The 55,000-nt window shown below is 50.5% G+C and overlaps 1 protein-coding gene across 2 annotated transcripts; it reads left to right on the forward strand.

The window, feature by feature from the left end:
* The first annotated feature begins 2,960 nt into the window (after positions 1 to 2,960).
* On the forward strand, positions 2,961 to 35,958 carry LOC144487578 (junctional adhesion molecule A-like). Of its 2 annotated transcripts, XR_013496431.1 has the most exons (10): positions 2,961 to 3,066; positions 18,736 to 18,801; positions 19,808 to 19,921; positions 20,066 to 20,212; positions 22,361 to 22,563; positions 22,967 to 23,072; positions 23,207 to 23,318; positions 34,193 to 34,244; positions 34,590 to 35,098; positions 35,650 to 35,958. XR_013496431.1 is itself a non-coding variant. In XM_078205662.1 (9 exons), the coding sequence occupies exons 1-9, from the start codon at positions 2,982 to 2,984 to the stop codon at positions 34,623 to 34,625; spliced, it is 921 nt and encodes a 306-aa protein (XP_078061788.1). In that variant the 5' UTR covers positions 2,961 to 2,981; the 3' UTR covers positions 34,626 to 35,958. The 2 variants fall into 2 exon arrangements, 1 of the variants encoding a protein (XP_078061788.1); XM_078205662.1 differs by having other exon boundaries at positions 34,590 to 35,958.
* The last annotated feature ends 19,042 nt before the right edge of the window (positions 35,959 to 55,000 follow it).

Here is a 55,000-nt window from a genome sequence, read left to right on the forward strand (position 1 = left end):
CTGTGTGCTCTTAAAAGAAGAACCATGTATCTGAACAGCGATACCATAATGATGGGGCAACCTGCTTCCATATCACACAATGTTTGATAGTTTCTGTTTAAACCCTGCTTACAGGAAGTTGCTCTGGTGTTTGTGAGGGAGGGTGTGAGACAGAGACTGTGAGATAGAGAGAGCGTGAGACAGAGAGAGAGTGTGAGACAGAGAGTGTGAGACAGAGAGTGTGAGACAGAGAGAGAGTGTGAGACAGAGAGAGAGTGTGAGACAGAGAGAGAAAGTGTGAGACAGAGAGAGAGTGAGACAGAGAGAGTGTGAGACAGAGAGTGTGAGACAGAGAGAGAGTGTGAGACAGAGAGAGAGTGTGAGACAGAGAGAGAAAGTGTGAGACAGAGAGAGAGTGAGACAGAGAGAGTGTGAGACAGAGAGTGTGAGACAGAGAGAGAGTGTGAGACAGAGAGAGAGAGTGTGAGACAGAGGGTGTGAGACAGAGAGAGAGTGTGAGACAGAGAGTGTGAAACAGAGAGAGTGAGAGACAGAGAGAGAGCGTGAGACAGAGAGAGAGTGTGAGGTTGAGAGAGTGTGTGTGTGTGTGAGAGAGTGTGTGTGTGAGAGAGAGAGTGTGTGTGTGTGAGAGAGTGTGTGTGTGAGAGAGAGGGTGTGTGTGTGAGAGAGTGTGTGTGTGTGTGTGAGAGAGAGAGTGTGTGTGTGTGAGAGAGTGTGTGTGTGAGAGAGGGTGTGTGTGTGTGAGAGGATGTGTGTGAGAGAGTGTGTGTGTGAGAGTGTGTGTGTGTGAGAGTATGTATGTGTGTGAGAGTGTGTGTGTGAGAGTGTGTGTGTGTGAGAGTGTGTGAGAGAGTGTGTGTGTGTGAGAGAGTGTGTGTGTGAGAGAGTGTGTGAGAGTGGGTGTGTGTGTGAGAGTGGGTGTGTGTGTGAGAGAGGGTGTGTGTGAGAGAGCGTGTGTGTGAGAGGATGTGTGTGTGAGAGTATGTATATGTGTGAGAGAGTGTGTGTGAGAGAGTGTGTGTGTGTGAGAGAGTGTGTGTGTGTGAGAGAGGGTGTGTGTGTGAGAGAGGGTGTGTGTGTGAGTGTGTGTGTGAGAGGATGTGTGTGTGAGAGAGTGTGTGTGTGAGAGTGTGTGTGTGAGAGTATGTATGTGTGTGAGAGAGTGTGTGTGAGAGTATGTATGTGTGTGAGAGCGTGTGTGTGTGAGAGTATGCGTGTGTGAGAGTATGTATATGTGTGAGAGAGTGTGTGTGAGAGAGTGTGTGTGTGTGAGAGAGTGTGTGTGTGTGAGAGAGGGTGTGTGTGTGTGTGAGAGGATGTGTGTGTGAGAGGATGTGTGTGTGAGAGAGTGTGTGTATGAGAGTGTGTGTGTGTGAGAGTATGTATGTGTGTGAGAGTGTGTGTGTGTGAGAGTGTGTGAGAGAGTGTGTGTGTGTGAGAGAGTGTGTGAGAGTGGGTGTATGTGTGAGAGAGGGTGTGTGTGAGAGAGTGTGTATGTGCGTGAGTGTGTGTGTGTGAGAGAGGATGTGTGTGTGTGAGAGAGGATGTGTGTGTGTGAGAGGATGTGTGTGTGTGAGAGAGTGTGTGTGTGAGAGTATGTATGTGTGTGAGAGTATGTATGTGTGTGAGAGAGTGTGTGTGTGTGAGAGAGTGTGTGTGTGTGAGAGAGGGTGTGTGTCTGTGTGAGAGAGAGTGTGAGTGTGTATGATTGTGTGTGTGGGAGAATGTGTGTCTGTGTGCGTGAGGGAGTGTGAGTGTGTGTGAAAGAGAGAGTGTGTGGGTGTGTGAGAGAGAAAGAGTGTGTGAGAGAGTATGAGTGCATGTGAGTATGTGCGTGTGAGAGTGAATGTGTGAGAGAATGTGTGTCTGTGTTGAGTGTGTGTGTGTGAGAGAGAGTGTGAGTTTGTGAGAGAATGTGTGCATGATTGTGTGTGAGTGGGTGTGTGATTGTGAGTGTGTGAGTGAGCGAGCATCATGTGTATCTGAGAGTTTGGGTGAGACTGTGTGTGTGAGAGCATGTGTGTGTGTGAGAGTGTTTGTGAATTTGTGTGTATGATTGTGTGGATGTGAGTGTGTCTATACGAGTGAGTTTGTGTGTGTGTGTATACCTGTGTGAGAGTGTGAATGTGAGACTGTGTGTGTGAGACTGTGTGTGTGTGTGAGTGAGAGAGTTTGGGTATTTAGAGTAATTATTATCTTTCCTTATTTAACACTGCGTGTTAATAATCTTTGCCTCTCTAATTGACCAGTCTAGTTTTATAAGAAACAAATAATTGTGTTGTTTATTGAAGAAAGCTGGTTATTGAGCGCTCACTCTGAGATTTATAGATAAAGCCCAGATTTGGTCGTATCACCAGCTGGAGAATTAGTGAAGTATATGTAGTAACCCGGGAGTATTGGAATTAGAAACAGGCACTCCTCCCATCTCAGTCAGAACAACAGCTATTTTTGTCCCTTTGTGGGGTTGCAGTTTACAGGAGGTTAGAGAGGTGGTTGGGATGGAACTTGCCACAAATTGAAGATGGAGTGTTAGAGATGGAGATGAAGAGAGTTAGAAGCTGGAAGATTTTGGATGGAAATGATCAAACACTTGTAGGCAGGAAGCCATCCTGAACTCCGACCTTCAGGCTGGTGTCCATTCACAGAGTGATAGATCAGCAGCCATTCAGCTCTGGCATCCCCTGTTCACCAAAGTTCTGAACCAATCACCACAAACTATCCAGGGAGCTTGAGGCAGCATCAGCCAATCGTAAGGGAAGCCACCCAGGCATGCCAGCCAATCACCTTGCTGGCTGCCCATTGATGGACAGGTGCAGAGGTGTCAATCACAGCAGGGCTGGCCAGGTTAGGAGGCTGGCCAATGGCAGGCAGGCAGGAAGTGGGCACAGTCAATGGCAGGAGGTTACCTGGGCAGCTGGGGGCGGAGCCTAGCCAGGTGTGGTGGAGCCCAGGGGCTGAGGTGGGTCAGAGCAGGGAGAGCAATGGCTGTGAACAGAGGCTGGCAGATTTACTGCAGGCAACAGGCTTCCAAATGGGCCTTGGTACTGGCCTTACTGGCAAAGCACGGTGAGTAACTGCTGGATCAGAGTTAGACTGCAACAGGAGCAGCCTGGAGAATGGAAGGAGGGGAGCCCAGACAAGAGCGGAAAGAGAAAGAAATAAAAGGGGAGGGGGGGGGGGAGGATAGAGAGAGAGAGAGAAAGAGGTGGGGGGGGAGGAAGAGTCAGAAAGAAAGAGGTGGTGGGGGGAAGAGAGAGAGAAAGAAAGGTGAGGGGGGAGAGAGAGAAAGAAAGAAAGAGTTGAGGGGGAGAGAGAGAGAGAGAAAGAGTTGAGGGGGGGAGAGAGAGAGAGAAAGAGTTGAGGGGGGGAGAGAGAGAGAGAAAGAGTTGAGGGGGGGAGAGAGAGAGAGAAAGAGGTGAGGGGGGGAGAGAGAGAAAGAAAGAAAGAGTTGAGGGGGGAGAGAGAGAAAGAAAGAAAGAGTTGAGGGGGGAGAGAGAGAGAAAGAAAGAGGTGAGGGGGAGAGAGAGAGAAAGAAAGAGGTGAGGGGGAGAGAGAGAGAGAGAAAGAGGTGAGGGGGAGAGAGAGAAGAAAGAGTTGAGGGGGGAGAGAGAGAGAGAGAAAGAGGTGAGGGAGAGAGAGAAAGAAAGGTGAGGGGGGAGAGAGAGAAAGAAAGAAAGAGTTGAGGGGGAGAGAGAGAGAGAGAGAAAGAGTTGAGGGGGAGAAGAGAGAGAGAAAGAGGTGAGGGGGAGAGAGAGAGAGAGAAAGAGGTGAGGGGGGGAGAGAAAGAAAGAAAGAGTTGAGGGGGGAGAGAGAGAAAGAAAGAAAGAGTTGAGGGGGGAGAGAGAGAGAGAGAGAAAGAGTTGAGGGGAGAGAGAGAGAGAGAAAGAGTTGAGGGGGAGAGAGAGAGAGAGAAAGAGGTGAGGGGGAGAGAGAGAGAGAGAGAGAAAGAGGTGAGGGGGAGAGAGAGAGGAAAGAGGTGAGGGGGAGAGAGAGAGAGAAAGAGGTGAGGGGGGTGAGAAAGAAAGAGGTGTGAGGGGGAGAGAGAGAGAAAGAGGTGTGGGGGGGAGAGAGAGAAAGAAAAAGAGTTGAGGGGGGAGAGAGAGAGAGAAAGAAAAAGAGTTGAGGGGGGAGAGAGAGAAAGAAAGAAAGAGGTGGGGGGGAGAGAGAGAAAGAAAGAAAGAGTTGAGGGGGGAGAGAGAGAGAGAAAGAAAGAGGTGAGGGAGAGAGAGAGAGAGAAAGAAAGAGGTGAGGGGAGAGAGAGAGAGAGAGAGAAAGAAAGAGGTGAGGGGAGAGAGAGAGAGAGAGAGAAAGAAAGAGGTGAGGGGAGAGAGAGAGAGAGAAAGAAAGAGGTGAGGGGAGAGAGAGAGAGAGAGGTGAGGGGGAGAAAGAGAGAGAAAGAAAGGTGAGGGAGAGTGAGAGAAAGAGGTGAGGGGGAAGAGAGAGAGAGGTGAGGGGGAAGAGAGAGAGAGGTGAGGGGGAGAAAGAGAGAGAGAGAGAGAAAAAGAGGTGAGGGAGAAGAGAGAGAGAGGTGAGGGGAGAAAGAGAGAGAAAGAAAGGTGAGGGGGGAGAGAGAGAGAGAAAGAGGTGAGGGGGAAGAGAGAGAAAGAGGTGAGGGGGAAGAGAGAGAAAGAGGTGAGGGGGAAGAGAGAGAAAGAGGTGAGGGGGAAGAGAGAGAGAGAAAGAGAGAAAGAGGTGAGGGGGAAGAGAGAGAGAGGTGAGGGGAGAAGAGAGAGAGAGAGAGAGAAAGAGGTGAGGGAGAAGAGAGAGAGGAGGTGAGGGGGAGAAAGAGAGAGAAATAAAGGTGAGGGGGAAGAGAGAGAGAAGAGAGAGAGAAAGAGGTGGGGGGAAGAGAGAGAAAGAGGTGAGGGGGAAGAGAGAGAGAGAGAAAGAGGTGAGGGGGAAGAGAGCGTGGGGGGAGAGAGGGGGATAGAGAGAAAGAGGGCAAGGTGAGGGGTAGAAGTGGTGTTGGGAGCAGGAAGATGCTGGGAGAGTGTTTGGATTTGACGATGAGCTGAGAGAGCTGTGTAATTGATGTAACATGGAGATTGTGACAGAGGGAGTGGCTCCCTGTGACTGCACTGACAGGGGAGCAGGTTCAGGGAGTCTCTGTGACGGGAACTGCATCGAGAATTAGCCAGGAAGTGTGGCCTGACTCTACTGAGAATGATAGGAAGTGAGAGGTGGATCGAAAGCGACAGGGTAGTTTCGGTGAAACTGTGTGAGTCTGTGGTGAAATCCAGTTCCTGACTCGGAGAGAGGGAAATGAGGGAAAGGTGTGACACAAAGAGAGAAACCAATGCCAGTTTCACTAAAACTCTCTCTCTCTCTCTGGCTGAGCCAAGCTTCCAACCCGGGGAGGGTTAGGTTTCAGAGAGGGAGGGAATGTAGGAGAGAGGTACAGGAGGGGGATGGGAGAGGGGGCCTGGAGCAAGGGAGAGGCAGGAAGGGGGAAGAGAGACAGATGGGTTTTGAAGGCACTGTCAGACAGAGACTCAGCAGGTTGAGGAAGTTGCCAGAATAAAAGAAAATCTGTGTGCATCTCCCTGTCTCTCTCTCACTCTGTCCCCGCTGTCCCACTCCTCCCCTCTGCCCTCACATCTCCCACTGTGCTGACATAGTTTATGTTCCACTATCGGAGTCTGTTTACCAAAGGTCATGTTCAATTGTGTGACACAATTCAGCTTATCAATGTTCAACAAATACAGATTAAAAACAGCAAGTAAATATTAACAGATTCATTCCTCATCTCCATGTATTGCAGCAACCGACACAGAGTCCCACAATGCGACATATTTACTACATAGGGTCAGTGTAGAGGGAGCTTTACTCTGTATCTAACCCCGTGCTGTATCTGTCCTGGGAGTGTTTGATGGGGTCAGTGTAGAGGGAGCTTTACTCTGTATCTAACCCCGTGCTGTACCTGTCCTGGGAGTGTTTGATGGGGTCAGTGTAGAGGGAGCTTTACTCTGTATCTAACCCCGTGCTGTACCTGTCCTGGGAGTGTTTGATGGGGTCAGTGTAGAGGGAGCTTTACTCTGTATCTAACCCCGTGCTGTACCTGTCCTGGGAGTGTTTGATGGGGTCAGTGTAGAGGGAGCTTTACTCTGTATCTAACCCCGTGCTGTACCTGTCCTGGGGGTGTTTGATGGGGACAGTGTAGAGGGAGCTTTACTCTGTATCTAACCCCGTGCTGTACCTGTCCTGGGAGTGTTTGATGGGGACAGTGTAGAGGGAGCTTTACTCCATATTAACCCCGTGCTGTACCTGTCCTGGGAGTGTTTGATGGGGACAGTGTAGAGGGAGCTTTACTCTGTATCTAACCCCGTGCTGTACCTGTCCTGGGAGTGTTTGATGGGGACAGTGTAGAGGGAGCTTTACTCTGTATCTAACCCCGTGCTGTACCTGTCCTGGGAGTGTTTGATGGGGACAGTGTAGAGGGAGCTTTACTCTGTATCTAACCCTGTGCTGTACCTGTCCTGGGAGTGTTTGATGGGGTCAGTGTAGAGGGAGCTTTACTCTGTATCTAACCCCGTGCTGTACCTGTCCTGGGAGTGTTTGATGGGGACAGTGTAGAGGGAGCTTTACTCTGTATCTAACCCCGTGCTGTACCTGTCCTGGGAGTGTTTGATGGGGACAGTGTAGAGGGAGATTTACTCTGTATCTAACCCCGTGCTGTACCTGTCCTGGGAGTGTTTGATGGGGACAGTGTAGAGGGAGATTTACTCTGTATCTAACCCCGTGCTGTACCTGTCCTGGGAGTGTTTGATGGGGACAGTGCAGAGGGAGATTTACTCTGTATCTAACCCCGTGCTGTACCTGTCCTGGGAGTGTTTGATGGGGACAGTGCAGAGGGAGATTTACTCTGTATCTAACCCCGTGCTGTACCTGTCCTGGGAGTGTTTGATGGGGACAGTGTAGAGGGAGATTTACTCTGTATCTAACCCCGTGCTGTACCTGTCCTGGGAGTGTTTGATGGGGACAGTGCAGAGGGAGATTTACTCTGTATCTAACCCCGTGCTGTACCTGTCCTGGGAGTGTTTGATGGGGATAGTGTAGAGGGAGATTTACTCTGTATCTAAATCCCGTGCTGTACCTGTCCTGGGAGTGTTTGATGGGGACAGTGTAGAGGGACCTTTACTCTGTATCTAACCCCGTGCTGTACCTGTCCTGGCAGTGTTTGATGGGGACAATGTAGAGGGAGCTTTACTCTATATCAAACCCCGTGCTGTACCTCTCCTTGGAGTGTTTGATGGGGACAGTGTAGAGGGACCTTTACTCTGTATCTAACCCCGTGCTGTACCTGTCCTGGGAGTGTTTGATGGGGACAGGGTAGAGGGAGATTTACTCTGTATCTAACCCCGTGCTGTACCAGTCCTGGGAGTGTTTGATGGGGTCAGTGTAGAGGGAGATTTACTCTGTATCTAACCCCGTGCTGTACCTCTCCTGGGAGTGTTTGATGGGGACAGTGTAGAGGGAGATTTACTCTGTATCTAACCCCGTGCTGTACCTGTCCTGGGAGTGTTTGATGGGGACAGTGTAGAGGGAGCTTTACTCGATATCAAACCCCGTGCTGTACCTCTCCTGGGAGTGTTTGATGGGGACAGTGTAGAGGGAGCTTTACTCTGTATCTAACCCTGTGCTGTACCTGTCCTGGGAGTGTTTGATGGGGACAGTGTAGAGGGACCTTTACTCTGTAACTAACCCCGTGCTGTACCTGTCCTGGGAGTGTTTGATGGGGACAGTGTTGAGGGAGCTTTACTCTATATCAAACCCCGTGCTGTACCTCTCCTGGGAGTGTTTGATGGGGACAGTGTCGAGGGACCTTTACTCTGTATCTAACCCCGTGCTGTACCTGTCCTGGGAGTGTTTGATGGGGACAGTGCAGAGGGAGATTTACTCTGTATCTAACCCCGTGCTGTACCTGTCCTGGGAGTGTTTGATGGGGACAGTGTAGAGGGAGCTTTACTCTGTATCAAACCCCGTGCTGTACCTGTCCTGGGAGTGTTTGATGGGGACAGTGTAGAGGGACCTTTACTCTGTATCTAACCCCGTGCTGTACCTGTCCTGGGCGTGTTTGATGGGGACAGTGTAGAGGGAGCTTTACTCTATATCAAACCCCGTGCTGTACCTGTCCTGGGAGTGTTTGATGGGGACAGTGTAGAGGGAGCTTTACTCTGTATCTAACCCCGTGCTGTCCCTGTCCTGGGAGTGTTTGATGGGGACAGTGTAGAGGGAGCTTTACACTGTATCTAACCCCATACTGTACCTGTCCTGGGAGTGTTTGATGGGGACAGTGTAGAGGGAGCTTTACTCTGTATCTAACCCCGTGCTGTACCTGTCCTGGGAGTGTTTGATGGGGACAGTGTAGAGGGAGATTTACTCTGTATCTAACCCCGTGCTGTACCTGTCCTGGGAGTGTTTGATGGGGACAGTGTAGAGGGAGATTTACTCTGTATCTAACCCCGTGCTGTACCTGTCCTGGGAGTGTTTGATGGGGTCAGTGTAGCGGGAGCTTTACTCTGTATCTAACCCCGTGCTGTACCTGTCCTGGGAGTGTTTGATGGGGACAGTGTAGAGGGAGATTTACTCTGTATCTAACCCCGTGCTGTACCTGTCCTGGGAGTGTTTGATGGGGACAGTGTAGAGGGAGATTTACTCTGTATCTAACCCCGTGCTGTATCTGTCCTGGGAGTGTTTGATGGGACAGTGTAGAGGGAGCTTTACTCTGTATCTAACCCCGTGCTGTACCTGTCCTGGGAGTGTTTGATGGGGACAGTGTAGAGGGAGATTTACTCTGTATCTAACCCCGTGCTGTACCTGTCCTGGGAGTGTTTGATGGGGACAGTGTAGAGGGAGCTTTACTCTGTATCTAACCCGGTGCTGTACCTGTCCTGGGAGTGTGTGATGAGGCAGCGTGGAGGGAGCTTTACTCTTATTGTCTTTAATTTTGTTTACGTCTGTGGTTTATATTCACCAAGAGCTGAGTCATTACATCATCAGAAGTTGAGCAACAAGTTAGGACAGATTGTCATCGAGCTTGATTCTGTCTCATCTCCCATACTCTGCCGGTGTACAGGTATCTCCCTGAGAGAGAGAGGGACTGAGAGACACCAGTCAGTGTACAGATATCTCCCTGAGAGAGAGAGGGACTGAGAGACACCAGTCAGTGTACAGATATCTCCCTGAGAGAGAGAGGGACTGAGAGACACCAGTCAGTGTACAGATATCTCCCTGAGAGAGAGGGACTGAGAGACACCAGTCAGTGTACAGATATCGCCCTGAGAGAGAGGGACTGAGAGACACCAGTCAGTGTACAGATATCTCCCTGAGAGAGAGGGACAGAGAGACACCAGTCAGTGTACAGACTCCTCCCTGAGAGAGAGGGACTGTGAGACACCAGTCAGTGTACAGATATCTCCCTGAGAGACACCAGTCAGTGTACAGATATCTCCCTGAGAGAGAAAGGGACTGAGAGACACCAGTCAGTGTACAGATATCTCCCTGGGAGAGAGGGACTGAGAGACACCAGTCAGTGTACAGACACCTCCCTGAGAGACATCAGTCGGTGTACAGGGGGACTCCAGTCGGTATACAGATATCTCCCTGAGAGAGAGGGACTGAGAGACATCAGTCAGTGTACAGGGGGACTCCAGTCAGTGTACGGATATCTCCCTGAGAGAGTGTCATAGTCATACAATGCAGAAAAGTCCCTTTGGCCCATTGTGTCTGCACTGACAGTAACTGTTACTCAAGGGGCACTTCTCCCATGTCCTTGAATGTTACGATATTTCACGTGCTCATCCAAATATTTGTTTATGTTTTAAGTTCATTGTTAATGTCACAAGTAGGCTTATATTAACGTTGCAATGAAGTTTCTATGAAAATCCCCTCGTCACCACACTCTGGTGCCTGTTTGGGTACACAGAGAGAATTTAGCATGGCCAATGCACCTAACCAGCACCTCTTTCGGACTGTGGGAGGAAACTGGAGCACCCGGAGGAAACCCTTGCAGACACGGGGAGATCGTGCAGATTTAGCAGCCACTGACCCAAGCCGGGAATCGAACACCGGTCCCTGGCACTATGAGGAGGCAGTATTAACCACTGCACCTGCCCCTCCATCCCAAAGGTTGTTAGGTTTCTAGTCTTGACCAGCCATGCTGACTATCCTTAATTAACCCATCCCTTTCCAAGTGGATATTCCCTCTTTCAGAATTTTCTCCAATAGTTTCCCCACCACTGACATGAGACTCACCGGCCTGTAATTTCCTGGTTCATCTCTATCACCCTTCTTGAAAAGTGGAGCCACATTAGCCCCCGTGACCAGAGAGGAATTATAAATGTGTGTCAGAGCCCCTGCAATTTCCTGCCTTGCCTCTCACAGCAGCCTGGGATGCTATTCATCTCGGCCCTGAGGATTTGTCTGTACATAAGCCTGTCAGAGCCTCCAAAGTTTTCCCATTTCCTATGTCATTCTGTGCAAGTTCCTCACAGTCCCCTTTCCTGAATTCCATACCTATGTTCTCCTTTTCCAGAGTGAAGAGCAAAGACAACATCCTTCCAACATCCTGTGGCTTCACACATCCTTGGTCCCTAATGGGCCCTACTCTTCCCCTGGTTAACTTCTTCCCTTTAATGTATTTATCAAATATCTTAGGGTTCTCCCGAATCCTGTGCACAAGTCCTTTTTGCTCTTCTAATTGCTTTCTTAAGTTCCCTCTTACACTTCCTATATTCCTCAAGAACCGCTGCTGAATTACTCCCTTTGAACTTGCTAAAAGCCTTTCTCCTCTTCCTCATGCAGTCTTGAATTGTCCCAGACATCAAGGGTTCCCTGAACTGACTTTCTCTACATTTTCCCCTGAAAGAGTACATGTTGAACCTGTACTCTCCCCATTTCCATTCTGAATGCCCCTCACTGCTCCGCTGTAGACTTTCCCGCAAGGAGCTGTTCAACTTTGACCAGATCCTGCCAAAGAAAGAACAAAGAAAATTACAGCACAGGAACAGGCCCTTCGGCCCTCCAAGCCTGCATTGACCATGCTGCCCAACTTAACTAAAACCCCTTACCCTTCCGGGGAACATATCCCTCTATTCCCATCCTATTCATGTATTTGTCAAGACGCCCCTTAAAAGTCACTACCGTATCCGCTTCCAGTACTTCCCCCGGCAACGGGTTCCAGGCACCCACCACTCTCTGTGTAAAAAATCTGCCTCGTACATCTCCTTTAAACCTTGCCCCTCGCACCTTAAACCTATGCCCCCTAGTAATTGACTCTTCCAACCTGGGAAAAAGCTTCTGACTATCCACTCTGTCCATGCCCCTCATAATCTTGTAGACTTTTATCAGGTCTCCCCTCAACCTCCGTCGCTCCAGTGAGAACAAACCAAATTTCTCCAACCTCTCCTCATAGCTAATGCCCTCCATACCAGGCAACATCCTGGTAAATCTTTTCTGTACCCTCTCCAAAGCCTCCACATCCTTTTGTAGTGTGGAGACCAGAATTGAACACTATATTCCCACTGCGACCTCACTAAGGTTCTATAAAGCTGCAACATGACTTGCCAATTGTTAAACTCAATACCCCGGCCGATGAAGGCAAGCATGCCGTATGCCTTCTTGACTACCTTCTCCATCTGCATTGCCACTTTCAGTGACCTGTGTACCTGTACACCCAGATCCCTTTGCCTATCAATACTCTTAAGGGTTCTGCCATTTACTGTATATTTCCTATCTGTATTAGACCTTCCAAAATGCAATACCTCACATTTGTCTGGATTAAACTCCATCTGCCATCTCTCCGCCCAAGTTTCCAACTGATCTATATCCTGCTGTATCCTCTGATGGTCCTCATCGCTATCCGCAAATCCACCAACCTTTGTGTCGTCCGCAAACTTACTAATCAATCCAGTTACATTTTCCTCCAAATCATTGATACATATTACAAACAGCAAAGGTTCCAGCACTGATCCCTGAGGAACACCACTTGTCACAGTCCTCCATTCAGAAACACACCCTTCCACTGCTACCCTCTGTCTTCTTTGACTGAGCCAGTTTTGTATTCACCATGCCAGCTCACCTCTGATCCCATGCGACTTCACCTTCTGCACCAGTCTGCCATGAGGGACCTTGTCAAAGGCCTTACTGAAGCCCATGTAGACAACATCCACTGCCCTGCCCTCATCAATCATCTTCGTCACTTCCTTGAAAAACTCGATCAAGTTCGTGAGACACGACCTCCCCTTCACAAAATCATGTTGCCTCTCACTAATACGTCCACTTATTTCCAAGTGGGAATAAATCCTGTCTCGAAGAATCCTCTCCAATAATTTCCCTACCACTGATGTGAGGCTCACCGGCCTGTAATTACCTGGATTATTCTTGCTACCCTTCTTAAACAAAGGAACAACATTGGCTATTCTCCAATCCTCTGGGACCTCCCCTGTAGCCAGTGAGGATACAAAGATTTCTCTCAAGGCCCCAGCAATTTCCTCCCTTGCCTCTCTCAGTATTCTGGGGTATATCCCATCAGTCCTGGGGACTTGTCTACTCTAATGTTTCTCAAGAACCCCAATACCTTCTCCTTTTTGATCTCAACATGACTCAAACTATCTACACACCCTTTCCCAGATTCATCATCCACCAAGTCCTTCTCTTCGGTGAATACTGACACAAAGTACTCATTTAATACCTCGCCCATTTCCTCTGGTTCCACACATAGATTCCCTCCCTTGTCCTTGAGTGGGCCAACCCTCTCCCTGGCTACCCTCTTGCTCTTTATATATGTATAAAAAGCCTTGGGATTTTCCTTAATCCTGCTGGCCAATGCTTTTTCATGACCCCTTTTAGCCCTTCTTACTCCTTGCTTAAGTTTCTTTCTACTTTCCTTGTATTCCACACTTGCTTCGTGCTCCTAGCTCCTCCTAGCTCCTAGCTTTGACAAATGCTTCCTTTTTCTCTTTGACTAGGCTCACAGTATCTCTCGTTATCCAAGGTTCCCAAAACTTGCCATACTTATCCTTCATCCTTAGAGGAATGTGCCGGTCTGAATCCCTATCAACTTACACTTGAAAGCCTCCCACATGCCAGATGTTGATTTGCCCTCAAACATCTGCTCCCAATCTACATTCTTCAGTTCCTGCCTAACATTGTTGTAATTAGCCTTCCCCCAATTTAGCACCTTAACTTGAGGACTACACTTGTCTTTATCCATCAGTACCGTAAAGCTTACTGAATTGTGGTCACTGTTCCCGAACTGCTCCCCTACTGAAACATCGACCACCTAGCCGGGCTCGTTCCCCAATACCAGGTCCAGTATGGCCCCTTCCCTAGTTGGACTATCTACATACTGTTTCAGGAAGCCCTCCTGGATGCTCTTTACAAACTCTGCCCCACCCACACTCCCAGCACTAAGTGAGGTTTAATAATATCTGCCTTCCAAAGCCATCTTTCTCCTTGTCCATAACAAATTTGAACCAGACTGTGTTGTGGTTGCTACTGCTAAAATACTCTCCCACTGCCACATTGAACACTTGTCCGGCTTTGATCCCCCGAACTGGATCCAGCACTGCGCCATCCCTTGTTGGGCCTTCCACATATTGATGCAAAAAACTCCCCTGGATACATTTCAAGAAATCTGCCCCCTCTAAACCCTTAACAATATGGCTATCCCAATTTATGTTGGAAAAGATGAAATTCCCTAATATAATTACACTATTATTACTCTTACATATCTCATGAACTGCCTACATGTCTGTTCCTTCATTCCCCACTGACTCTTTGGGGGCCCTATAACACGCTCCCAGTAATGTGGCTGCCCCTTTTACATTCCTAACCCACAAAGCCTCGTTTGAAGATTCTTCCAAGACATCATCACCTTATTGCAGTAATTGACTCCTTAATTATTAGTGCTACACCACCTCCCTTTCTGCACCCTCCTCTGTCTCGCCTAAAGATGATGTGGAGATGCCGGCGTTGGACTGGGGTGAACACAGTAAGAAGTCTCTCAACACCAGGTTAAAGTCCAACAGGTTTATTTGCTACCAAATAAACCTGTTGGACTTTAACCTGGTGTTGTGAGACTTCTTACTGTGTTCGCCTAAAGATCCCATACCCCTGACTGTTGAATTGCCAGTCCTGCCCCTCCCTCAACCATGTTTCTGTGATGGTTACAATATCACACTTTCACGCGTTAATCCACATCTTTAACTCATCAGTCTGACCTATTACACTCGTGGCATTAAAGTCAAGACCATCCAGCCTTGCCTTACTCTCTGGACACTCAGCATAACTGAACCCACTCTGACTCGCTTCCTTCATTGCAGCGTGACGTGTCTCTATTTCACCAATATACTGTGTCCCCTCCCCTGCAAGACTGGTTTAAACTTCCCCCAACAGCACGAGCAAAGCTACCCACAAGGATGTTCACCTGCAGATTATCCTATTTGTGCATGTCCCACCTTCCCCAGAAACTGTCCCAATGTTCCATAATCTAAAACACTCCCTTTCCTTACCTTTTCTCCCACTTTGCTTCCCCTTTCCCCCCCCGCTTTTCTCAATTTTACCTCTCTCCCACAGATCTCCCCCCTCCCCCCACATCTTCGTCTGTCACAGTTTACCATCTGATTTCAACTTCTCTGCCGTTTGGCCATTCACACCTTCTATGGACAGCCATTAGCAGCCTTTCCCCTTGGTTTTGTGACTATGACTCATCTTTCATTCCCTCATCCTGCAGTATAAATATCTCCCACTTTCTATGCCTTTGAGCTGTGACAAAGGATCATCTTGGACTCGAAACGTCAACTCTTTTCTCTCCTTAAAGATGCTGCCAGACCTGCTGTGATTTTCCAGCATTTTCTCTTTTGGTTTCAGATTCCAGCATCTGCAGTAATTTGCTTTTATCTAAAACACTCCCTCCTGAACCAAATGTTGAGCCACGCATTCATCTGTCCTATTTTCCTATTTCTACTCTCCCCAGCACTGGAAGTAATCCAGAGATTGTGGTCCTGCTCTTTAATCGACTGCCGAGCTACGTGAATTCTTGATGGAATACCTCATTCCTCACTTTGCCCATACTGTCGGATTCAACGTGTGCCACGTCCCTCTAACTCATCACCTCCCCTCTTCAGGGTGCCCTGCAGCCTTTCAGTGACATCCCTAATCCTGCCACTCGGGAGGCAACACACCACCCTGGAGTCACGTCTTTGGCCGCAGAAGACGTGAGTGAGCGGGACCCCAGGGGACTCCTGCATTACCTGCCTATTCTTTCTGGACTGTCTGGTGGTCAACCATTCCCTCCTTTCCTCTACCCACTTGAGCTGCAGTGTAACCACCTGCTATCCATGTAACTCTCAGCCTCGGGGTGCTCCGCAGTATCTCCAGCTGCCACTCAGCCTCCGAAACCTGGAGCTCCAGTTTCTGCAGCTGGGAACACATCTGCAAATGTGGTCATTTCGAACACCAGCAGCGTCCAAGACTCCCCACATGTGACAAGCCACACATTCCACTCGGCTGTCCGCACCTGACATATCTGAAATGTAAAAATTTACACCTTAGACCAGAACAAATCTAGATATGGATAATAAATAATACTTTCCCAAATAAATAATACACTTTGTTTAGATTCAGCTATTGAAACACAGTCGTCAATATCAACTACCAACAAATCAGCTTACCGTTTTCCGATGACATCAGTCTTTTGATGTATGTTTCAGACTCAGCGCATCGGTGTCCAGATATCTCCCTGAGAGAGAGGGACTGAGAGACACCAGCCAGTGTACAGATATCTCCCTGAGAGAGAGGGACTGAGAGACACCAGTCAGTGTCCAGATATCTCCCTGAGAGAGAGGGACTGAGAGACACCAGTCAGTGTACAGATATCTCCCTGAGAGAGAGGGACTGAGAGACACCAGTCAGTGTCCAGATATCTCCCTGAGAGAGAGGGACTGAGAGACACCAGTCAGTGTACAGATATCTCCCTGAGAGAGAGGGACTGAGAGACACCAGTCAGTGTACAGTTATCTCCCTGAGAGAGAGGGACAGGGAGACACCAGTCAGTGTACAGATATCTCCCTGTGAGAGAGGGACTGAGAGACACCAGTCAGTGTACAGTTATCTCCCTGAGAGAGAGGGACAGGGAGACACCAGTCAGTGTACAGATATCTCCCTGAGAGAGAGGGACTGAGAGACACCAGTCAGTGTCCAGATATCTCCCTGAGAGAGAGGGACTGAGACACACCAGTCAGTGTACAGATATCTCCCTGAGAGAGAGGGACTGAGAGACACCAGTCAGTGTACATATATCTCCCTGGACAGAGGGACTGAGAGCCACCAGTCAGTGTACAGATATCTCCCTGAGAGAGAGGGACTGAGAGACACCAGTCAGTGTACAGATATCTCCCTGAGAGAGAGGGACTGAGAGACACCAGTCAGTGTACAGATATCTCCCTGAGAGAGAGGGACTGAGAGACACCAGTCAGTGTACAGATATCTCCCTGAGAGAGAGGGACTGAGAGACACCAGTCAGTGTACAGATATCTCCCTGAGAGAGAGGGACTGAGAGACACCAGTCAGTGTACAGATATCTCCCTGAGAGAGAGGGACTGAGAGACACCAGTCAGTGTACAGATATCTCCCTGAGAGAGAGGGACTGAGAGACACCAGTCAGTGTACAGATATCTCCCTGAGAGAGAGGGACTGAGAGACACCAGTCAGTGTACAGATATCTCCCTGAGAGAGAGGGACTGAGAGACACCAGTCAGTGTACAGATATCTCCCTGAGAGAGAGGGACTGAGAGACACCAGTCAGTGTACAGATATCTCCCTGAGAGAGAGGGACTGAGAGACACCAGTCAGTGTACAGATATCTCCCTGAGAGAGAGGGACTGAGAGACACCAGTCAGTGTACAGATATCTCCCTGAGAGAGAGGGACTGAGAGACACCAGTCAGTGTACAGATATCTCCCTGAGAGAGAGGGACTGAGAGACACCAGTCAGTGTACAGATATCTCCCTGAGAGAGAGGGACTGAGAGACACCAGTCAGTGTACAGATATCTCCCTGAGAGAGAGGGACTGAGAGACACAAGTCAATGTACAGATATCTCCCTGTGAGAGAGGGACTGAGAGACACCAGTCAGTGTACAGTTATCTTCCTGAGAGACACCAGTCAGTGTACAGATATCTCCCTGAGAGAGAGGGACAGAGAGACTCCAGTCAGTGTACAGTTATCTTCCTGAGAGACACCAGTCAGTGTACAGATATCTCCCTGAGAGAGAGAGACTGAGAGACACAAGTCAGTGTATAGATATCTCCCTGAGAGAGAGGGACAGAGAGACACCAGTCAGTGTACAGCTATCTCCCTGAGAGACACCAGTCAGTGTACAGATATCTCCCTGAGAGAGAGGGACTGAGAGACACCAGTCAGTGTACAGATATCTCCCTGAGAGAGAGGGACTGAGAGACACCAGTCAGTGTACAGATATCTCCCTGAGAGAGAGGGACTGAGAGACACCAGTCAGTGAACAGATATCTCCCTGGGAGAGAGGGACTGAGAGACACCAGTCAGTGTCCAGATATCTCCCTGAGAGAGAGGGACTGAGAGACACCAGTCAGTGTACAGATATCTCCCTGAGAGAGAGGGACTGAGAGACACCAGTCAGTGTACAGATATCTCCCTGAGAGAGAGGGACTGAGAGACACCAGTCAGTGTACAGTTATCTTCCTGAGAGAGAGGGACTGAGAGACACCAGTCAGTGTACAGCTATCTCCCTGAGAGACACCAGTCAGTGTACAGATATCGCCCTGAGAGAGAGAGACTGAGAGACACCAGTCAGTGTACAGATATCTCCTTGAGAGAGAGGGACTGGGAGACACCAGTCAGTGTACAGATATCTCCCTGGGAGAGAGGGACTGAGAGACACCAGTCAGTGTACAGATATCTCCCTGAGAGAGAGACTCTGAGAGACACCAGTCAGTGTACAGATATCTCCCTGTGAGAGAGGGACTGAGACACCAGTCAGTGTACAGATATCTCCCTGAGAGAGAGGGACTGAGAGACACCAGTCAGTGTACAGATATCTCCCTGAGAGAGAGGGACTGAGAGACACCAGTCAGTGTACAGATATCTCACTGAGAGAGAGGGACTGAGAGACACCAGTCAGTGTACAGATATCTCCCTGTGAGAGAGGGACTGAGACACCAGTCAGTGTACAGATATCTCCCTGAGAGAGAGGGACTGAGAGACACCAGTCAGTGTACAGTTATCTCCCTGAGAGAGAGGGACTGAGAGACACCAGTCAGTGTACAGATATCTCCCTGAGAGAGAGGGACAGAGAGACACCAGTCAGTGTACAGATATCTCCCTGAGAGAGAGGGACTGAGAGACACCAGTCAGTGTACAGATATCTCCCTGAGAGAGAGGGACAGAGAGACACCAGTCAGTGTACAGATATCTCCCTGAGAGAGAGGGATTGAGAGACACCAGTCAGTGTACAGATATCTCCCTGAGAGAGAGGGACTGAGAGACACCAGTCAGTGTACAGATATCTCACTGAGAGAGAGGGACTGAGAGACACCAGTCAGTGTACAGATATCTCCCTGTGAGAGAGGGACTGAGACACCAGTCAGTGTACAGATATCTCCCTGAGAGAGAGGGACTGAGAGACACCAGTCAGTGTACAGATTACTGAGAGTCCTGTATCTTCCCATCTTTCTAACGTGATTTTTTTTTCCCACAGTCTTGGTGACAGAGTCTTTCTCAGTGACCACTGATACTCCACAAGTGTCTGTGAAGGAGGGGGCAGGTAAGCATGACGGCGTTTATTGAGTGTTTCGGTTGCGGAGTAAGAAGGAATGCTTGTGACCTTCAGAGCAATAGCTGCTTGAGACGGTGAGGCAGCAAGACTGGTCAGGGGGTAACACAGCTCTCTGATGTGAAATGGTCTGCCCCCTTCTCCACCCCCCCTCCCCAGTCTGCTCCCCCCCCCCCCAAGTCCGCCTCTCCCCCATGTCTGCCCCCCCACAGTGCTGCTTCCCTAGTGATTGTAACTTCACCACCTTCCCCTCTGGAATGTTTGTTGTGTCTCCCATGGTGGGGACACTAAAACTGGGGTGGCCCCGGGCCAGCGAGGGGGCCCCTGGCCCGGCCCGTGAATGAAAATACAAAGTAACACTCTTTAAACCACCTCCAACATCAATGGCTCTCTGACACCTCGGTCTCTGTCCTGTTTCTGACCTCTGCTGCTCACTGTTCTCAGACACTGGTTTTAGAGTTCATAGAATCGCAGAATCCCTCCAGTGCAGAAGGAGGCCATTCAGCTCATTGAGTCTGCATTAACAACAATCCCACCCAGGCCCTATCCCAATAACCCCACGTATTTACTTGAGCTGGTCCCCCTGACCAAGGGACAATTTAACATGGCCAATCAACCTAACCCGCACACCTTAGGACTTGGGAGGAAACCGGAGCACCCGGAGGAAACCCACGCAGACACGGGGAGAACGTGCAAACTCCACACAGACAGTGACCCAAAGCTGGAATTGAACCCGGGTCCCCAGTGCTGATACAGCAGTGCTAACCACTGTGCCACCATGTGGTGTTGGGTGTGTGTGTTGGGAATACTGGCTTCGATTGATCGAGCATGACCCGTGGCTCCGGGAGGGTAAAGCAAAGAGGGGGACTGAGGCTAAAGTCTCCCTCACTGTTGGTTTGGTGGTGGCGGCAGGGGGAGCATCTCTGGATTTATAACAATTCTTCTTCCTCCCCTCTCGCTCCTCCCCTCTCGCTCCCCCCCACCGCTCCCTCCTCAGCTGCTGATCTCCACTGCCAGTACTCGGCAGATTTCGGACTACCTCGTGTGGAGTGGAAGTACTTCCGAGCGGATGGCTCCAACTGGTATGTGTATTACGACGGAAAGATCACAGGTGAGTCCATTTCTTGGGCAACGTGGGCACTCTGGGCCACGGCAGGTTTGTGCCACACCCCCACCCCCCCCCTCCGCCCCCACCCCCCCCTCTCCGCCCCCACCCCCGCTCGTCGAACTGTGACCCTTCTTCTCTTTCCTGCAGATAGCTACAAAGGCCGAGTTGACTTCTCTGCTCTTGCTCTCCACTTCAAGAAGACTGTTCCCGCTGACGATGGAAACTATTTCTGTCAGGTGACTGGAGATGGCGGATCTCACGCTGGGGAAGCGAAAGTCACCCTTGTGGTCCAGGGTAGGTGGAGGGGAAAGAGGGAGGGAGGGAGGGAAAGGGGGAGGGGAAAGAAGGCGGGCAGGAAGGAGGGGAAAGAGGGTGGGAGAGGGAGGGGGTAGGGGAAAGAGGGAGAGGAAAGAGGGAGGGAGGGGGGTAGGGGAAAGAGGGGGGTAGGGGAAAGAGGGGGGTAGGGGAAAGAGGGGGAGGGGAAAGAGGGAGGGAAGGGGGAGGCGAAAGGCGGAGGGGGAGGGGGGGCAGAGGGGGAGGAGGAAGGGGAGAGTGAGGGGGAGGGGGGAGAAAGAGGGGGTGGGGGGAGGGAGGGGGGAGAAAGAGGGGGTGGGGGGAGGGAGTGGGGGAGAAAGAGGGGGTGGGGGGAGGGGGAGAAAGAGGGGGTGGGGGGAGGGAGTGGGGGAGAAAGAGGGGGTGGAGGGAGGGGGGAGAAAGAGGGGGTGGGGGGAGGGAGGGGGGGAGAAAGAGGGGGTGGGGGGGATGGAGTGGGGGAGAAAGAGGGGGTGGGGGGAGGGAGGGGGGAGAAAGAGGGGGTGGGGGGAGGGAGGGAGGAGAAAGGGGGGGTGGGGGGAGGGAGGGAGGAGAAAGGGGGGGGTTGGGGAGGGAGGGGAGGTTTTTGTGAGGGAGGGGAGGGGGTTGTGAGGGAGAGGGATTGAGGGGGTGGTAAGGGAGGAGGGTGTCTGGAAGAAATGGGAGGGAAGAGGGAGCAATTTTTATTATTTTTTAATCACGGGATGTGGGCTCGGTCAGCATTTATTGCCCATCCCTAATTGCCCCTTGAAGTTGGTGGTGAGCTGCTGCCTCGAACCGCTGCAGTCCCTGAGGTGTAGGTACACCCGCAGTGCTGTTAGGGAGGGAGTTCCAGGATTTTGACCCAGTGACAGTGAAGGAACGGTGATATATTTCCCAGTCAGGATGGTGAGTGACTTGGAGGGGAACCTCCAGGTGCTGGTGTTCCCAGGTATCTGCTGCTCTTGTCCTTCTAGATGGTAGTGGTTGTGGGTTTGGAAGGTGCTGCCTAAGGAACCTTGGTGAGTTCCTTCAGTGCATCTTGTAGATGGTGCACACGGCTGCCACTGAGTGTCGGTGGTGGAGGGTGTCGGTGTTTGTGGAAGGGGTAACAATCAAGTGGGGCTGCTTTGTCGTGGATGGTGTTGAGCTTCTTGAAAGTTGTTGGAGCTGCACTCATCCAGGCAAGTGGGGAGTATTCCATCACACTCCTGACTTGTGCCTTGTAGATGGTGGACAAGCTTTGGAGAGTCAGGAGGTGAGTTACTCACTGCAGGATTCCCAGCCTCTGACCTGCTCTGTAGCCACTGTATTTATATGGCTAATCCAGCTCAATTTCTGGTCAATGGTAGTCCCCACGATGTTGATAGTGGGGGATTCAGTGATGGTTACACCATTGAATGTCAAGGGGCGATGGTTAGATTCTCTCTTGTTGGAGATGGTCATTGCTTGGCACTTGTGTGGCATGAATATTATGTGGAGGAGACAGCAGGTTGGGAAGTGGGAAAGTTATCTGTTTTGAAAGAATATAGAAGTAGGATATTGATTTGAACATTGCAGGCTGAGGGATTGCCTGAATCAAAGAGAATCAACTTGCATTGGCAGCAGGAAATTGGCCAGGCAATAAGTAAGCTTGAGGTTGGTTACAATGGGATTGGGGTTGAGTAAGGAAGTCTTACTTCAGTTGTGCAGGGTGTTGGTGAGGCCACATCTCCAATACTGTGTGCTCCCTTATTTAAGGACGGATGTAAGTGTATTGGAGACGGTTCAGGGGAAGTTTACCGGATTGATATCTGGAATGAGTGGGCTGTTTTATGTGGAAAGGTTGGACGGACTGGGATTGATTCCACTGGAATTTGGAAGAGGGGTGATTTGATTGAAGGGATAGAAGATCCTGAATGGGGGGTGGAGCAAGTTGAAGGGGTCGAATGGCCACCTCCTGATCTTATTTCTGATGGAATAGGTAATGGACCCTGGATCCCGTGAATGATGAAGTGTAGGGCTGAATGGGGGAATGAGAAAGGGATTGTGGGCCTGAATGGCATCTCTTGACTTGTGTAAGTTGATGTCAGTCGATCTCTGCATAACATCCAGTTTACCCCCTCTCTCTCTCTCTCTTTCCCCTGCCATCCACACCACCCCGTCTCTCAGTCCCCCCAGACACCCCTCACGCTTCCATCCCGACCTCTGTGACGACAGGGAGTGAAGTCACTCTCCGGTGTATGGAGTCTGTGGGTCAGCCTCCCTCGACGTACAAGTGGCTCCGGAACAATCTGTTCATGCCCGAGGATCCAAAGAGCAACCAGGCCTACCTCAATTCCTCCTACACCATCGATCCCAAGGCCGGAACCCTGGTGAGTGGAAGTTGCCATGGAGCAGTGGGACTGGGGAGAGACGGGGGGGTGGGCCGGGAGGAAGTGGGTGGGAGGGACTCAGTGGGGGTTTGGGGCGGGGGGGGGGAGATGGGGCGATGGGAGTCAGGGTGTGGGGGTAAGTGGGTGGGAGTAGGGTTGGGGGAGTAGGGTGAGGAGGAGGGTGGGTGCAGAGGAGACGGGGGGTGGGGAGGAGGTGGGGGGGTGGGGAAGTGGGGGGATTGTGTGCGCGGTGAAGTGGGGGATCGGGAGGAGAGGATGTGTGGGGGGAGGAGGGGGCATGCAGGGGGGGGGGAGTCGGGGTTGGGGGGGAAGGTGAGGATAGATGAATTGGGGATTATGCTTATCCTCTCTCTCTTTCTCTGTGTTTTCTCTGCCTCCTCAGAACTTTAAGTCTGTGTCCAAGTCGGACAGTGGGGAGTACGCCTGTCAGGCCGGCAATGGGGTGGGCACCCCAAAGACCAGTTCACCGGTTGTCCATATGGAAGTGTGTAAGTGCTGGAGCCTGGGAGCTGTGCACGTGACCAGGCCACAGCTTGTCAGTCTGAGAGAGATTTTTCTTCCCTCTTTTTTTTCCCCACCCAGCCCCCCCTCTGATTGAAACTGGTTCTCTCTCCCTCTCCAGACGATACAAACGTTGGTGGCATTGTGGCTGGAGTCATCGTAGCCCTGCTAATCCTGGCCTTCATCGGCATTGGGCTGTGGTTTGCTTACCGCAAGGGGTACATTGGACGTAAGTGAATCTCAAATATCCTCTTGGTTAAGTGAGGTTGTGGCGACGAATAATAGTTCCTGGATGTGCGGGTGACACACTGGCATTGGTTCACCGTTGACCCTCGGGTGGAATGGGTGCCAGTCAAACAGGGCTGCTTTGTCCCAAATGGTGTCAAGCTTCTTGAGTGTTGGCAAGTGAATTGAGTTGATTTATTATTGTCACATGTAATAGGATACAGTGAAAAGTATTGTTTCCTGTGTACTGTGCAAACAAAACCTACCGTTCATAGAGCACATAGGGGAGAAGGAAAGGAGAGGGTGCAGAATATGGTCTTACAGTTACATAAAGAACAAAGAACAGTACAGCACAGGAAACAGGCCCTTCGGCCCTCCAAGCCTGTGCCGCTCCTTGGTCCAACTAGACCAATCGTTTGTATCCCTCCATTCCCAGGCTGCTCATGTGACTATCCAGGTAAGTCTTAAACGATGTCAGCGTGCCTGCCTCCACCACCCTACTTGGCAGCGCATTCCAGGCCCCCACCACCCTCTGTGTAAAAAACATCCCTCTAATATCTGAGTTATACTTCGCCCCTCTCAGCTTGAGCCCGTGACCCCTCGTGAACGTCACTTCTGATCTGGGAAAAAGCTTCCCACTGTTCACCCTATCTATCCCCTTCATAATCTTGTACACCTCTATTAGATCTCCCCTCATTCTCCGCCTTTCCAGGGAGAACAACCCCAGTTTACCCAATCTCTCCTCATAGCTAAGACCCTCCATACCAGGGTTAAGAGACTACATACATAGGGTTAAGAGAAAGATCAACTTAATGTGTGATAGGACCATTCAAAAGTCTGAGTGAAGAAGCACGTGACCTCAGACTTTGTATCTTTTTCCCGACGGAAGAAGATGGAAGAGAGAATGTCCAGGGTGCGTGAGGTCCTTAATTATACCGGCTGCTTTTCCAAGGCAGCGGGAAGCGCAGACAGAGTCAATGGATGGGAGGCTGATTTGAGTGATGGACTGGGCTGCATTCACGACACTTTGTAGTTTCTTGCGACCTTGGTCAGAGTAGGAGCTGTGATGCATCCAGAAAGGGTGCTTTCGATGATGCATCTGTAAAAATTGGTAAGAGTCATAGTGGAAAGTATTCCATCAGACTCCTGACTTGGGCCTTGTCGATGGTGGATGGGCTTTGGGGAGTCAGGAGGTGAGTTGCTCGCTGCAGGATTCTCAGCCTCTGACCTGCTCTGGTAACCACTGCATTTATTATATAGAACCATAGCATCCCTATAGTGCAGAAAGAGACCATTCGGCCCATCAAGTCTGCACTGACTCTCCGAAAGAGCATCTGGCCGAGACGCTCCCCTCTAACCATAACCCCACCATGGCTAATCACCCCATCCCGCGCACCTTGGGACACCAAGGGACAATTTCCCATGGCTAATCCACCTAACCCGCACATCTTTGGACTGTGGGAGGAAACCGGAGCACCCGGCGGAAACCCACGCAGACACAGAGAACGTGCAAACTCCACACCGACAGTGACCCGAGGCAAGGATTGAACCCGGGTCCCTGTAATTGAGGCAGCAGTGCTAATCACTGTGGCACCGTGCTGCCCTGACTGGTCCAGTTCAGTGTCTGGCCAATGGTAACCCCCACGATGTTGATAGTAGGGGATCCAGCGATGGCAATGCCATTGAATGTCAAGGGGAGATGGTTAGATTCTCTCATTGGAGACGGTCATTGCCTGGCACTTGTATGAGATGGAACATTCCTGCAATCGTCCTGTGGGGTTCACCTTTACCCATTGACACTTTGAGAAGTTGGGTTATTATTAAAAAATTCTCTAATTTTGTATTCTCTATTCCCTCTCACAGGCAAGCAAGCAAGGTAAGCCAGATATCTAATCTTGGTTCTGATAAATTGTGAAATCAGTAGATGAGTCAGAAAGACCATTTTGCATTCAAAGTTAAAATGGTGAAATGTTCTGTACGACCCAACTGTCTTTCTCTGTAACCCCCTACACCCCTCCCTCACTCTGTAACCCCTACACCCCTCCCTCACTCTGTAACCCCCTACCCCCCCCTCACTCTGTAACCCCCTACACCCCTCCCTCACTCTGTAACCCCATACACCCCTCCCTCACTCTGTAACCCCATACACCCCTCCCTCACTCTGTAACCCCATACACCCCTCCCTCTGTTTATAACCCCCTGCACCCCTCCCTCTCTCTGTAACCCCATACACCGCCCTCTCTCTCTAGCCCCCTACAGCCTCCCTCTCTCTGTAGCCCCCTACACCCCTCCCTCCCACTCGCTGTAGCCCCCTACACCCCTCCCTCTCTTTGTATCCCCGACACCCCTCCCTCCCACTCTCTGTAGCCCCCTACACCCCTCACTCCCCCTCTCTCTCTCTGTAACCCCCTACATCCCTCCCTCTCTTTGTATCCCCGACACCCCTCCCTCCCTCTCTCTGTAACCCCCTACACCCCTCCCTCTTTCTCTCTCTCTCTCTCTCTCTCTAACCCCCTACACCCCTCCCTCCCCTCTCTCTCTAACCCCCTACACCCCTCCCTCCCTCTCTCTCTAACCCCTACACCCCTCTCTCTGTCTCTCTGTAACCCCCTACACCCCTCCCTCTCTCTCTGTAACCCCCTACACCCCTCCCTCTTTCTCTCTCTCTCTCTCTCTGTAACCCCCTACACCCCTCCCTCTCTCTCTGTCTCTGTAACCCCCTACAACCCTCCCTCTCTTTCTCTCTGTAACCCCCTACACCCCTTCCTCTCTCTCTCTCTCTGCAACCCCCTACACCCCTCGCTCCCTCTCTCCCTCTCTCTCTCTCTCTCTCTAACCCCTACACCCCTCCCTCCCCTCACTCTCTCTCTCTCTCTCTCTGTAACAGAAACGTGGCTGAAAGGTGACCAGGACTGGGAGATGAATATCCAGGGGTATCAGGCGTTTAGGAAGAATAGACAGGAAGGAAAAGGTGGTGGGGTCGCGCTATTAATAAGAGATAATATCAGGGTAGTACTGAGGGATGACATAGGCTCTGAGGAACAAAACGTGGAATCATTATGGGTAGAGATGAGGAATAGTAGAGGGAGAAAGACACTAGTAGGTGTGGTATATAGGCCCCCAAATAATAATGTTGAGGTAGGGAGGGCTATAAACAAGCAGATAAGGGATGCATGTAAAAACGGAATGGCAATAATCATGGGGGACTTCAACATGCACATTGACTGGCAGACTCAAGTCGGTAAGGGTGGAATGGAGGAAGAGTTCTTAGAATGCTGTCGGGATAGTTTCCTTGAACAGCATGTTACGGAACCGACGAGGGAACGAGCTATTTTGGATCTGGTATTGTGTAACGAGGTAGGTAGAATTAAGGATCTTATTGTGAAGGACCCTCTTGGGTCTAGTGACCACAATATGGTCGAATTTCTGATTCAGATGGAAGAGGAGAAAGTTTGGTCCCAAACCAGTGTCCTCTGTTTGAACAGAGGGAAATATGATAGGATGAGGGATGAATTGGCTAAGGTAGACTGGGAGAGCAGGCTGGCAGGTAGGATAGCTGAGGAACAGTGGAGGATTTTTAAGGAGATCCTTTTCAGTTCTCAGCAAAAATATATTCCAGCAAAAAACAAGGATTGTAAGAAAAGGGAGAACCAGCCGTGGATAACGAAGGAAATAAAGGAGAGTATTAAAATAAAAACAGCTGCGTACAGAGTGGCCAGAAATAGTGGAGAAACAAGTGATTGGGAAAAATTTAAGAAACAACAAAGAGAGACTAAGAAAGCGATAAAGAAAGGAAGGATAGACTATGAAGCTAGGCTAGCAATTAATATAAAAAATGATAGTAAAAGTTTTTATAAATATATAAAAAGGAATAGAGTGGCTAGAGTGAATGTTGGACCCTTGGAGGACGAGAGGGGGGAGTTAATAGTGGGAAATGAGGATATGGCTGAGTCTTTAAATAAGTTTTTTGTGTCGGTCTTCACGGTGGAGGACACAAATAGTTTGCCAAATATTAACGATAGAGGGTTGGCAGCAGGAGAAATACTTAATACAATTAATGTTACCAGAGAGGCAGTGCTGGGTAGACTAATGGGACTGAAGGTGGACAAGTCCCCGGGTCCGGATGGAATGCATCCCAGGGTATTGAAAGAAATGTCAGAGGTAATAGTGGATGCGTTAGTGATTATTTATCAAAACTCGTTGCATTCTGGGGTAGTGCCGGTTGATTGGAAAACGGCTAATGTTACGCCGCTGTTTAAAAAAGGAAGGAGACAAAAGGCGGGTAACTATAGGCCGGTCAGCTTAACGTCTGTAGTAGGGAAAATGCTGGAATCCATTATTAAAGAGGAGATAGCAGGGCATCAGGATAGAAATGGTTCGATCAATCAGACGCAGCATGGATTCATGAGGGGAAAGTCGTGCTTGACGAACATGTTGGATTTTTATGAAGATGTGACTAGGGCGGTTGATGGAGGAGAACCGGTGGATGCGGTGTTTTTGGATTTCCAAAAGGCGTTTGATAAGGTGCCCCATAAAAGGCTGCTGAAGAAGATTAGGGCACACGGAGTTGGGGGTAGTGTGTTAAAGTGGATTGGGGACTGGCTATCCGACAGGAAGCAAAGAGTCAGAATAAATGGGTGTTTTTCCGGTTGGAGGAAGGTAACTAGTGGCGTGCCGCAGGGATCGGTACTCGGGCCGCAACTATTTACCATTTATATAGATGATCTGGAGGAGGGGACGGAGTGTAGGGTAACGAAGTTTGCAGACGACACAAAGATAAGTGGAAAAGTGAATCGTGTGGAGGACGGAGAAGATCTGCAGAGAGATTTGGACAGGCTGAGTGAGTGGGCGAGGATATGGCAAATGGAGTATAACGTTGATAAATGCGAGGTTATACACTTTGGAGGAAATAATAACAAATGGGATTACTATCTCAATGGAAACAAATTAAAACATGCTACCGTGCAAAGGGACCTGGGGGTCCTTGTGCATGAGACGCAAAAGCCCAGTCTGCAGGTACAACAGGTGATCAAGAAGGCAAATGGGATGTTGGCCTATATTGCGAGGGGGATAGAATATAAAAGCAGGGATGTCTTGATGCACCTGTACAGGGCATTGGTGAGGCCGCAGCTGGAATACTGTGTGCAGTATTGGTCCCCTTATATGAGGAAGGATATATTGGCATTGGAGGGAGTGCAGAGAAGGTTCACCAGGTTGATACCGGAGATGAGGGGTTTGGATTATGAGGAGAGGCTGAGGAGATTGGGTTTGTACTCGTTGGAGTTTAGAAGGATGAGGGGGGATCTTATGGAGACTTATAAGATAATGCGGGGGCTGGATAGGGTGGAGGCGGAGAGATTCTTTCCACTTAGTAAGGAAGTTAAAACTAGAGGACACAGCCTCAAAATAAAGGGGGGTCGGTTTAAGACAGAGTTGAGGAGGAACTTCTTCTCCCAGAGGGTGGTGAATCTCTAGAATTCTCTGCCCACTGAGGTGGTGGAGGCTACCTCGCTGAATATGTTTAAAGCGCGGATGGATGGATTCCTGATTGGTAAGGGAATTAAGGGTTATGGGGATCAGGCGGGTAAGTGGTACTGATCCACGTCAGATCAGCCATGATCTTATTGAATGGCGGGGCAGGCTCGAGGGGCTAGATGGCCTACTCCTGCTCCTATTTCTTATGTTCTTATGTAAACCCTACACCCCTCCCTGCCTTTCTGTAGCCCCTGACAACCCTCCCTCCCTCGCTCTGTAACCCCCTACACCCCTCCCTCCCTCTCTCTTTCTCTCTGTAACCCCCTACACCCCTCCCTCTCTCTCTGTAACCCCGTACACCCCTCTCTCTCTCTCTCTGTAACTCCCTACACCCCTCCCTCTCTCTCTCTCTGCAACCCCCTACACCCCTCGCTCCCTCTCTCTCTCTGTAACCCCTACACCCCTCCCTGCCTCTCTCTGTAGCCCCCGACACCCCTCCCTCCCTCCCTCTGTAGCCCCCCACACCCCTCCCTCCCTCTCTCTGTCGCCCCCTACACCCCCCCTCTCCTCTCTCTGTCACCCCCTACACCCTCCCTCCCTCTCTCTGCTGCCCCCTACACTCCTCCCTCTCTCTCTCTCTCTGTAACCCATAGAACCATAGAAAATTACAGCTCAGAAACAGGCCTTTTGGCCCTTCTTGTCTGTGCCGAACCATTCTTTGCCTAGTCCCACTGACCTGCACTTGGACCATATCCCTCCACACCCCTCTCATCCATGAACCCGTCCAAGTTTTTCTTAAATGTTAAAAGCATTTACCACTTTATCCGGCAGCTCATTCCACACTCCCACCACTCTCTGTGTGAAGAAGCCCCCCCTAATATTCCCTTTAAACTTTTCTCCTTTCACTCTTAACCCATGCCCTCTGGTTTTTTTCTCCCCTAGCCTCAGTGGAAAAAGCCTGCTTGCATTCACTCTATCTATACCCATCAAAATCTTATACACCTCTATCAAATCTCCCCTCAATCTTCTACGCTCCAGGGAATAAAGTCCCAACTTATTCAATCTCTCTCTGTAACTCAGCTTCTCAAGTCCCGGCAACATCCTTGTAAACCTTCTCTGCACTCTTTCAACCTTATTTACATCCTTCCTGTAACTAGGTGACCAAAACTGTACACACCATAACACTCCAACTTTTATACTCGATACTCCGATTTATAAAGGCCAATGTACCAAAGGCACTCTTTATGACCCTATCCACCTGTGACGTCACTTTTAGGGAATTCTGTACCTGTATTCCCAGATCCCTCTGTTCAACTGCACTCTTCAGAGTCCTACCATTTACCCTGTACGTTCTACTTTGGTTTGTCCTTCCAAAGTGCAATATCTCACACTTGTCTGCGTTAAATTCCACTTGCCATTTTTTAGCCCATTTTTCTAGCTGGTCCAAATCCCTCTGCAAGCTTTGAAAACCTTCCTCACTGTCCACTACACCTCCAATCTTTGTATCATCAGCAAACTTGCTGATCCAATTTACCACATTATCATCCAGATCATTGATATAGATGACAAACAACAATGGACCCAACACCGATCCCTGCGGCACACCACTAGTCACAGGCCTCCACTCAGAGAAGCAATCCTCCACAACCACTCTCTGGCTTCTTCCATTGAGCCAGTGTCTAATCCAATTTACTACCTCCCCATGTATACCTAGCGACTGAACCTTCCTAACTAACCTCCCATGAGGGACCTTGTCAAAGGCCTCAACCCCGACACCCTCCCTCTCTCTCTCTCTGTAACCCCCTACACCCCTCCCTCTCTCTGCACCCCTCCCTCTCACTCTCTCTCTGTAACCCCCTACATCCTCCCTCTCTCTCTCTGTCGTCCCCTACACCCCTCCCTCCCCCTACACCCCTCCCTCCCTCTCTCTCTCTCTGTCGCCCCCTACACCCCTCCCTCTCTCTCTCTCTCTCTGTAGCCCCCTACACCCCTCCCTCCCTCTCTCTGTAGCCCCCTACACCCCTCCCTCCCTCTCTCTCTCTCTGTAACCCCCTACACCCCTCCCTCTCTCTGTAGCCCCCTACACCCCTCCCCCTCTCCCTCTCTCTCTCTCTCTCTGTAACCCCCAACACATCTCTCTCTCTCTGTAACCCCCTACACCCCTCCCTCTCTCCCTCTCTCCCTCTCTCCCTCTCTCTCTCTCTCTCTGTAATCCCCTACACCTCTCTCTCTCTCTCTGTAGCCCCCTACAACCCTCCCTCTCTCCCTCCCACTCTCTCTCTGTAACCTCCTACACCTCTCTCTCTCTCTCTCTCTGTAACCCCTTACACCCCTCCCTCCCTCTCTCTCTGTAGCCCCCTACACACCTCCCATTCTCTCTCTGTAACCCCCTACACACCTCCCTCCCTCTCTCTGTAGCCCCCTACACCCCTCCCTCTCTCTCTCTCTTTAATCCCCTGCACCCCTCCCTCTCTCTCTCTCTCTGTAACCCCCTCCCTCCCTCTCTCTCTCTCTCTCTGTCGCCCCCTACACCCCTCCCTCCCCTCTCTCTCTCTCTCTCTGTAACCCCCTACACCCCTCCCTCTCTCTCTCTCTCTCTGTATCCCCCTACACCCCTCCCTCCCTCTCTCTCGATCTCACTCTGTATCCCCCTACACCCCTCCCTCCCTCTCTCTCTCTCTCTCTGTATCCCCCTACACCCCTCCCTCTCTCTCTCTCTCTCTCTCTGTCGCCCCCTATACCCCTCCCTCTCTCTCTCTCTCTCTGTAACCCCCTACACCCCTCCCTCTCTCTCTCTCTCTGTCGCCCCCTACACCCCTCCCTCTCTCTCTCACTCTCTCTCTCTGTAACCCCCTCCCTCCCTCTCTCACACTCTCTCTCTGTAACCCCCTACACCCCTCCCTCTCTCTCTCACTCTCTCTCTCTGTAACCCCCTCCCTCCCTCCCTCTCTCTCTCTCTCTCTGTAACCCCCTACACCCCTCCCTCTCTCTCTCTCTCTGTCGTCCCCTACACCCCTCCCTCCCCCCCTCTCTCTCTCTAACCCCCTACACCCCTCTCTCTCTCGTTCTCTCTCTGTATCCCCCTACACCCCTCCCTCTCTCTCTCTCTCTGTATCCCCCTACACCCCTCCCTCCCTCTCTCTCTCTGTATCCCCCTACACCCCTCCCTCCCTCTCTCTCTCTCTCTGTATCCCCCTACACCCCTCCCTCTCTCTCTCTCTCTCTCTCTGTAGCCCCCTACATCCCTCCGTCCCTCTCTCTCTCTCTCTGTAGCCCCCTACATCCCTCCCTCCCTCTCTCTGTAGCCCCCTACACCCCTTCCTCTCTCTCTCTCTCTCTGTAACCCCCTACACCCCTCCCTCTCTCTCTCTCTCTGTCGCCCCCTACACCCCTCCCTCCCCCTCTCTCTCTCTCTCTCTCTCTGTAACCCCCTACACCCCTCCCTCTCTCTCTCTCTGTATCCCCCTACACCCCTCCCTCTCTCTGTCTCCCTCTGTATCCCCCTACACCCCTCCCTCCCTCTCTCTCTCTCTGTATCCCCCTACACCCCTCCTCCTCTCTCTCTCGCTCTGTATCCCCCTACACCCCTCCCTCTCTCTCTCTCTCTCTGTATCCCCCTACACCCCTCCCTCCCTCCCTCTCTCTCTCTGTAACCCCCTACAACCCTCCCTCTCTCACTCTCTGTAACCCCCTACACCCTCCCTCTCTCTCTCTCTAACTCCCTACACCCCTCCTTCCCTCTCTCTCTCTCTCTCTCTAACCCCCCTACACCCTCCCTCTGTCTCTCTCTCTCTAACTCCCTACACTCCTCCCTCCCTCTCTCTCTCTCTCTGTATCCCCCTACACCCTTTCCTCCCTCTCTCTCTCTCTCTCTCTGTATCCCCCTACACCCCTCCCTCCCTCTCTCTCTCTCTCTCTGTATCCCCCTACACCCCTCCCTCTCTCTCTCTCTCTCTCTCTGTCGCCCCCTATACCCCTCCCTCTCTCTCTCTCTCTCTGTAACCCCCTACACCCCTCCCTCTCTCTCTCTCTCTGTCGCCCCCTACACCCCTCCCTCTCTCTCTCACTCTCTCTCTCTGTAACCCCCTCCCTCCCTCTCTCACACTCTCTCTCTGTAACCCCCTACACCCCTCCCTCTCTCTCTCACTCTCTCTCTCTGTAACCCCCTCCCTCCCTCCCTCTCTCTCTCTCTCTCTGTAACCCCCTACACCCCTCCCTCTCTCTGTCGTCCCCTACACCCCTCCCTCCCCCCCTCTCTCTCTCTCTCTAACCCCCTACACCCCTCTCTCTCTCGTTCTCTCTCTGTATCCCCCTACACCCCTCCCTCTCTCTCTCTCTCTGTATCCCCCTACACCCCTCCCTCCCTCTCTCTCTCTGTATCCCCCTACACCCCTCCCTCCCTCTCTCTCTCTCTCTGTATCCCCCTACACCCCTCCCTCTCTCTCTCTCTCTCTCTCTGTAGCCCCCTACATCCCTCCGTCCCTCTCTCTCTCTCTCTGTAGCCCCCTACATCCCTCCCTCCCTCTCTCTGTAGCCCCCTACACCCCTTCCTCTCTCTCTCTCTCTCTGTAACCCCCTACACCCCTCCCTCTCTCTCTCTCTCTGTCGCCCCCTACACCCCTCCCTCCCCCTCTCTCTCTCTCTCTCTCTCTGTAACCCCCTACACCCCTCCCTCTCTCTCTCTCTGTATCCCCCTACACCCCTCCCTCTCTCTGTCTCCCTCTGTATCCCCCTACACCCCTCCCTCCCTCTCTCTCTCTCTGTATCCCCCTACACCCCTCCTCCTCTCTCTCTCGCTCTGTATCCCCCTACACCCCTCCCTCTCTCTCTCTCTCTCTGTATCCCCCTACACCCCTCCCTCCCTCCCTCTCTCTCTCTGTAACCCCCTACAACCCTCCCTCTCTCACTCTCTGTAACCCCCTACACCCTCCCTCTCTCTCTCTCTAACTCCCTACACCCCTCCTTCCCTCTCTCTCTCTCTCTCTCTAACCCCCCTACACCCTCCCTCTGTCTCTCTCTCTCTAACTCCCTACACTCCTCCCTCCCTCTCTCTCTCTCTCTGTATCCCCCTACACCCTTTCCTCCCTCTCTCTCTCTCTCTCTCTGTATCGCCCTACACCCCTCCCTCTCTCTCTCTCTGTATCCCCCTACACCCCTCCCTCTCTCTCTCTCTCTCTGTCGCCCCCTACACCCCTCTGTCTCTCTCTCTCTCTAACCCCCTACACCCCACCCTCCCTCTCTCTCTCTCTGTCGCCCCCTACACCCCTCCCTCTCTCTCTGTCGCCCCCTACACCCCTCCCTCTCTCTCTGTCGCCCCCTACACCCCTCCCTCCCTCTCTCTCTCTCTGTCGCCCCCTACCCCCCTCCCTCTCTCCTGTATATTAATTTTTACACTCTCTCATTTCAGCAACAAGCCCAAAGTGATCTACAGCCAACCTCCACCTGATGAAATGGATGATGTAAGTCCACCGATTACACATAGTCCATGGACGGCCGCGGTCCCGTGTGGGGGGGGCTTGCACTGTTTGGGAGGTCTGGGTCCCCTGGGGGGGGAGGGATCTGGCGTTCACTGCTGACTGGGGCTTTTTGTGGGGATGGGGGTAATGTCTGTGAAGTGAGGGGTGGGCTGGTTTTATGGGGATATCAGTGTTGGGACAGGGTAGCGGGTGGAGGGGGGGGGGGGGGGCGGCAGGAGGGGGAGTGATACTCAATGAACTGGGATGTAATCTCGGTTTGGATTCTCTGTTCGTCACTTTAACCTCTGACCTCTGCGCTCTCTCTCTCTCTCTCTCTCTCTCCATCAGGGTGATTTCAAACAGAAATCGTCGTTTGTTGTCTGACGCTCGCAAACACAGCCAGAGATAAACTACGGATCCGTGTACGGACAACACCACACCCCCACTTCCTCTCCCCCCTCCCATTTCATTGCTCTCTTCCCCCACCCCACCCTCATTTCCTCTCTTCCCCCTTCCCTCCCACCCATTTCGTTCCTCACCCCGCAGCCCCTGCGAGTGAGATATACCCCTGACTCGTCCATGTGAATGTTTTTTAATACAGCTGGGGAAATGATGGGATGAGCAGTGCTCAAAATTAGTGTCTCTTTTACCTCTGTGGCCTGTATCAACTTTTTTAAGTAACTGTATAAATTGTATCATTGTGTAAAGCCAGGATCAATGTACAGGGAGTTTTACTCTGTATCTAACCCCGTGCTGTACCTGTCCTGGGAGTGTTTGATGGGGACAGTGTAGAGGGAGCTTTACTCTGTATCTAACCCCGTGCTGTACCTGTCCTGGGAGTGTTTGATGGGGACAGTGTAGAGGGAGATTTACTCTGTATCTAACCCTGTGCTGTACCTGTCCTGGGAGTGTTTGATGGGGACAGTGTAGAGGGAGATTTACTCTGTATCTAACCCCGTGCTGTACCTGTCCTGGAAGTGTTTGATGGGGACAGTGTAGAGGGAGATTTACTTTGTATCTAACCCCGTGCTGTACCTGTCGTGGGAGTGTTTGATGGGGACAGTATAGAGGGAGCTTTACTCTGTATCTAACCCTGTGCTGTACCTGTCCTGGGAGTGTTTGATGGGGACAGTGTAGAGGGAGATTTACTCTGTATCTAACCCTGTGCTGTACCTGTCCTGGGAGTGTTTGATGGGGACAGTGTAGAGGGAGATTTACTCTGTATCTAACCCCGTGCTGTACCTGTCCTGGAAGTGTTTGATGGGGACAGTGTAGAGGGAGATTTACTTTGTATCTAACCCCGTGCTGTACCTGTCCTGGGAGTGTTTGATGGGGACAGTATAGAGGGAGATTTACTCTGTATCTAACCCCGTGCTGTACCTGTCCTGGGAGTGTTTGATGGGGACAGTGTCGAGGGAGCTTTACTCTGTATCTAACCCCGTGCTGTGCCTGTCCTGGGAGTGTTTGATGGGGACAGTGTAGAGGGAGCTTTACTCTGTATCTAACCCCGTGCTGTGCCTACTCTTGAGTACAGTGTACAAAGTTTGAGTGTGGTGTGTAGCTCTAATCATTTACTCTCCAGATATTTATTCTGATGCTGACACTCCAAACACTTGTGCGCCTCTCTCATTTGCTTTGAGAAGAGTTTATGAATTTTGTACTGAATTTTTTAAACCTATCTTTCCGCTAAATAAGTGAATAAAGTTACTTTCTGATAGGTACTCGTGTGGTCTGCGTTTATTTAAGCTAGTTTTCTTGGAAGAGATTTGAACAATAGCTTCCTGGTCATGGGAACTCTCATCTCTCTCCCCTTGAAACAAATCTGCGTATTTCCCAACTGGAAACCATGGATGAGCAGGGATATCCACTGCTTGCTGAAGTCCAGGTCTGAGGCGTTCAAGTCAGGCGACCCTGACCTGTACAAGAAAGCCAGATAAGATCTAAGGAGATCCATCAAAGATGCCAAAAGACAGTCCCAGACCAAGCTAGAGTCCCAGGCTAGCTACACAGACTCCCGCTGACTATGACAAGGTCCGCAAGACATCACGGGCTATAAGATGAAGGCATGCAAAATCACCGGCTCCAACGCACCCCTCCCTGATGAGCTCAATGCATTCTACGTCTGTTTTGAGCAACAGGTCAGTAAGAGCATGCCCTCCATCCTGGAAGCCCTGGATGAACCTGTATCTGGGGTCACCATTACAGATGTCAGAGCAGCTTTCTCGAAGGTCAACCCATGGAAAGCGACTGGCCCGGATGGGGTACCCGGATGTGCACTCAGATCCTGTGCAGATCAGCTGGCAGAGGTATTCACAGACATCTTCAACCTCTCTTTACACCAATCTCTGGTCCCTATCTGCTTCAAGATGACGACCATCCTCCTGGTACCAAAACAAACCTAGCAGCATGTCTTAATGACGATCGGCCGGTGGCTCTGACACCCATCATTATGAAGTGCTTCGAAAGGTAAATCATGGCACGGATGAACTCCAGCCTCCCGGACTGCCTGGATCCACCACAGTTTGCTTATTGCTGCAACAGGTCCACAGCAGACGCCATCTCCCTGGCCCTGCACTCAACCCTGGAACTCCTAGATAACAAGGACACCTATGTCAGACTCCTATTTATTGGCTACAGCTCAGCCTTCAACACTGTTATTCCCACAAAACACATCTCCAAACTCTGTGGCCTGGGGCTCGGCACCTCTGCGACTGGATCCTGAACTTCCTAACTCACAGACCACAATCAGTAAGGATAGGCAACAAAACCTCCTCCACGATCATCCACAAGGCTGTGTCCTCAGCCCCCGACTATACTCCTTCTACATCTATGACTGTGTGGCCAAATTCCCCTCCAATTCGATTTTCAAGTTTGCTGATGACACCACCGTAGTGGGCTGGATCTCAAACAATGATGAAACTGGGTACAGGAATGAGATAGAGCATCTGGTGAGCTGGTGTGACAACAATAATCTCTCCCTCAATGTCAACAACACAAAGGAGATAGTCATTGACTTCAGGAAGCGTAGTGGAGGGCATGTCCCTGTCTACATCAATGGGGACGAAGTAGAATGGTTGAGGGCTTCAAGTTTTTAGGTGTCCAGATCACCAACAACCTGTCCTGGTCCCTCCATGTGGACACTATAGTTATGAAAGCCCCACCAACACCTCTACTTTTCTCAGGAGAGTCAGGAAATTCGAAATGTCTGCTACGCCTTTCTCCAACTTTTACAGATGCACCAGAGAAAGCATTCTTTTTGGTTGAAGAGCAGCTTGGTATGGCTCCTGCTCTGCCCAACACCACAATAAACTAAAGGGCCGTGAATGAAGCCCAGTCCGTCATTCAAACCAGCCTCCCACCCATTGACTCTGTCTACACTTCCCGCTGCCTTGGAAAAGCAGCCAGCATAATCAAGGACCCCACGCACCCCAGACATTCTCTCTTTCACCTTCTTCCTTTGGGAGAAAGATACAAAAGTTTGAGATCATGTACCAACCGACTCGAATAGCTTCTTCCCTGCTGCTGTCAGACTTTTGAATGGACTTACCTTGCATTAAGTTGATCTTTTTCTACACCCTAGCTATGACTGCAACACTACATTCTGTACTCTTTTGTTTCCTTCCCTATGAATGGTATGCTTTGTGTGTATAGTGGATAAGAAACAATACTTTTCACTGCATGTTAATACATGTGACAATAATAAATGAAATCAGTCTCTCTCTTGTGTTTTGACAAAAGGTCATCTGGACTCAAAACGTCAACTCTTTTCTCTCCTTACAGATGCCGCCAGTCCTGAGATTTTCCAGCATTTTCTCTTTTGGTTTCAGATTCCAGCATCCGCAATAATTTGTTCTTATCTATCTTTTGTGCTGCCCTTTGACATGGCATCCCTAGCCTCACCCCCTAGCCTCTGCTGCCCCCACACCATGTCTCACCTCTGGCTCTCCCTCCAGTCCTGGTCAGGCCTACGTGTGACTCCAGACTCTCAATAAAGTGGTTGCCTCTCTGAAATGGCCCAGAAAGCCACTCAGTTCAAGGACAATGAGAGATGGGCTGACATTACCCGTGGTGACCACATCTCGAGTACGAATTAACCCCACGGAACACAATTCTTCAAGGTGGATACAGCAAAGTTTGCCAAAACCAGCCCAAATCCACGGCAACTATTCATTCAGCCTAGCAACGACCTGAACCCATCGATATTTGGTGGGGGAAGGGATGGCACAGCTTTCCACCACTTGAACCCCACACTCAGCAGAATGCAACCAATTCCCCATGAGCCCCACCTGAATTCCACATTCCCACAGACACGGGAGCACCCCGTTTATCTGCTATTTTTGTTATTTGTTCATGGAATGATGGACTCACTGGCTAGGAGAGAAAAGAGTTGACATTTCGAGTCTAGCATTCATTATCCATCCCTAATTGTCCCTTGAGAAGGTGGTGGTGAGCTGCCTTCTTGATCCGCTGCAGTTCCTAAGGTGTAGGTACACCCACCATGTTGTTAGGGAGGGAGTTCTAGGATTTTAACCCCCAGTGAAGACGATATATTTCCCAGTCAGGATGGTGAGTGACTTGGAGGGGAACCTCTAGATGGTGGTGTTCCCAGGTATCTGCTGCTCTTGTCCTTTTAGATGGAAGTGGTCGTGGGTTTGGAAGGTGCTGCCTAAGGAACCTTGGTGAGTATCTGCAGTGCATCTTGTAGATGGCACACACGGCTGCCACTGAGTGTCAGTGGTGGAGGGAGTGAATGTTTGTGGGTGGAGTGGCAATCAAGCTTTGTCCTGGATGATGTTGAGCTGCTTGTGCTATTGGAGTTGCACCCATCCAGGCAAGTGGGGAGAATTCCATCACACTCCTGACTTGTGCCTTGTAGATAGTGGACAAGCTTTGGGGAGTCAGGAGGTGCGTTACTCACCACAGGATTCCCAGTCTCTGACCTGCTCTTGTATGTATATACCTAGTCCAGTTCAGGTGCTGGTTAATGGTAACCCCCAGGATGATGACAGTGATATTAATGCTCTTGAATGGGTCTGTCTGTCTGAGTTAAATATGTACTTAGTGGTTGCAAGATGACAAAGACTGGGACCTGAATATTGTACATGACATTTAGGAAGGACTGGAAGCTGGAAAAAGGTGGAAGGTTAGCTCTGTTAATTAGTTTAGTTTATTATTAGTGTCACAAGCAGGCTTACATTAACACCGCAATGAAGTTACTATGAAAATCCCCCAGTCGCCACACTCCGGCGCCTGTTCGGGTACACTGAGGGAGATTTGAGCATGGCCAATGCACCTAACCAGCACATCTTTCAGACTGTTGGAGCAAACCGGAGCACCCGGAGGAAACTCACACAGACATAATTAAGGATGATATTGGTACCATGGAGAGAGGTGACTTTAATTCTGGAGATCAAGATGCAGAATCAGTTTGGGTAGAGATAAGAAATCTTGAAGGTAGGAAGTCACTTGTGGGAGTGGTTCTTAGGCCCAAATAGTGCAGGATGGGGATATCCAGGAAGAAATAATGGGGAATTGTGAGAAGAGTCATGGGTAATTTTAAGATTGAATGAATCAAAATGGAAAAGGTAGACTGGATGATGAGTTAATCATGATTGTGGGACAGTTTATTAGATAAGCACATTCCAGATCCAACCAGAGAGCAAGCTATGGTCTATTATGGATGCTATTGGAATAGTGTAGATTAGAGGGGCTTTAGATTGGTTCCACAGGTCGGCGCAACATCGAGGGCCGAAGGGCCTGTACTGTAAAGTTCTATGTTCTATACTAGACCAGATTATTAATGACCTCATAGTAAAGGCACCCCTAGGTCGCAGAGACCATAACACTTGTTAAATTTTGCATTTATTTGGAGGGAGAGAAGAGTGGATCTAACACTAGTGTTTCAAACCTAAATCAGGACAATTATGAAGGCATGGAGACTGACCTGGCTAAAGTTAACTGGGGAATGAGGTTAAGGGATAAGTCAACAGAGATGCAGTGGCAGATATTTAAGGAGACATTTCAGAATACTCAGAAAAGGTACATTTCAGTGAGAAAGACTCGAGGGAAGGATGTACCATCTGTGGCTAGCTTAAATTAAATAGTATCAAATTGAAAGAGTATAATTCAGTGAAGATCAGTGGTAGGTTAGAAGACTGGACAGAATATTTTTAAAAAAGCAAAGAAAGATTAATAAGGAGGGAGACTTTAGAGTATGAGTAAAAGCTAGCAAGAAATATAAAAAGTACAGGCAGACAATGGGCCAAAGGGCCTCTTTCTGTAAAACTTGAGGAACTTTGAAAAGGGAAAGATGAAGGAAGGTGAGTGTTGACCCTCTCTGAAAATGGGGAATTATTAATGGAGAATAAGGAAATGGCAGCTGAATTGAATGGATTTTTGAATCTGTCCCTTCACTGTGGAGGGTGCAAATAACATCACACAAATAATTGTGAATCAGGAGGTGAAAGGGAAGGAGAAAATTAAAACAAAAGTTGCTTAAAGTTTATTAATTAGTCAAAGTAGGTTTACATTAACACTGCAATGAAGTTACTGTGAAAATCCCCCCACTCTCCACAGTCTGGCGCTTGTTCGGGTACACTGAGGGAGAATTTAGCATGGCCAATGCACCTAACCAGCACATCTTACAGAGTGGATAGTCAGCTTTTTCCCAGGGCGGAAGAGTCAATTACTAGGAGGCATAGGTTTAAGGTGCGAGGGGCAAGGTTTAAAGGAGATGGACGAAGCAATCTTTTTACACAGAGGGTGGTGGGTGCCTGGAACTCGCTGCCGGGGGGAGGTAGTGGAAGCAGATACGATAGTGACTTTTAAGGGGCTTCTGGACAAATATATGAATAGGATAGGAATGGAGGGATATGGTCGCTGGAAGGGCGTGTGCTTTAGTTCACATGGGCAGCATGGTCGGTGCGGGCTTGGAGGGCCAAAGGGCCTGTTCCTGTGCTGTAGTTTTCTTTGTTCTTTGTCTTTCGGACTGTGGGAGGAAATCGGAGCACCCGGGGGAAACCCACGCAGACACGGGACGAATGCGCAGACACGGGAAGAATGTGGAAAATATCAAATGTGACTCCTCTATTCAATAAAGGAGGAAGATGGAAAGCCGGGAACCACAGGCCAGTTAGCCTAACATCTGTCACAGAGAAAATGCTGGAAATGATTATTAAAGAAATCTTAGCAGGGCTCTCAGAAAATCTTAATGCAAGCAGGCAAAGTCAACATGGTTTTGTGAAAGGGAAATAGGGATTGACCAATTTTTTGGAGTTCTTTGAAGTAACAAGCAGTGTGGACAAAGAAGAACCTATGGATGTGCAGTACTTGGATTTCCAGAAGGCATTTGACAAGGTGCCAGATCAAAGGTCTCTACACAAGATAAGCGTGCATGGTATAGGGGGTAACATATTACTGAGGATAAAGGACTGGCCAGCCAACAGGAAGCAAGGCATAAATGGGTCATTTCCCGGTTGGCTGGATGTGACGAGTGCTGTGCCACAGGGATCAGCGCTGGGGCCTCAACATTTTACAATTTATATAAATGACTTGGGTGAAGGGACTGAAAGTATGGTGGCTAAATTTGTGACAAGATAAAGATAAGAACTAGGAGCAGGAGTGGGCCACCTGGCCCCTCGAGCCTGCTCCGCCATTCAATAAGATCATGGCTGATCTTTTTGTGGACTCAGCTCCACTTACCCGCCCACTCACCGTAACCCTTAATTCCTTTACTCTTCAAAAATGTATCTATCCTTGCCTTAAAAACATTCAATGAGGTAGCCTCAACTGGGCAGGGAATTCCACAGATTCACAACCCTTTGGGTGAAGAAGTTCCTCCTCCACTCAGTCCTAAATCTGCTCCCCCTTATTTTGAGGCCAGATAGGTAGGAACCTAAGTTGTGAAGAGGAAATGAGGATGCTACAAAAGAATACAGGTAGTATGAGTGGGCAGTTATTTGGCAGATGGATTATAATGTAGGAATGTGAACTTGTCCACTTTGGCAAGGAGAAATTTAACAAAAATAGCATTGTAATGTAAATAGAGAGAGACTGCAGAACTCCTGAGCGAGAGGGAAGAGATAGTGGACAGGATAAAATTGTTTCTCTTGGTGGACAATTCTAGAACCGGGGACATGAGTTCAAGATAAGTGGCAGCAGGTGTAGAGGGGTCACGAGGAAGAACTTTTTTACACAGAGGGTGGTGGGTATCTGGAATCCGTGCCCAAGTTGGTGGCGGAGGCAGAGACCCTAAAAAGTACCTTGAAGTTTAAAGTTTATTTATTAGTGTTACAAGTAGGCTTACATTAACACTGCAATGAAGTTACTGTGAAAATCCCCAGCCGCCACGCTCCAGCGCCTGTTCGAGTACATTGAGGGAGAATTTAACAAGGCCAACGCACCTAACCAGCGTGTTGTTCAGACTGTGGGAGGAAACCGGAGCACCCGGAGGAAACCCACGCAGACACGTGGAGAACGTGCAGACTCCACACAGTCACCTGAGCCGGGAATCGAACCCAGGTCCCCGGCGCTGTGAGGCAGCAATGCTAATCACTGCCACCTGATGTGTTGTAAGCTATGGGCCGGGTGCAGGAAGGTAGGATTAAAAAGGCCACCTGGGAGTCCACAGGCTGGCGTGGAGAAGATGGGCCAAATGGTCTCCTTCTGTGCTCGAGTGTACAAATCACAAAAGGTTAATGTGGGAAATATAAAAGTAGGGAATGTATTACAACAACTTTGGAAAGGAAACTTCCCCGTTTGGCAGGGAATCCTGTGGATTCAATCACAGCAGCTGATTTACACTCACCTTATAATCCCAACAAAATCTGCCACGACCATGTGACTTTGCCCCTTTCACTATGGGAGTGGCCCAATTGCTCTGTTCGCCAGTCTTTTCAGTTTGTGTCCGAACCACCTCCCTTCGAGCATCTGCTGTAGGATGAGGCCTGCCATAAACAGGTCTTCGTTGCTCTGCACTCGTATGTTGTCCTCGTACCCTGCTGGCCGTACTAAAGACCAAGGGTATGTGATGGTCACGTTGCCGTGCCTCGCAAATTTGGCGACTCCTTGGAAAACCATTTCCAGTTAAATGGAGTATTTCTCAGTCAGGATTGGAGGGACACACCCTTCACCACGCTGATGGGAAAGTTTGCTCATCACTCCAACGTGATTGGAGCTGACACACCTCTCCTTTGGAACTCGGTAATTCCATTTGTGGTTTAGTTAACAGGTGCTGACCCAATTTCCAGTGAATATTGCGAGTGAGGAATCAAGGTAATGGATGCAAACATTTTGAACTCTGTGTTTTACCAGAGCTCTAACCAAACCCTACTTGGACGATGGATGGCCTGTGAATTTCTGCGGTATATCACTGTATTCAGGTCACACACGTCACAAAAGACCATTCTTCTGGTGCTGATTAATAACCAGAAGTAATGACCGGCTGTCAGAACACTGAGGAAGGTTGAAGCAACTTATATTTAGAACATAGAACAGTACAGCACAGAACAGGCCCTTCGGCCCACGATGTTGTGCCGAGCTTTGTCTGAAACCCAGATCAAGCTATTTCCTCCCTATCATCCCGAAGTACTCCATGTGCCTATCCAATAGCTTCTTAAATGTCCCTAAAGTTTCTGACTCCATTATCCCTGCAGGCAGTCCATTCCACACCCCAACCACTCTCTGAGTAAAAAACCTACCTCGGACATCCTTCCTATATCTCCCACCATGAACCCTATAGTTATGCCCCCTAGTTACCACTCCATTCACCCGAGGAAATAGTCTTTGAACGTTCACTCTATCTATCCCCTTCATCATCTTATAAACCTCTATCAAGTCTCCTCTCAACCTCCTCCACTCCAAAGAGAAAAGCCCAAGTTCCCTCAACCTTTCCTCATAAGACCTACCCTCCAAACCAGGCAGCATCCTGGTAAATCTCCTTTGCACTCTTTCCAGTGTCTCCACATCCTTCTTATAGTGAGGTGACCAGAACTGCACACAATATTCCAAATGTGGTCTCACCAAGGTCCTGTACAGTTGCAGCATAACCCCACGGCTCTTAAATTCAAACCCCCTGTTAATGAACGCCAACACACTATAGGCCTTCTTCACGGCTCTATCCACTTGAGTGGCAACCTTCAGAGATCTATGGATATGAACCCCAAGATCTCTCTGTTCTTCCACATTCTTCAAAACCCTACCTTTGACCCTGTAATCCACATTTAAATTTGTCCTACCAAAATGAATCACCTCGCATTTGAATTGTTAAATAGGCAATTGATTCTCTGTGTTTGATTCTTTGCATTTCGTTCTCTGCGTTTGATTCACTCTCTGTGTTTGATTCTCTCAGTGTTTGAATCTCTCTCTCTGAGTTTGATTCGCTTGCTCTGCGTTTGATTCGCTCTGTGTTTGATTCGCTTCCTCTGTGTTTGATTCGCTCTCTCTGCGTTTGATTCACTTAATCTGTGTAAGATTCTCTCTCTGTGTTTGATTCTCTCTGTGTTTGATTCTCCCCCTGCGTTTGATTCTCTCTCTGTGTTTGATTCTCTCTGTGTTTGATTCTCCCCCTGCGTTTGATTCTCTCTCTGTGTTTGATTCTCTCTGTGTTTGATTCACTCCCTGTGTTTAATTCTCTCTCTGTGTTTGATTCTCTCTGTGTTTGATTCCCACTCTGTGTTTGATTCTCTCTGTGTTGGATTCTCTCTCTGTGTTTGAATCTCTCTGTGTTTGATTCTCTCTGTGTTTGATTCTCTGTGTGATGCGCGACAATCAAGCACGAGGTACAAGGCTTCAGTAATTGAAGGCTTTTATTGACAAACAATGGAACTATCTAAACACGAGTACACCATTCCAGACTGGAGGGGTCCCGCCTGAGCAGAGGGTCTTATACCTCTCCCAGGAGGTGGGGCCCGACTGGGATGTGCCATAACAGCATCCACCACAGGTATATTAATCCCACAGTGGCAACACCCTAACCCAACAGCAACATTAGAATAACCCCACAGTGGCCACACCCTAACCCAACAGCAACATTGGAATAACCCCACAGTGGTAACCAACGATGGTTCACCACATTCACCCCTCCTTTGAAAACAAAGGCCGGCGGGGTGCGAAAACAGACTACATATATACAAAAAAAATCTACAAGTCCAGACGGTCTGGAGGACCGCACCGTCGCTGTGACCTCCTCAACACCGGTTGTGACACCGGAGCAGGTGCTTGCGGTGGCGTTCTCTCCAAAACAGCGTCCGGCTGTCCCCTCGAGGACTCACGGGCCGGTTGACCCTGGTGAAGCGGTGGTGCAGGGGATCCCGGTACCTTCTGTGGTGGCGCCGATCTCCGAGTCTCAGGCAAGCTGTACATGGGAGTATAACTGTTATGCACTGGTCCCGGTGCTGACCGCGCCACGTCCGGGGAAGAAATAAGTGATAGGGGATTCGTGACAGGGGGTATGGGAGCGACAGGAGTTGCGACGTCCCCTGCGGGCGCCAGGTCTCGAATCGAGACTGTGTCCTCTCGCCCGTCAGGATATGCCACATAGGCATACTGAGGGTTGGCGTGGAGGAGTTGGACCGGTTCGACCAAGGGGTCGGACTTGCGGACCCTTACATGTTGCCGCAGAAGGACGGGTCCTGGGTACGTCAACCAGGCTGGTAAAGATATCCCCGAGGACGACTTCCTTCTCCACCGCTGAATGCCGAATTTCGGGACCTTGAAGGGTGCGGGAAAAAAACGCGACGGGCCTGCCCGCCTGGTTTAGTGTGACGGCCAGGGCGAAATCCGATGCATCGCTTTCCACCTGAAAAGGGATGGATTCATCCACCGCGTGCATCGTGGCTTTCGCAATGTCGCTTTTCAAAGCCTTGAAGGCCAATTTGGCCTCTGGCGTGAGTGGGAAAGTCGTGGACTTGATGAGCGGACGGGCTTTGTCCGCGTAGTTGGGGACCCACTGCGCATAATAAGAGAAGAAGCCGAGGCATCTCCTCAGTGCATTTGCGCTAGCGGGCAAGGGAAGTTCAGTAAGGGGGCGCATACGGTCTGGATCAGGGCCAATGACCCCGTTTTCCACCACGTATCCCAGGATGGCTAACCGGCGCGTACGGAATACACACTTCTCCCTGTTGTAGGTCAGATTCAGGCGAGATGCAGTGCGCAAAAGGTTCTGGAGGTTTGTGTCATGGTCCTGCTGGTCATGGCCGCAGATGGTGACATTATCCAGGTACGGGAAGGTAGCCCGCAGCCCGTTCTGGTCCACCATTCGGTCCATAGCACGCTGGAAGACCGAGACCCCATTGGTGACACCAAATGGAACCCTAAGGAACTGATACAGACGACCATCCGCCTCAAAAGCCGTGTATTGACGGTCCTCTGGGCGGATGGGGAGTTGGTGGTAGGCGGACCTAAGGTCTATGGTGGAGAACACCCGGTACTGCGCAATCTGATTGACCATATCAGATATGCGCGGGAGAGGATACGCATCCAGCTGCGTATAACGATTAATGGTCTGACTGTAGTCGATGACCATCCGAGGTTTGTTCCCGCTCTTAACCACCACGACCTGTGCTCTCCACGGACTAACGCTGGACTGTATGATCCCTTCTTTGAGGAGCCGCTGAACCTCAGATCTGATGAAGATCCGGTCTTCAGCGCTGTAACGCCTACTTTTAGTAGCGATGGGCTTGCAGCCTGGTACCAGATTCTTAAATAAAGAGGGTGTGGTGATCTTTAGTGTGGAAAGATTGCATGCGGGGCGCTTTGGACGATTTGGAGGCTGCGGCTGATTCCCTACTGCCAGCGAAGGGAGTGGCCCACCGTACTGTAGGATCACACTCTTCATGTGGACCATAAAGTTTAGTCCGAGGAGAATTGGCGCGCAAAGATGCGGCAACACAAGGAGCCTGTATCGCTCGTAAATTGTGCCCTGCACTTCCAGAGTTACCACACAACGTCCTTGGATCGGTACAGACTGGGACCGTGATGCCATAGAAATTGTCTGTTTGGCAGGTAGAACCCGGAGTCCACACCTCTTTGCAGTGTCAGGGTGAATAAAACTCTCAGTGCTCCCGCTGTCAAACAGACAATACACAGTACGACCATTTACCTTAATGTTCATCATTGAACAGTCAAGTCTGTGATGCTTAGCCTGGTCCAGAGTGATCGACGCCACCGTTGGCCCTTGGACTTCACTGCAGGCAGCCGAGGTTGATACTGAGGACCCCTGCTGGTCGCTCCTGGTCGTCGTCGACCAAGATGGCCGCCCCCATGAATCGCACATGGGTGAGGGCGCCAAGTGTAGCGACTCCTGGTGGTCTTCCTCCTCCTCCGCCAGCCACAATGGCGTCGTCCTGGGCTCGCACGTGGTCGGACCTCGTGGGTACTGCGACGCCGATGGAGATGATCTCCGTTCTGGAGGGTCACAGGCTGCACTGCCGTTCTTGGGCTTCGATCTGCAGACTTTCGCGTAGTGCCCCTTTTTACCGCATTGATTGCAGATCACCGTTTTAGCTGGACACTGTTGCCGTGGATGCTTGGCTCCTCCGCAAAAATAGCACCGCTGGCCGCCTGGAGCTGCCGCCGTCGTCGGGTCGATATGGGAGCGCGAGCCCGTGGGGCGAGGAGGGATTTGTGACTGCTCCTGCCACGTTGTCTCCACGTGGTCCTCTGGGTACAGAGCCAAGCTTTTCGACGCCACCTCCAGCATCTCAGCCATCTCCATCGCTTGGGTCAAGTTGAGGTTCCCTTTCTCCAATAGCTTGAGCCGGATGTACGAAGACCCTACCCCTGCTACAAATGCATCTCGGGCGAGGTCGTACATGTACTGCTCAGCCGACACAGCTTTGCAGTCGCAGCCCCTGGCAAGCTGCAAGAGCTCATTGGCGTAGTCCTCCATGGTTTCGCCCGACTGCCGACGTCGTGTAGCGAGGAGGTAACGAGCGTGGATCTCGTTGGGTGGTCTCGTGTATCGCTTTTTCAAGAGCTCGAGGGCCCTCGGGTAAGTGGTGGCCGCACGAATCGCGAGGTAGACAGTGTCGCTTACCCTCGCGTGGAGGACCTGGAGTTTGTCGTCATCCGTAGTAACTGCTGCAGAGGCCGCCAGGTAGTCCTCGAAACACTTCAGCCAGTGGTCGAAGGTGTTAGAGGCGCCGACCGCACGTGGATCCAGCGTCAGACGCTCTGGTTTCAGCATTTGCTCCATACTCTCAGTTCTGTCGAGAGTTTTGTGTTTGTCAATAAAATTGATGCGCGACAATCAAGCACGAGGTACAAGGCTTCAGCGATTGAAGGCTTTTATTGACAAACAATGGAACTATCTAAACACGAGTACACCATTCCAGACTGGAGGGGTCCCGCCTGAGCAGAGGGTCTTATACCTCTCCCAGGAGGCGGGGCCCGACCGGGATGTGCCATAACAGCATCCACCACAGGTATATTAATCCCACAGTGTAAACACCCTAACCCAACAACAACATTATAACAACCCCACAGTGGCAACACCCTAACCCAACAACAACATTATAACAACCCCCACAGTGGCAACACACTAACCCAACAGCAACATTAGAATAACCCCACAGTGGTAACCAACGATGGTTCACCACACTGTGTTTGATTCTCTGTGTTTGATTCTCTCTGTGTTTGATTCACTCCATGCGTTTGATTCTCTCTCTGTGTTTGATTCTCTCTCTGTTTGATTCTCTCTCTGTTTGATTCGCTCTCTCTGTGTTTGATACGTTGTCTGTGTTTGATTCGCTCTCTCTGCATTTGATTCACTTTCTCTGTGTTTGATTCACTCTCTGTGTTTGATTCACTCTCTGTGTTTGATTCACTCTCTGTGTTTGATTCACTCTCTGTGTTTGATTCACTCTCTGTGTTTGATTCACTCTCTGTGTTTGATTCACTCTCTGTGTTTGATTCACTCCCTGTGTTTGATTCTCTCTCTGTGTTTGATTCACTCTCTGTGTTTGATTCACTCCCTGTGTTTGATTCACTCCCTGTGTTTGATTCTCTCTGTCTGATTCTCTCTGTGTTTGATTCACTCTCCGTGTTTGATTCTCTCTGTGTTTGATTCACTCTCTGTGTTTGATTCTCTCTGTGTTTGATTCTCTCTGTGTTTGATTCTCTCTCTGTGTTTGATTCTCTCTGTCTGATTCTCTCTGTGTTTGATTCACTCTCTGTGTTTGATTCTCTCTGTGTTTGATTCACTCTCTGTGTTTGATTCTCTCTGTGTTTGATTCACTCTCTGTGTTTGATTCTCTCTGTGTTTGATTCTCTCTGTGTTTGATTCTCTCTCTGCTTGATTCACTCCATGCGTTTGATTCTCTCTGTGTTTTATTCTCTCTCTGTGTTTGATTCTCTCTGTGTTTGATTCACTCCATGCGTTTGATTCTCTCTGTGTTTGATTCTCTCTGTGTTTGATTCACTCTCTGTGTTTGATTCTCTCTGTGTTTGATTCACTCTCTGTGTTTGATTCTCTCTGTGTTTGATTCACTCTCTGTGTTTGATTCTCTCTGTGTTTGATTCTCTCTCTGTGTTTGATTCTCTCTCTGTGTTTGATTCACTCTCGGTGTTTGAATCTCTCTGTGTTTGATTCTCTCTCAGTGTTTGATTCTATCTGTGTTTGATACACTCTGAGTTTGATTCGCTATCTCTGTTTGACTCTCTCTGTGTTTGATTCTCTCTGTGTTTGATTCTCTCTCTGTGTTTGAATCTCTCTCTGTGTTTGAATCTCTCTGTGTTTGATTCACTCCCTGTGTTTGATTCACTCTCTGTGTTTGAATCTCTCTGTGTTTGATTCTCTCTGTGTTTGATTCACTCTCTGTGTTTGATTCACTCTCTGTGTTTGAGTCTCTCTGTGTTTGATTCCCTCCCTGTGTTTGATTCTCTCTCTGTGTTTGATTCTCTCTGTGTTTGATTCACTCTGTGTTTGATTCTCTCAGTGTTTGATTCTATCTGTGTTTGATACACTCTGAGTTTGATTCGCTATCTCTGTTTGATTCTCTCTCTGTGTTTGACTCTCTCTGTGTTTGATTCTCTCTCTGCTTGATTCACTCCATGCGTTTGATTCTCTCTGTGTTTTATTCTCTCTCTGTGTTTGATTCTCTCTGTGTTTGATTCACTCCCTGTGTTTGATTCTCTCTCTGTGTTTGATTCTTTACCGGTCCAGGCAGCGGGCGATCGAGGGGGCCGTCCATCCTGACTGTCTTCCCCTCTACCGCGGCTACGTTCGCGGCCGGGTGTCCCTGGAGAGGGAGCATGCGGTGTCCACGGGCGAGGTTGACGCTTTCCGCGCCCGCTGGGCACCGCAGGGGTTGGGGTGCATTATTGACCCTAATAATCACATTTTAATTTGATGTTTTTAAGTTTCCTTTGCATTTTGATTTCTGTTCGGGCTGTTCCCCCTCCTTTTTGGGGAGCTGCCCCTTTTACTTTGTCCTGATTTAATTTGAGTTTGTTTACTTGGTTTGACCTAAAAAGAGGTCTGTGTGTGGTGAACCATCGTTGGTTACCACTGTGGGGTTGTTATAATGTTGTTGTTGGGTTAGGGTGTTGACACTGTGGGGGTTGTTATAATGTTGTTGTTGGGTTAGGGTGTTTACACGGTGGGATTAATATACCTGTGGTGGATGCTGTTATGGCACATCCCGGTCGGGCCCCGCCTCCTGGGGAGAGGTATAAGACCCTCTGCTCAGGCGGGACCCCTCCAGTCTGGAATGGTGTACTCGTGTTTAGATAGTTCCATTGTTTGTCAATAAAAGCCTTCAATCGCTGAAGCCTTGTACCTCGTGCTTGATTGTCGCGCATCAATTTTATTGACAAACACAAAACTCTCGACAGAACTGAGAGTATGGAGCAAATGCTGAAACCAGAGCGTCTGACGCTGGATCCACGTGCGGTCGGTGCCTCTAACACCTTCGACCACTGGCTGAAGTGTTTCGAGGACTACCTGGCAGCCTCTGCAGCAGTTACTACGGACAACGACAGACTCCAGGTCCTCCACGCGAGGGTAAGCGACACTGTCCACCTCGCGATTCGTGCGGCCACCACTTACCCGAGGGCCCTCGAGCTCTTGAAAAAGCGATACACGAGACCACCCAACGAGATTCACGCTCGTTACCTCCTCGCTACACGACGTCGGCAGTCGGGCGAAACCATGGAGGACTACGCCAATGAGCTCTTGCAGCTTGCCAGGGGCTGCGACTGCAAAGCTGTGTCGGCTGAGCAGTACATGTACGACCTCGCCTGAGATGCGTTTGTGGCAGGGGTAGGGTCTTCGTACGTCCGGCTCAAGCTGTTGGAGAAAGGGAATCTCAACCTGACCCAAGCGATGGAGATGGCTGAAATGCTGGAGGCAGCGTCGAAAAGCTTGGCCCTGTATCCAGAGGACCACGTGGAGACAACGTGGCAGGAGCAGTCACAAATCCCTCCTCGCCCCACGGGCTCGCGCTCCCATATCGACCCGACGACGGCGGCAGCCCCAGGCGGCCCGCGGTGCTATTTTTGCGGAGGAGGCAAGCATCCATGGCAACAGTGTCCAGCTAAAACAGTGATCTGCAATCAGTGCGGTAAAAAGGGGCACTACGCGAAAGTCTGTAGATCGAAGCCCAAGAACGGCAGTGCAGCCTGTGACCCTCCAGAACGGAGATCATCTCCATCGGCGTCGCAGTACCCACGAGGTCCGACCACGTGCGAGCCCAGGACGACGCCATTGTGGCTGGCGGAGGAGGAGGAAGACCACCAGGAGTCGCTACGCTTGGCGCCCTCACCCATGTGCGATTCATGGGGGCGGCCATCTTGGTCGACGACGACCAGGAGCGACCAGCAGGGGTCCTCAGCATCAACCTCGGCTGCCTGCAGTGACGTCCAAGGGCCAATGGTGGCGTCGATCACCCTGGACCAGGCTAAGCATCACAGACTTGACTGTTCAATGATGAACATTAAGGTAAATGGTCGTACTGTGTATTGTCTGTTTGACAGCGGGAGCACTGAGAGTTTTATTCACCCTGACACTGCAAAGAGGTGTGGACTCCGGGTTCTACCTGCCAAACAGACAATTTCTATGGCATCACGGTCCCGGTCTGTACCGATCCAAGGACGTTGTGTGGTAACTCTGGAAGTGCAGGGCACAATTTACGAGCGATACAGGCTCCTTGTGTTGCCGCATCTTTGCGCGCCAATTCTCCTCGGACTAAACTTTATGGTCCACATGAAGAGTGTGATCCTACAGTACGGTGGGCCACTCCCTTCGCTGGCAGTAGGGAATCAGCCGCAGCCTCCAAATCGTCCAAAGCGCCCCGCATGCAATCTTTCCACACTAAAGATCACCACACCCTCTTTATTTAAGAATCTGGTACCAGGCTGCAAGCCCATCGCTACTAAAAGTAGGCGTTACAGCGCTGAAGACCGGATCTTCATCAGATCTGAGGTTCAGCGGCTCCTCAAAGAAGTGATCATACAGTCCAGCGTTAGTCCGTGGAGAGCACAGGTCGTGGTGGTTAAGAGCGGGAACAAACCCCGGATGGTCATCGACTACAGTCAGACCATTAGTCGTTATACGCAGCTGGATGCGTATCCTCTCCCGCGCATATCTGATATGGTCAATCAGATTGCGCAGTACCGGGTGTTCTCCACCATAGACCTTAAGTCCGCCTACCACCAACTCCCCATCCGCCCAGAGGACCGACAATACACGGCTTTTGAGGCGGATGGTCGTCTGTATCAGTTTCTTAGGGTTCAATTTGGTGTCACCAATGGGGTCTCGGTCTTCCAGCGTGCTGTGGACCGAATGGTGGACCAGAACGGGTTGCGGGCTACCTTCTCGTACCTGGATAACGTCACCATCTGCGGCCATGACCAGCAGGACCATGACACAAACCTCCAGAACTTTCTGCGCACTGCGTCTCGCCTGAATCTGACCTATAACAGGGAGAAGTGTGTATTCCGTACGCGCAGGTTAGCTATCCTGGGATACGTGGTGGAAAACGGGGTCATTGGCCCTGATCCAGACCGTATGCGCCCCCTTACTGAACTTCCCTTGCCCGCTAGCGCAAAAGCACTGAGGAGATGCCTCGGCTTCTTTTCTTATTATGCGCAGTGGGTCCCCAACTACGCGGACAAAGCCCGTCCGCTCATCAAGTCCACGACTTTCCCACTCACGCCAGAGGCCCAATTGGCCTTCAAGGCTTTGAAAAGCGACATTGCGAAAGCCACGATGCACGCGGTGGATGAATCCATCCCTTTTCAGGTGGAAAGTGATGCATCTGATTTCGCCCTGGCCGCCACACTTAACCAGGCGGGCAGGCCCGTTGCGTTTTTTTCCCGCACCCTTCAAGGTCCCGAAATTCGGCATTCAGCGGTGGAGAAGGAGGCCCAGGCCATTGTGGAGGCCGTCAGACACTGGCGCCATTACCTGGCGGGGAAGCGGTTCACCCTGATCACGGATCAGCGATCCGTGGCATTTATGTTCAAAAACACGCAGAGGGGCAAGATCAAGAATGACAAGATCTTGCGGTGGAGAATTGAGCTCTCCACCTATAATTACGATATTATGTATCGTCCAGGGAAACTCAATGAGCCCTCAGATGCCCTCTCGCGCGGAATATGCGCTACCATGCAGGAGGACCGCTTGAACGCCCTCCATAATGATCTGTGCCATCCTGGGGTCACTCGGCTCTACCACTTCATCAAAGCCCGCAACCTGCCCTACTCGGTGGAGGATGTCAGGTCAGTAACAAGAAGCTGTCGGATTTGCGCGGAATGCAAACCGCACTTTTACCGACCTGACCGGGCACAATTGGTCAAGGCCACTCGCCCCTTCGAGAGGCTGAGTGTGGATTTTAAGGGCCCCCTTCCCTCAACGGACCGGAATGTCTATTTTCTCAATATAATAGATGAGTACTCCCGGTTCCCGTTTGTTGTCCCCTGTGCGGACACGTCGACTGCCACGGTGATCAAGGCATTCCGTGATCTTTTTACCCTGTTCGGGTACCCCTGCTATATACATAGCGACAGGGGCTTGTCGTTCATGAGTAACGACTTGAGGCAATTCCTGCTCTCATACGGGATTGCCTCTAGTAGAACCACGAGTTACAACCCTAGGGACAACGGACAGGTGGAGAGAGAGAATGCTACAGTCTGGAAGGCTGTCCTATTGGCGCTGAAGTCCAAAGGCCTTCCAGTCTCCCATTGGCAGGAGGTCCTACCAAATGCGCTTCATTCCACTCGCTCCCTCCTGTGTACGGCAACCAATGCTACTCCCCACGAGAGGATGTTCTCATTCCCTCGGAAGTCGTCCTCGGGGATATCTTTACCAGCCTGGTTGACGTACCCAGGACCCGTCCTTCTGCGGCGACATGTAAGGGCCCGCAAGTCCGACCCCTTGGTCGAACCGGTCCACCTCCTCCACGCCAACCCTCAGTATGCCTATGTGGCATATCCTGACGGGCGAGAGGACACAGTCTCGATCCGAGACCTGGCGCCCGCAGGGGACGTAGCAACTCCTGTCGCTCCCATACCCCCTGTCACGAATCCCCTATCGCTTATTTCTTCCCCGGACGTGGCGCGGTCAGCACCGGGACCAGTGCATAACAGTTATACTCCCATGTACAGCTTGCCTGAGACTCGGAGATCGGCACCACCGCAGAAGGTGCCGGGATCCCCTGCACCACCGCTTCACCAGGGTCAACCGGCCCGTGAGTCCTCGAGGGGACAGCCGGACGCTGTTTTGGAGAGAACGCCACCGCAAGCACCTGCTCCGGTGTCAC

This window comes from Mustelus asterias, unplaced genomic scaffold (assembly GCF_964213995.1).
Source record: "Mustelus asterias unplaced genomic scaffold, sMusAst1.hap1.1 HAP1_SCAFFOLD_891, whole genome shotgun sequence".
In the NCBI taxonomy this organism is placed as follows: Eukaryota; Metazoa; Chordata; class Chondrichthyes; order Carcharhiniformes; family Triakidae; genus Mustelus; species Mustelus asterias.

Excerpts from the sequence above, each read along its gene's own strand:
- LOC144487578 (XM_078205662.1), top strand. The coding sequence starts at position 2,982 with ATGGCTGTGAACAGAGGCTGGCAGATTTACTGCAGGCAACAGGCTTCC. Across the intron at positions 23,319-34,192 it reads AAGGGGTACATTGGACGTAA|CAACAAGCCCAAAGTGATCT; the intron begins GTGAATCTCAAA and ends CTCTCATTTCAG. Across the intron at positions 34,245-34,589 it reads CACCTGATGAAATGGATGAT|GGTGATTTCAAACAGAAATC; the intron begins GTAAGTCCACCG and ends TCTCTCCATCAG.